Source organism: Chanodichthys erythropterus, chromosome 10, assembly GCF_024489055.1.
Source record: "Chanodichthys erythropterus isolate Z2021 chromosome 10, ASM2448905v1, whole genome shotgun sequence".
In the NCBI taxonomy this organism is placed as follows: domain Eukaryota; kingdom Metazoa; phylum Chordata; class Actinopteri; order Cypriniformes; family Xenocyprididae; genus Chanodichthys; species Chanodichthys erythropterus.
In genome coordinates, this window is record NC_090230.1 from 33,836,401 (window position 1) to 33,908,489 (window position 72,089).

Here is a 72,089-nt window from a genome sequence, read left to right on the forward strand (position 1 = left end):
CAAAGACACACATGGTGGCATCTGAATAACTGCCTAAATTTACAGTATGCAAGTATGGCTCATATCTATTTGAATGGAGAAAAATCTTCAAAACTGGTAAAGAATTTTTCAGACTGAAAAATAAAATAAATAATGAGTAGTTCATTGTTGCACATTGTCGAGACGTGAATCAATGTGAAACGACTGAATGTGCAATAAACACTAATCACCTGCTGTAGTTCCTAAAAATCACCACCAGAGGTCAGTCTTGGTACTGCCTCACATGCATTAGTTAGTTGTCAGTTGCATCTCTGTTTAACGGCATACACACAGACAGCATCACAAAGCCTCAAATACAAGCTTTCGCTGTGTATAAAAAAATACAATATGCTAAAAAATACTATTTAAATTTGCACAGCAGCAATCGTTTTCCCCTCCGCCATGTTAAAGTTTATGGCCCGCACAACTTGTGACTTTGGGTATCAAAATTATTCCAGAGCTTCCCAGTGGAACTTGAGAGGTCCAATTTTTAACTAGGAAAATATTCAGTAGGGCATAAATCGGAGGAGCATCTGCATATCCGTCACACGTCTTTCTGTGCGCGCGCTTTTGGAACTTTTTTCCCTTTTTTATCTCGTGTCGTGCCTTTCACAAAACAGAAATAATTACAATATAATAATTTATTTGATACAACTTTTGGCTTTCATGGAAAATGGCACAATTGTTGACATACTGAATTATATGAAAGGATTATTGTGATAAGTCAAAATTAAGACATGAAAAGTCGAAATTATGACAAGTCAAAATGACAGTCATAATTATGAGATAAAAAGTAAAAGTTATGGCATGCTAAGTCATAATTATATGACATTGTTATTGTATGCCATAATTAAATCATAGTTATGAGAAATCAAAATGTACATACTTTTCATCTTTATGACTGTCATAATTTCGATTTTAAATCTCATAAATATAACTCAGTTTGTCATAATTTCATTTTTTTAATCTCATAAATATAACTCAGTTTGTCATAATTTCGACTTCATGATTTACAAAAGCATGATTTTTTTCCCTTTTTTTTTCCTTATATCTTTTTAAAGCAAGGCACTACAGGCATCAGTCAATTTTGAGGTTTTAGGCTATTTGGCTTTTTATAAAATAATTCAAACTTGTGGAGAGAAAACACCCAAAATACACTTTTAAGTGTTGATTTTATTGCATAAAAAAGCATCAAATTCTAATCAAAGTTGTTATTTTTGTGGGGTTCAGATTGGTCATATCGGGCTGCGTTTTTAAGAGACATGAATTATTGACTGGACCCCTTCTGTTCTATTTGGGAGTTGCAGGACGTTTTGATGGGAATTTGGTGATCACCCTTGCGTGAAATTGAGAGACATGAGGGTAGATACTCCAAACACCCTAGCAACATGGCGAACACCTTAGCAACCACACAGAAACACCCTAGAACTGTGGCTAGAATTGTTATTTGATGTTAATGAAATGTTTGTGAAATTATTAAACGCTTTTCACAGATGTGTAGCCAGAATGCTCAATGGATTCAGACAATGACACAAGAAAATTTGTCCAATGTTTGTATTGAGTTCAGGTGAATATACAGTACATTAAACAGTACAATAGTTAAAGACTGTCACAATATTTCAGTAGAAACAGACCATATATTTGCACTTAATGCAAAACTGTATTCATTTAAACAAAAGGGGAATAATCTTGATTATTATTATACATATTTAATATAATCTTGTGCACCAGTTCATTGCAGGTTACCGATTCTAACACTTGCAGTTTATTAGGTTGCTAAATAAACTTTGTTGTTAATATTACATCAATAACAAGAGATACAATATGTTTTTGTGCTTAAAAGTTGTGCTTGAAAAGGGTCTGTTCACACCAAGTTTAAAGTGACTAAAATACATGAAAGTATAAAATATTTGCAAACCATTTTTTTGCACCAAAACCGTTTTGTCTGAAAAGTTTGGATACCTGAATAAACGGCATTTGATCAATTTAATAAATCAATCTTGTGTCCGTATATACAAAACTAAAAGGTTAATCTTAAAATCGTGCCGACTTGGTGTGAATAGGCCAGAAATCTACAGGACATAACATCAAAAATACACATAAAAAGCCATTCATATGACAATATCATGACTATATGCCTGACATTTAACAGTAAAAAGAATAACTTAGTTTCAAAGAATGGCAGTTAAACTCATGTGCTGTATACAATTAAAGTGAGAAGTGCAATAAGTTAATAGTGGTTAGCTTCAGCTTAGTTTGGTGCACTGGTCATACGGTTTTGTGTCTGTGATAACAGTCCGTTATGAGTTCTTTAAGCTGAAGTGTGTATTTTTTATTCATTAAAATCGTCTATCCTGGTTTAATGTGCAGATAAACTGCTAGTAAACCATTCGTAGTGTGAGTTACCAAACGTTGGCTATGTTCGGAATAGCATACTACTAGTAATGTTTCTGTATAGTATTTATGCTGTGCATAGTATGTATCATTTCTGTATGCTTAGAAATCCCAGGTGTAAATGTGCAGTATATATCCCATAATGCAATGTGCTCGGCTAGAGTCGATTTTATATGGGACAAAAAAACTAAAAGCTATGATTTAACAAAATTTTCTTGGCCTATTATTTATTGTTGCATAATGTGTACCATTACATAAAATAGTGGGCAGTATTCAGAGTATAGTACTGAGCAGTTTGCAGTAGTGTTGTCAAACCATGATGCTTTGAGTGCTGATGAGTGGATTCGTAAACCTCTGATTTGCTATTGTGTTCACACGCTCAACATATATGTCTGTTATTGGCTACAATGATCAACGTACGGGAGTGTTTGAAAGCATGCGGAAGTGTTTGAATTTGAAAGCGGGAGCTCCCGAGTGTGAGTTTTCCGTGAAGAGTGACGTTGATGTCTATTTATAACATGTTTTTGAAGTGTTGATCATTGTAGCCAATCACAGACATATCTGATGAGTGCGTGAACACAATGGCCAGTCAGAGGTGTTTACGAATCCGCTCAACAGCGCTCAAAGCGTCACATTTTTTCAATTTCAGTACCGACTTGGTACTTTTGACAACTCTTGTTTGCAGTATGCTAGTATACCATTCCGAAGGCTCTTTCAAAACATTGCTTTGTTTGTTTGAGTGGTCCAAAATGTCAACTTCTGACTCAACCAATGGCGCGAGTTTGGAGCAGAGATACACTGAAAGAATGTGTTTTTGAAACCTGTTTGGTCATTATTTTTGCGATTTTGTGCCTCTAGTGGTGTATAAATTACACACAGCAGCTTTAAATACACAGCAAAGTTTCGCTAAACCGTTCCCAATTTTCTTGCTGGTAATTCGTCAATAGATCAATCCACACAGGACAATGAAAAACTTACGAAACACATAAAACGGTATTAATAAAAACAAACAGAAATATTTCTCATCTTCATAAGTCGAATTCCATCAAGGCAGCATACCTTAGCCTTCATACGGGCGGATACGTTCAAGGGAATGTACAAGAGGTTCAAATGTATATATGCTGTGTAGAAAAATAGCGAATAATCTGGTTGAAAGCGATCTGTGCATAGCCTGCTCACAGGCGGAGGGGTTGAGGGGGAGTTCAGAAGGTTTGGTCATCGTTGCAAGAATCTGTCCAGTGACCGAACGCCTCGCAGATGTCGCAGTACGGCCGTTCGCCGCTGCGGGTGCCGTGGTAGGTGGTGTGCGGAGGCGAGTCTGGGGATTGTGTTTGCGTGGGACAGTCCTCCGTGTCGTGCAGGTCGAAGCAGTCGCAGATGTCACAGAAAACTCGTGGTGGGGCTTTCTTCTTCTTTTTGACCTCACTTGAGAGAAAGAGGATAAACAAAATAATTGTATTATGACAAACTCTTTTCGAAGAATAACACTAATAGTAACAAAGACGCTAGCAGTGCATGTAAAGTATGTACATGACCACGTGAAATTCTGTGAAATTAGGATAGAATATGCCACCACTACATTTACATTCTGCTAATCCACTGTCATTTTGCTTTTTATAGAAATAAAACTATGAATAATGGTCACTTCAATCCCATCCAGCTCATCCAACACGAGCTGCAGAGTCGTACACAGTGCAGCAGGAATGAGAGTTCACTGATCACGTGACAAGAGTGATGAGTGATGAGATGACCGACAAGACCATGGCAGAGGATTCATTGCACAACAGAGCCAATATGTTGGCAAAGCATTTGTATCTACAGTTTCTATCTAACATGCCAGACAGAAAAAAGTGGCAGGTGAAGATTTCAAAACCCAATTGGACTCACCCGTCATTCTCATCATTTCCGTTGAACTCGGTCAATGCCATTTTCTTCAGCTTCACCTTTAGTTCTTCATTCTTCCTCTGGAGGTCCACAATCACTGAGTTCAGGAAGTTGATCTGATCCATGCAGGAGAACATGATAAATTTTAGACATTTTACACATATGACATCCTAAAATCATTAACAAATACAGAACAGAGGAGTTTTACCTGTCCCTCAGCAAACTCTTTCTCTTCTCTCAGTTGGTCCAAAGCAGCATCACCCGCTGTACAGGAGAGACAAACAGACAGGACTCAGTTTAGTGAGAAGAACAGTGACAAGAGTTAGTGAATGTCAGAATTGCATATTAGTAGTCAAGAAGCATTTGTTCATTTAAGTTGAATTAGTATGTCATAATTTCTACTTCATTATGATTTACAAAAGCATGATTTTTTTTCTTATGTGGTGGAAATGGACTACTATAGAACTACATATGTAATCTTGTTTTCCATTTAAAAAACATTCTGTAAAAAATGATGGGCCAGATTTGGTGTGAGCACAATTGCACAAATGCGCCGATGGGAGTGGCAAGATTTGCATGTGCATTAGCAATTGCAGCCATGTTGTAAAATGGGTTAAGACATGATTTTTTTTAGGCATTAAATAATGGCGCAAATACCAATAAATTGACGAGTGCAAATATTAGTAAATCGTGTTGCGTGATTCATTTAAATACTCTCCTCCCATAAATTTTGCGTCTGAAAGGGAAACTCCTACAAATGCATATGCAATAAGTCAGCCTCAAAAACAACTTTTTAATTTTGCACTGCGTGTCTTTAGTAAATCCTGACAGTAGTTTTTTAACACCAAAAGAGGGTTTGCACTGGTCAAGCTGTTAGTAAATGTGGCCCTATAATGTGACATGTATTCTGGTCACAAACATTTGATTTGGATTCTTTTTTCATGCTGGAATATGTTATGAGTAATATGGTATGTATTACTTAGGCCCTTAGGTTTAATCTAGTGCGTTTTTGTTTTAAAACGTATAACTTTTGCTACAGTTACACCTGTCTGTAAAACGCCATTTTAAAATGAAAACGCACTAGTGTAAATGGGGCCTTATACTATTTAATTTCCACTTCCAGAGATTTTTAATAAATCTTTAACTTGTTATTTGATCATACTACCATAAATTAAGATATATATACACATAATTGGATTAGAAATAACTGGATGGTATTTCCAGAATTAAACATGCAACATGATGAGGTCATGTGACAACAATTTAGCATTCTGCATCATTTTGCCTACTACTTTTAAATAATAAATAATACAGTGCTCTTTAAAAGTTTGGGGCCAGTATGTTTTTTTTGTTTTTTTTGTTTTTTAAGAAATAAATACTTTTATTCAGCAAGGATGTATTACATTTCCCGAAAATAAATGTATTATATTAAATATGAAGCAGTACAACTGTTTTCAACATTGATATGAATTAGCAATGTTTCCTGAGCAGCAAATCTGCATATTAGAATAATTTCTGAAGGATCATGTGACATTGAAGACTGGAGGAATGATGCTGAAAATTCACAGGAATTATTTACATTTTAAAATATATTTACATAGAAAACAGTTATTTTTAAATTGAAAATATATTTTATAATATTACAGGTTTTACTGTATTTTTTATCAAATAAATGCAGCCTTGGTGAGGATAAGAGACTTCTTTAAAAAAAAAAACAAATCTTAAATTAAAATGACTTTTGAATGGTACTGTAAATAAATAGCTAGCAGTATACAGTTTACTGCACAGTATACAGTATGCTGTCATTCCATTCCAAATATAAATACGCTGACGGACCTGAGGTGACTTCCTCTCCGTTCCCTGCATGCCGGCCCTCCAGCTTTTGCTCTAAGCTGTTCACTCGGCTCTGCAGCTGGGCTTTGTCCCTCTCTAGAGACGTCACGGCCGACTGGAGTGTCTTGGCCATGGCATTTTCCCCACGCAGCACTGCAATCTGCGATAACAAGAACCATCTTTAGATCACAAATAATTGTTTTCCTATTATCTGACAATACTAAGTGTCAAAGTTTTATATAAAAAGAAAAAAATGGGAAGAACTGCTGTAGGCAATACTGTTTTAATATGAAATTACTCTACTAAAAGCATTCTTTTTACATACAGTAAGTTCACAGTGCATAAAACATTCTTGATCCAGATGTTTAGTTAGACTTATAAAACCCAAGAATCAAAGCTCTTACCTCATTTCGTAGTGTCTCTAGCTCTTTGTCTTTATCGGACATCAAGGCATTGGAATTCTCCCTGTGAGAACAGACAAGAGCTCACTATAACTAGAGCCCATTGTTGGATTTATAGCCATGTTACAAAAGCCATATGCACTCTGAGAACATGCACAACGATCTCCCAATGGAGCCTGAAGATTAAAAGCTTACAGAAAAACAGGCAAAAAAATGAACAGACATCCAGTGGGACAGCGCAGTATTTTTAGGGTGGAGGAAAACAATAGATCTGAAGCCAAACGCTTGTACTAAGTACCATTATTTGAGCCGTTCAATCATGGAAACAGATCATCTCTCTAGATGTAATCTTGGTATATCATAAAACACTGATCTCTAAAGAACATGTACTAACAAGCTTTTTTTGCAAGCCTTCATTTCCCGGGAGATAAAATGACATTTAAAGCCTCCAGAGTGCGTGTGATCTCAAATCCAGCTCTCATTTGAACAATTACTGAGACAGAGCTCCATTAAAGACCATCAAACGCATCTGTGACATGCTGTTTATAGCCATAGATAATGAATGCGGGTTTTTTTAATGCTTATGAAGAAAATTAATGGGAAAAATACTTGCATCACACTCAAGAGACAAATGAATAGAAGTACATTAACAAAAATACAAGCATAACATTTCCAAATTATCTTTCCCCATAGACTTTTAGTGTAAGTGCACTGTGTTTTTGCTTACTGAGGGACAAATATATATTGCTTTCTGTGGTTATAAACAGCAGGCTTCACCCGGAACTGTCTTTTAAGGTTTTGATTTGATTGAATTAATCGACTTAATACCGAGTCAGAGACGTGCTTACCTTTCTGTAATCTCCAGCTGGCTAGTCAGAGCTTCGTCCTCAAGCTGCCAAAAAAACAAACATGATACATGATAAATCAATCACTCAAACCAACTGAGAATGTCACAGAGCAAAGCATTTCAGGAAACGTCTAAGACGACTCAGACAGATAAACACCTTCTGCTGCGTGTAGATGTCCAACTCCTGAGCCAACATCCCTTTCTCGTCCTGGAGCGACACCTGCCTCTGAGACTTCTGATTGGCTGACAGTTTTAGCTCCTCACTACAGAGAGATAAAGAGGGAGGTAATGCTTATAATACCATACAGGACTAGCATTTTACCATACTAGTGTTCTGCAGGATGTGAATTTTCTGTATGCATTCAACACCTGGATGACTTAACAATACTGTTCAAAAGTTTGGAGTCAGTACGAAAAAAAAAAGAAAGAAAATAAATTAACACTTTTATTCAAATCAGCATATTAGAATGCTTTCTGAAGGATCATGTGACTGAAGCATGGAAGCTTGTTTCTGCCATGAAATAAAAACTAAAAAAGGTAACTGTGACTTTTTATTTCACAATTCTGAGTTTTTTCTCAGAATTGCGAGATAAAAAAGTCAGAATTGCGAGATAAAGTCAGAATTGCGAGATAAAGTCAGAATTGCAAGATAAAGTCAGAATTGCGAGATAAAAAAAGTCTGAATTGCGAGATAAAATAGTCAGAATTGCAAGATATAGTCAGAATTGCGAGATATAAAGTCAGAATTGCAAGATATAAAGTCAGAATTGTAAGATATAAAGTCAGAATTGCGAGATAAAAAAAGTCAGAATTGCAAGATAAAAAAGTCAGAATTGCGTGATATAAAGTCAGAATTGCGAGATATAAAGTCAGAATTGCGAGATATAAAGTCAGAATTGCGAGATATAAAGTCAGAAATGCGAGATAAAAATTCAGAATTGCAAGATAAAAAAGTCAGAATTGCGAGATATAAAGTCAGAATTGCGTGATATAAAGTCAGAATTTCGAGATATAAAGTCAGAATTGCGAGATATAAATTCAGATTTGCGAGATATAAAGTCAGAATTGCGAGATATATAATCAGAATTGCTAGATAAAGTCAGAATTGCGAGATAAAGTCAAAATTGCGAGATAAAATAGTCAGAATTGCGAGATATAGTCAGAATTGCGAGATAAAAAAGTCAGAATTGCGTGATATAAAGTCAGAATTGCGAGATATAAAGTCAGAATTGCGTGATATAAAGTCAGAATTGCGAGATATAAAGTCAGAATTGCGAGATATAAAGTCAGATTTGCGAGTTATAAAGTCAGAATTGCGTGATATAAAGTCAGAATTGCGAGATATAAAGTCAGAATTGCGAGATATAAAGTCAGATTTGCGAGTTATAAAGTCCGAATTGCGTGATATAAAGTCAGAATTCCGAGATATAAAGTCAGAATTGCGTGATATAAAGTCAGAATTGCGAGATATAAAGTCAGAATTGCGAGATATAAAGTCAGATTTGCGAGTTATAAAGTCAGAATTGCGAGATATAAAGTCAGAATTGCGAGATAAAAAAGTCAGAATTGCGTGATATAAAGTCAGAATTCCGTGATATAAAGTCAGAATTCCGAGATATAAAGTCAGAATTCCGAGATATAAAGTCAGAATTGCGTGATATAAAGTCAGAATTGCGAGATATAAAGTCAGATTTGCGAGTTATAAAGTCAGAATTGCGAGATATAAAGTCAGAATTGCGTGATATAAAGTCAGAAATGCGTGATATAAAGTCAGAAATGCGAGATATAAAGTCAGAATTGCGAGATATAAAGTCAGAATTGCGAGATATAAAATCAGAATTGCGTGATATAAAGTCAGAATTGCGAGATATAAAGTCAGAATTGCGTGATATAAAGTCAGAATTGCGAGATATAAAATCAGAATTGCGTGATATAAAGTCAGAATTGCGAGATATAAAGTCAGAATTGCGAGATATAAAGTCAGAAATGCGAGATATAAAGTCAGAAATGCGAGATATAAAGTCAGAATTGCGAGATATAAAATCAGAATTGCGTGATATAAAGTCAGAATTGCGAGATATAAAGTCAGAATTGCGTGATATAAAGTCAGAATTGCGAGATATAAAATCAGAATTGCGTGATATAAAGTCAGAATTGCGAGATATAAAGTCAGAATTGCGTGATATAAAGTCAGAATTGCGAGATATAAAGTCAGAATTGCGTGATATAAAGTCAGAAATGCGTGATATAAAGTCAGAAATGCGAGATATAAAGTCAGAATTGCGAGATATAAAATCAGAATTGCGTGATATAAAGTCAGAATTGCGAGATATAAAATCAGAATTGCATGATATAAAGTCAGAAATGCGAGATATAAAGTCAGAATTGCGAGATATAAAATCAGAATTGCGTGATATAAAGTCAGAATTGCGAGATATAAAATCAGAATTGCGTGATATAAAGTCAGAATTGCGTGATATAAAGTCAGAAATGCGTGATATAAAATCAGAAATGCGAGATATAAAGTCAGAAATGCGAGATATAAAGTCAGAATTGCGAGATATAAAATCAGAATTGCGTGATATAAAGTCAGAATTGCGAGATATAAAATCAGAATTGCGTGATATAAAGTCAGAATTGCGTGATATAAAGTCAGAAATGCGTGATATAAAATCAGAAATGCGAGATATAAAGTCAGAATTGCGAGATATAAAATCAGAATTGCGTGATATAAAGTCAGAATTGCGAGATATAAAGTCAGAATTGCGTGATATAAAGTCAGAATTGCGTGATATAAAGTCAGAAATGCGAGATATAAAGTCAGAATTGCGAGATATAAAATCAGAATTGCGTGATATAAAGTCAGAATTGCGAGATATAAAATCAGAAATGCGAGATATAAAGTCAGAATTGCGAGATATAAAATCAGAATTGCGTGATATAAAGTCAGAATTGCGAGATATAAAGTCAGAATTGCGTGATATAAAGTCAGAATTGCGTGATATAAAGTCAAAATTGCGAGATATAAAGTCAGAATTGCGTGATATAAAGTCAGAATTGCGTGATATAAAGTCAGAATTGCGATATAAAGTCAGAATTGCGTGATATAAAGTCAGAATTGCGATATAAAGTCAGAATTACGATATAAAGTCAGAATTGCGTGATATAAAGTCAGAATTGCGTGATATAAAGTCAGAATTGCGATATAAAGTCCGATTTGCGAGTTATAAAGTCAGAATTGCGAGATATAAAAGTCAGAATTGCGAGATATAAAGTCAGAATTGCGTGATATAAAGTCAGAATTGCGAGATATAAAGTCAGAATTGCGTGATATAAAGTCAGAATTGCGATATAAAGTCAGAATTGCGTGATATAAAGTCAGAATTGCAATATAAAGTCAGATTTGCGAGTTATAAAGTCAGAATTGCGTGATATAAAGTCAAAATTGCGAGATATAAAGTCAGAATTGCGTGTCATGATATCCAATTGTGATGGAAAAAACAATGACGTTCTTTCTTAGAATTGTGACTTTATATCTTACAGTCCTGACTTTATATGTACTATTTCAGTTTTTAAAAACAAATTTTCAACATAAAATCCTATTTAATTATTTGTATTTATGATACATGGTGATGTTCATATTCTTTCTGATGCTGGTGACATTAAGTCCTCAACATTTCAGATCACCCTGATGTCAATCCTGTTATTCCTCCATTTTCCTCTCAAGTGAATGCATCATACTTAATATATCATCTTCCTTTCCATCAGCACCTCTTAACTGTTTAAAACATTTCATAGACCGAGCGTTTGACAAATAAGAGCGTTTGCTTACAAAAAGTGGTAGTAAAACCGTGAGCACCACAAAGTCACAACAGAAAGGTCACCGTCATCCTTCTCGTGTGTAACGAATAAGCCAATCTATTTTTACCCACAGTGCATTATGATACAGGAATAAATCAAATCATGCACGCTCCAAACTCAAGCAGAAAATCAAGGTGAGGTCTCTGTACGACAGAAGCGCGAGAACAAATGCAGCTTCATGAAACTACAGGCTAAAAGATTCACACAAATTCAAAAAGAATATGCTGCATTTAATGAAGAATAACACAATATTTTTGTTCATAAAGAAAAATAGGCTTTTTTAAAATTACAATATTACGCATTCATGAGTGTCAGAAGATCAACAGAGCATTACGAAAGGAACTCTGTCAGATCTCACGTGGAGTCAAGACCATTACACAGGCGGAGAGGAGCAGCTGTAGCTGGAGAGACGCGGTTACGTAAAACTCCCTGAGGAGAGACGCTCACTTCTGAAGCTTTCGGATGAGAGTATCTTCAGTGCAAGAGTTCAGGAGAGGCTTCACACGGTACCTGCTCGCATCACCGGAGCCTTCACTTGCTGGACATGCCGATCAGCTGCAGCTTGAAGGAGCGTGTCAGATTGGCTTGAGTTACGAAGGCTTTGTGCCGCTTTAGTTTAAAGTCAACCTGAATTCAAAATGGACCCCATTTACACCACCATAAAATCATTTTGAGCTAAAGGTTTCTGCTTATATGTTTAAATTCATTTTGCAAACAAATGTATTGCATACAATTTGCAAATTTATTAAGCAAATAAATTGAGTTTTATGAAATATGTATATGAATATGAATATGAAATATTTTATGAAAACGTTAAATTTACAGTTTTTGGATTTAATTCATTTTGCAAATAAATTTATTGCAAACATATGGCAAAATACTTAGCATGTTGCAAATAAATAAATTGTGCTTGTGAAAAGTTAAACATTTTATCAAAACGTTAAATAATATTTTTGAATTAATTCATTTTGCAAACAAATTGCAAAATAAAAATTTTATGAAAAATTTTAAATTACAATTTGTGGATTTAATTAATTTAGCAAATAAATTAATCGCAAACAAATACCAAAATAATTAGCAAATTTGTTGCAAATAAGGAAATAAAAGGTGCATATAAAAAGTTAAACATTTTATGAAAAAGTTAAATTATTGGAATTAATTAATTTTGCAAACAAATTAATAGCAAACAAATTGCTAAATTATTTGCACATTTATTGCAAATAAATTGTGCTTAAAATATGAAAAGTGGAAGATTTTATGAAAAATTTTAATTACAATTTTTGGAATTAATTCATTTCGCAAAGAAATAGCAAAATAATTAACATTTGTTGCAAATAAGCAAATATATTGTGCTTATGAAAAGTTAAACATTTTGTGAAAAATTTAAATTATTATTTAGAATTAATTCATTTTGCAAACAAATTTATTGCAAACAAATAATTAGTGCTTAAATTTGAAAGTGAAACATTTTATGAAATATTGAAATTACATTTGTTTGAAATTCATTTATTTATTTTTTGAAGTATGTATCTTTTTCAGCGGGTGTCACCAAACCCTCTATACTTTCATATAGAGACATTTTTCACCATACAATCAATTCCTGATGGATAAAATCAAGTTCTGCCCTACATTTTTTTATTGATTATCCTGAATGTGAAATGCTGCAGGCCAGATTCAAACTCATATCGTCCACGTGAGCTCAATGTGTCAGACTCAGATCACGTGCATTACGCCTTTTCTTATACAGAAATCACAGCTGTTGTGACCGAGTGGACTTGTGATGTCATTCTGTGACTCGCTGATCTAAATGAATCACCACAATGGTACCAAAGTACTTACCCAACTAATTCAGATCAAAATCCTTTTTAGCTCCAACTAAGCAGACAATTAATTTAATAAGATGCAGCTGAAAGATGTTAAATAGCGCTTTAATTGTTGCAGCTGTATTCTAGTGGTCAGCACATGTGCTCGGATACTTTTGAGGCTTGATTGTGGCCTTCCTCTCCTCCCTATCTATCATTTCTGTCCTCTCTCTTCTATCATTATCAATAAAAGTGTGAAAAAGTCGAAGTGAATAATAATAAAATAGTCAGCTGACGAGAAAATGCATGAGTGCATGTCAGCAGGACTCACATTTCTTTGCGGAGGCTCCCGATGCGCTGCGTTTCTGAACTCAACTGCTCCTGATACTGAGAGTTCTGCTGCTTCAGGGCCTCAAGCTGGTGGAGGAGATAAAAGATGATTAAAACACAGAAAAATTATGCTTTTGGACAAAATGTGTTGGAGAGCATATTTTAGCATGAAACCTTTCAAGAACACGTATTTTGCATAAAGAAAATCATGCATGTTTAAGAACCTTCATGTATTTTCTTGCAGACAATTATTTTAATAATAATTAAAGGGATAGTTCACCAAAAAAAGAAAATTTCCCATAATTTACCCTTAAGCCATCCTAGGTGTATATGACTTTGTTCTTTCAGCCGAACACAAACTGACTTATATTAAATGATATTCTGGCTCTTCCCAGCTTTATAATGGCATTGAATAGTGCCCAAGTTTTTTAAGCTACAAAAATCACATCCATAGATCATAAAAGTACTCCATATAGTAATCCATGGCTTCCGGAGAGAGACACTCTGACCCGATGTATGATTTAGCTCCTCTTTTCTTATATCGAAATCCTCTGACAATTTTCTTTAAAACTTCTCATTTTAGATTTCTAATTTGTGACTGGCATTTTATTTTGATCTATCCTCTTTGCTTCTTGGTTCATCAATCCTCACCTGAGCTTATGCTATGCCTACGTCATATGTTGGGTCAGAGGTCACCCTTCCACTAGAACTTGACTCTGGCTTCCAGCAACAGCCATACGAGCGTTCAAGACAGTTATTATAGTTTATAACATTTTAAACATGGATATTTTTCTTACAAAAGCCCATTGCTTTGTTTTAGAAGGCATTTATTAATCCACTGGAGTCGTACGGATTACTTTTATAATGGATGGATGCATTATTTTGGGCTTCAAAAAAATCAGGCACTATTTAATGCCATTATAAAGCTTGGAAGAGCCAGGATATTATTTAATATAAGTCCAGTTGTGTTCGGCTGAAAGAAGAAAGTCATATACACCTAAGATGGCTTGAGAGTGAGTAAATTATGGGATCTTTTTTGTGTAAACTATACCTTTAAGCATTTGTCACCCTGAATTCTCATTACCACAAAAATATCTAATTTTCATACCTGCAATATGAAAAAAACTAGATTGTATAAATACTATTAACATTTACATGTGTATTTCTACAATGGTAGTATTGGTTGTACTTTCTTAGTTCTTAATTACAGTATTTTTCTAAATGTCAGTAAATATCCAGTAGTTTTTGGAGGGAAGCAGTGCTGTTTCTAACTAAAACTATTAAACATGCTTTTGTAAATTTGAATAAAAAGTTGAAATAAAATATAAATATAAATATTACATAAAAAACTGAAAACTGAACATTTAAAAGCAAAAGCTAATTCAAAATATTAATAATAGTATGTAAATAATATTACAATAACACTGGGGAAAAGGCATTTAATTGTCATGAAAATAATAACGTGATTATGCACAAAGGTGTTCTAGATGTTTTTTGACGTTTTCATATCCAAAAACTAAAATCAGACAATCTCTCCTCAACAAGACATGATTTGAATTACCAATTATTTCTGTAGCACAAACATTGCAGAACAAGATACATGCCAAAGTTTAAAATTCAAGAGTTAGAGATTGGAACAAATACCTAAACATGAGTAATGGTGATGCCTTCTTTAGCAAACACCTCTAAAAGTCATGTGAACAATGAAAAATGTCCATGTTTGCAAAGTATAATCAATGCAAAATCACATATAGGACTAATACATGCACAACTAATACTCTCAGACTGTCAAATCCGGTGAAGTCAGATTACTGTTCCCATGAGACCCATAATTCAATCCCATCACACTCACTGTAACTAACTGGTCTGCATCAGACCGAAGCGCTAATTACACTCTTCAGCACAAACGCCTACAACTGGCCGAGTTGGTAATAATCACTTTCATCTACATGCCAAGATCCAACATCAATGTTTTATTACAAATCAGCAGAGATTAGGCTGTGCTGATATCTCTGAGTGATTCAGTGTTTACATTGAGAAAGATCGAGAGAATCCGTGATGACTGAGGAATTATGCTGTCATCAGTGAATTAAATGTCATCAAACAACCGTTTCACACAGACTCGCACACGTGAAAACATTCTTCAACTCAATGTCCGCGGCTTAACATCTCCATTACTCACAGAAATAACATGCACGAGATAAAGTCACACGTCATAGGGTTTTCTTTCCTTTTTACGCATAAAAACATCTAAAAAATCAGAAAGAGACAAAAAATACAGATGCATATATGCTTTTTTTAAGTGTATAGTAAAATTCCATCAAATTGAATTGAATAATCCTTACATATTTCTCATAATTAAGAATTTTAAATAAGTAAAAAAAAATAGAGCTTCATAAAATTTTTTTTATAAATCTCAATCGAAATGTGATTTGTATTTATAAATTTAAATGAAAAAAAAAATTAAAATGTTTAAATTTATGAATACAAATCACAAACTAAATGGTCCATTCCCTTATTCTCATTTAAAATTATTAATGAATTATATTAATAATTATATGCAAGGATTATTTAGTTAAATTTAACAGAATTTTACTATACAACTGAAAATCGTAAATATTAAAAAAAGGCTTTTTAGTGTAGGCATATCCGAAAATTATTACCAATATCCAACTAATGGCTAATGTCATGGGAAAAAATGCCAACAAAATTTGAAATGTGATGGAAAAACTTTTTTTTTTATTAGTAACATCTAATATTTTTCATATTTCTATTCTGAATTATTGTAATTATTCAGATAGAGTATCATTTTAATGTATTGATTGAATACTGAATTCAAGTATCTTATGATTATTTGGTTATAAAACTGGTTATAACATCAAAAATGTTCTCCTGAAAACAAACTTTAGAAGTTAGATATTTTAGTTAATTTCTGACACTGCCCGATATTATAAATCAATACATTGAGGGGAAAAACAACAACAAACAGCGCTCACATTAAACCTCATCTAAAATAATACACATTTCAAATGCAATCAGCCACCAAAACATGCATACCACTAAAATGGGTTTAAATGAGAAAAAATAAGCCAATATCATCCCAAAACAATTCCCATAGTTAAAAAAATATCTAATATTGCTAAATGGTCCAACCATGGTCACCAATATACAGTACCATGCATCCCCAGAAGGGAAGAGCACTACAGAAGAGCGACCTTTACCTGGCAGAGCGAGGTATAAACGCTGCCCGTGTAGTTCTGTTGGAGCGCTGTCACATCCATGCTGCTGTGTCCTTCCTATTTTTTCCAAACAAATGTGCCCTATCAATAATACATCCCCCTACAGCCCCCTGCAGCGAGAGAGAGAGAGGCGCTCACACGAGCTTGCGCTCCAGCACACGCTCACGTTTGCACAAACACACGCTCTGAAAAGCATCACACAGGGCAGCTTCATTATGTAAGGACGACAAGCCCCGCCCCTCTCGAAACACCCCCCTGCTGTCCCCGCCCCCCACCTTCTGCTGTTCTCCGTCATCAGTGCTCATTCATCCTGTATTAGCTGTTTCTACATGACGAGACTATCCATGATCGTCTCTGGTGACATCAGAGGAATGAAACCCTTGTGTGAGCAAGAGCTCAGTCATGGTTTCTATTTAAATATTATTTGAAGAATGTACACTACCGTTCAAATGTGCGGGGTCATTTTTTTTTTTTTTTTAGCAAAAATGACATTGTGGCAAAAATTCTATATATTTTTTTTTTCTTTTAACTGTGTATTCATCAAAGAATCCTGAAAAATAAAGTTAGAATGATTTCTGAAGGATCACGTGACACTGAAGACTGGAGTAATGATGCTGAAAATTCAGCTTTGATCACAGAAAACACAGTTCTTTTCAATTTCATTTCATAATATTATTGTTTTTACTGTATTTTTGATTCAATATATGCAGCCTTGACAAGCACTTCTAAGAGACTTCTTTCAAAATATTAAAAATCTTACCGACCCTAAACTTTTGAACGGTAGTGTATTTTTTTAAAGCTGCGGCAGAGGCTGTGTGAGAGACTTCCGTCATCCTTGAATGACAGAAAATAGAAGGAAATTCAGGCTAACCTAAATTAACTCTGCTTTTTTAAACCTTGAGGGGACAAAAGTCCAAAATGAGGTCATAATAAGGCTGTCTTTTTCAATACATAAACCAAAAATAAATTTAAAGGGACAGTTCACCCAAAGATTTTAATTCCGTCATAATTTACTCACACTTGTTGTTCTAAACCTATAAAACAGCATTATTTGACAATATTACATTCTAAATAAAGTCTTCTGAAGTCATTTGATAGCTCTGTGTGAGGAATAGAGTGAAATTTAAATAAATCTCCTCTGGTATAACACAATAAGTTATGATATGTCTTGAAAAGAATTCCAATATAGTGTAAAAAGATGCTTGCACACTTCCATTTTTTTTTTATATGCATGCAGATGCTTAACAGATTATGCTTGCCATTAGTTTATCCACACAAATGTCTTCAAATCAAGACCATCATTATTGTTCCTAATAAATAAGGTTCATGAGTGAATATCCACAGACTGAATCCTCTGAACCACTGCAGGTGAGTCTCTGTAATACAGATGCTGAATCAAGCAAGAACTATCGCCCGAGGACCAGTGACATAAGAAGACCTGTGACTCTTTCACGCAGTCTGCCATATGTGAAAAGCACAAGCGCAGGATGCAAGTCTCCTCTTGCCGTCGGGCTGATTATGTAAGGCCATGTATGAGCGCACAGAACATGCTTTACATGCAGGCTGCAGGCGGTCAGATGTAGAGGACTCATGCATGAACTAACAATGTGTCTAAACCATTATGTCACTAACAGGACAGTTACATAGTGAACAATCTCTGCTCACCTCTTAAATAAACCACATGAGCTGTGGAAAAAAGCGATCTAGGAGCTTTATACAGCGGATGCCATTGAAAACATGATAAGTCTATCTGCTGCTCTAAATAAAGTCTATAAACTTCATCGTACAGCAGTGCTATTGTATGCACGGGAATACCTCAAATCATGTGAACTGGCAAGGAGATCTAGTGAGCAACCACGCCTCACACAGTCGACTTTTGAACAGGTAAAGATCTTCAAAAGTGTCACACCCTTCCAAGTCCCTTTCAGACATCTTCACACGGATATGAAGTGAAAGTAACGAGGAGTCATAAAACACTGTTTATCTTTATGTTATGAAGAGTAAAGCGTACTTACCTCCACCTGCAGCTCCTTATTCTCGTGCTCCAGCTTTTCATCAGACTGTGTGCGAGAAAACCTCTGATTACTACACTTTTTGAACAACATGCTCAAATATGCACTAGTTTGGGGTTGGTAAGATTTGTTTTTGAATGAAGTCTCTTATGCTCATCAAGGCTACATTTATTTGAACAAAAATACAGTAAAAAAAAAAAAAAAAGTAATACTGTGAAATATTATTAGTTTAAAAATAACTTTTCTATTTTAATAAGTTTTAAAATTCATTATTTCTATGATCAAAGCTGAATTACTTCAGTGTCACATGATCCTTCATAAATCAGTCTAATATGCTGATTTATGCTGAATTTCTTATTATCAGTGTTGAAAACAATTGTGCTGATTAATAACTCTGAAAACTGTGATGAATATTTTCAGGATTCTTTGATGAACAGAAAGTTCAAAAGAACAGCATTTATTTAAAATAGAAATCTTTTGTAACATTATAAATAAACTAAAGACTGTCACTTTTGATAGATTAAATGCATCCTTGCTGAATAAAACTATTAAATATAAAAAAAAAAAAAAACGTATTGACCCCAAACTTTTGAACAGTAGTGTTCTACCTGACACACTTTCTCGAAGGCTCACAGAGAAACATGATGGCATTTTGTTATGGCATATATTAACAGTATAAAGAATTAATAACAGATGGATATGTTAGAGTTGGCCAACCTGACAAGTTATTGTTATTACTGTAAAATCATAATAAATAAATATGCAATCTCCTTCAAGCAATGTAAAATAACTTTGGTACTTTGGAAATTATAATAAATTGTTTCCAAAACTTAAAAGGATAATGGTGACCAAAAAACGTATATGAGTAATGCATTTTCTTATTTCAGAATTTTCTGAATTTCTAATATATTTTCACTGAATTTTGATGAAATATTATGTAACACTACCGTTCAAAGTTTGGGGCCATTATTATTTCTTTAATTAATATTTTTATTCAGCAAGGATGCATTAAATCATAAGTGACAAGTGATTTTATATATATATATATTATAAAAAATTTGAATAATTAAGATTTAATTATGTTTTTGAAAGAAGTCTCCTTTGCTTCTGATTCCATTAGTTAGTCTTCAGTGTCACATGATCATTCAAAAATCATTCTAATGTGCTTTACAAATAACATTTAAGGCACAATATGTAACTTTTCGCCTCTAGAGGTCACCTATTCAAAACGAAGGCATAGCTTGATGACGCCGAGATTGAGCGCGGAATCATGGGAGTTGTCATCTTCACCTCACAGCCAGGGGGAAAAAATCTGACTGGACTCGGGCAGAAATCATGTTCATGAATATGAAGTATATAAGTAATATAATATATTACTGTAATATGAAGCAAAGCAGGACTGAGTGCTGTGAGAGCTGAACGAGGCCGCTGGAGCTCGCCAAGCGCGACACACGGCTCGAGAGCAGCTGAACTTTTATTATGCTGCAGTCGCCGCTTCCGCTTCTTCCATCAAACGTATGTGGGGTAATGCAGCACTGTTTATCATATTAGATACATTTGAATGTGTTGAAAATTATGTTATAACGTTATTCTGTGTGTTCGTTCGATGGTGCACTGCAGTAAGCTAGATCGATCAAAAATCTTACATATTGTGCCTGTAACATTAAAAATCTTACCCACCATTGACCGGTAGTGTATAAAACAGCAGGAGCGACTGGGCATCTGTTTTACAGTATTAAATGTCAGTCACCTGGTTTTGGTTTTTGTAGGCTTTCAGTTCCGCCACCTGCCGTTCCAGCTCAACACTCCTCTCTGTGATTCTGCTCAACTCTCCTTCTGTTTGCCCCAACTTCTCCTTCAGCTCCTTCATCAGAAGCTCTCTCTCTTCGCCCTTCACCTGTTCCTGCTGCTTCCAGGCGGATACATCCCTCTGCAGGTCCTCCTTCTCCCTGGACATCTGATCCAGCTTCTCTTTCTCCGTTTTCATGTTCCTTTCCATTTCTGCCGCCACACCGAAGAAGGGGAGGAGGTCATAGAGGAGCTCATGCAGCAGTATTTGTGCTAATACGATCATTTTCCCCAAACTTTCACACAAATTGGATTGCGGAGCAAGTAAAAAGTGTGCCGTTGTGAATTACGGCTCTGCTGGGAATGGCTGGTTTATCTCATGAGCATGCAAAAATGACTGTGCGGGGCTGTTCGCGCTGGCACAGACTCACATGCCAAGGATGCAAATATATAAAGGATCAGATGCTTAACGGTAGCTAAAGAGCATTTTAATGCTTTTGATGAGTCATGTTTTACTTACCTTGCATTGCTTGTGTTGCTTTATTATTGTCCTCTGCTGCTGTGTCAAGCTTCTTTGTCTAAAATCAAACAAAACAAACAATTTAATTGGTACAGTACAACATACTGGCCAAAAACAAATGTTTACCTTGGTTTGATTCATGTGCATTTTTAAAATATGCATAGTTATTATGCATACTTAAAGGGATCCTTGATTATGATTTCACTTTTTTAACTTTAGTTAGTGTGTAATGTTGCTGTTTGAGCATAAACATCTGCAAAGTTATGACGCTCAAAGTTCAAAGCAAAGGGAGATATTTTCTTTTACAGAAATCAACAACAAACGGCTGGTTGGGACTACAACAAGACATGTTTTTGTGACATCACAAAACCCCAAATTTACATAAACCCCACCCCGAGAACACACAACAAAGGGGGTGAGGCCATGTTGGGCTGCTTTAGAGAAGAGGAAGAGTTGTTGTAGTAGAGTGTTGTTGACATGCCGTTATTTTACACCAGAGACTTATATTACATCTTGTGAAAAGGGGCATTATAGGTCCCCTTTAAGTAATATATATATATATATATATATATATATATAAACAGCTATAAACAGCTCTGTAATCCATGGCCTCTCAAGACTTCTTTGTTGAATAGAAAAGATTCCAAGTACCATGATTTTGTAATGATATAACAGAGAAATGTATGCATCCTAAGGCACATCTAAATGATTTAATAATATAAAGGCAGTTATTAGATCACCATATGGGCTGGAAGGCGGCATATGTACAGCACAAGAAACATTTTTTTTAAAATACGTGTCATTTTCTTGTAATCATTGTGTGTAATAAAAACCAGGGTTTTTCAGGTTAGTAAATAAGGAGTGTTACCAGATCTTGCAGCTGCTGCTGAAGGGATGTTTTGTCCTGTTCAGAGGAGGCGAGTTTCTGCTGGAATAGAAGCACCTCCTTCTGTCTGTTCTCCAACTCAAAGTTCAACTCCTTGATCTATAAGAAAGCACAGAACACAGTGATTAATTCTTATGATGTAAATGTCTTCTGATCTAAAAGTAAATGTTATAATGCTTGTTATTTAGGTCCATTAGGGAGGGAATGAACGGACCTTTTTGTCTTGTAATGGAGGCGAGGCTGATCCGGCGGTCTCGGCCCGGAGAGTTCTCAGCTGAAGCTGCAGGTCGGACACCTCCTTTTCCAGCTCCATGATCCTGGAGCGCTCGGACACTGTGGCGACCTACAGCAGGAGACGAGACTTAATCAACTGCTAAGTGTGACCAAACTGGGAGACTATGAAGGTATTTAACATAAACTAGATATTTTCTACATGAGAAACATCGGTAACACTTTAGTATGCGGAACAATTCTCACTTTTAACTAATTGCTTATTAGCTTACATGGCTGTTTATTACTTATAAAGCACATATTAATGCCTTATTCTGCATGACAATATTCTACATCCCGAAATTTTTGATCATACAAATGCAGCCTTGGTGAGCAGATGCATTTTCTTTAAAAAAAACTTCAGAAAAGCCAATAACTTTTGAAAAGTAGTGTAAACCAAAGATACTTTTAAAAATGCACTTTACAATTTAAATTATATGTATTTTCCCACACTACAGAAAGCTATTGAGAATTATGGTAAAAAAAAAATGTGCTTAAATGACATGAGAAAAAAAAAAAAAAACTAATAATATTCTTTATACAGAATAATTTATTTTCTCCTTTTGACTCTGGGATGAAAAATGACTTGCAGAGATGCACCCAGTGGTGCTTACAAAAAAAAAAGACCTACCTCAATCCATCATGGAATAAAAAATAATCACTTTCCCAAAATAAGCAAAATCTCTTCGGTGCATGGGGATCTGACTTTTACCCCAAGAGAAATCTCTCTGCCCCTCCCATCTGACAGATTCATTTACCCTAGTATCCTCTAACTCCCTCTGGAGTTTATCTGCTTTGGTCTTTTCAAAGAGAAGACTCTGTTCGAGCTCCTTTATGTGGGCATGCTCCAGTTTGGTCTGCGTCTGTTAGTAGACAGAAGAGGAAAAGAGAGAGACAACACCAACGGCGCGGTCACGTGCCAGCCAAAAGCCAAGTACGAAGAGCTTCATGCAGATCTTGACATCATCCTCCTCAATGAATGAGGACAAAGACAGCAGTGACACACACACAGAGCGGCGTGAAGACGGAGGGTCGCATTAAAAAAAAAAAAAAACAAGAACACAAAGACATGAAACAGATGTGACTGGCTCAAAGAGCAGATGAAAGAGAGATTGAGGGTGTCAATAATAAAAGAATGAAAGAATGATGGAATGAAATGTGTGAAAATGATCAAAGATGAAAAGAGAAGAATGCAGGGATGAAAGAGTGAATGAATGAATAAATGAAGACAGTAAGGTGAATAAAGCATCAAAGAGTCAATGCAAAAATAGCTACGAAATTTGTTTGTTGTTGTTTTTTAAGAAAGTTTGATATTGTTTTAAGAAACTCAATGTGATTTAAGGACTTGTCAATGAAATATTGTCATTTAATAACATGATTTGATCTTGAAACAAAATGTATCTATCTATCTATCTATCTATCTATCTATCTATCTATCTATCTATCTATCTATCTATCTATCTATCTATCTATCTATCTGTCTGTCTGTCTGTCTGTCTGTCTGTGTCTATCTATCTATCTATCTATCTATCTATCTATCTATCTATCTATCTATCTATCTATCTATCATTGTGGTCACAAGTCAATACTGATTATTTCTGCATTAACACAGTGAGATCTGTGACAGGTGACTGCGCTGGTCCACTCATATTCAGTTTCTCTCTATGTAAACGTATACGATAGGGTCACTTTACCTCTAGGTCACCTTTGGTAATGCAAGCTTCCTCTACACGAAACTGCAGGTCCTCCACTTTTCTGTGGGATAAAAGGGACACTTCAAGCCCTTAAATGTGTCTTAACACATTCACAAGTTCTTCTGCAATAATCAAGCAACATGTAAAGTATTTTAAAAAATCAGGATTACCTTTTTTCCTCTTCCAGTTGATTCATCAACTCTACTTTATCTCTGTCTGCAGTCTCCACAAGTCTCCGCAACTGGTCCAACTTGGCTTCCATCTCGAGGGAGTACTTCAAAAACACATGCAAAGTTTTAAGATTTATTAGGATTCAACACTTGTGTGCATCTTAGGGCATATACACCCGGCGCAATGCGACGCCAGGCGCGACAAGTGTTTTTTGCTAGTTTCAGCCTGACGCAGTTATCATTTTCACATCCAGCACCCACGTTGTTTAAATAGCAAATGCACTCGCACCCATCTGTTCACCCATGGGCATACTGGTCTGAAAACGAGGTGTGTTCAGGCGCATTGTTGGCTTGTTGCTATTTTGAGGCAACTGAAAACGACTACGCCATTGACCAACAAAAACCTGGTCTAAGGTCAATGGTGCAGTATTTACATGTCATAATGGATAGTCATTGCATGTATCAGAATTACCTATTTGCAGTAATGACGAATTAAATTTGACCAATCGTGGCAATACGCACATTGGTTGAGGGTGTCTATATTCCACCATGTAAATAGCAATCCGCCTTGGTGCAAGCGCACCTGGCTTATAAAGGAAATTGGAGATGACACTCTGATTGGTTTATTGCATGTTATGCCCAAAACACAAACATGACTCATTAAGAGACTAGGTAGGACCCTTTTAGACCAGGCGCCTGGCACGCTGACCATTTTTTCCATTGTTAAACTAGCAAAAGTGTATTCGGACACACTCTAAGTGCACCTGCGCCATGTGCTTCAGATCATGCGCTTAGAATGTTAAAGTAGGGCCCTTAGAGTCTGGTTTATCATCACAAGATGATTACTTTCATGTAATGATGTTATAGTATAAACTACTGACCTGTTCCTGACCCTGTCTGAGCAGCACCAGCTCTTGCTGCACCTCCCCGGCATGGCTTGTGGCTCGAGCCACTTCCGTCCTCTCCAGGTCCCGTTCAGCCAGGAGCTGCTCGATGTGCTGCTGCTTCTCCTTCAGGGCCTCCTGCAGGGCCGTGGTGCCTGAGATCTTCCGTGCGTACCGTGCAGACGTCTCTGTGAGCTGAAAATTATTTACAGGCATTATTTCAAATAATATATGGAGAAAAACATAAACTGTGAACGAAAGAAGCAGGACTGTACCAGGCCTGCTCGGCTGGGTTTGCCTCCTACTGAGGAGGTGACAGAGCTGAGGGAGCTGACGGAGGATGCGCTGGGGCTGTTCTTTAGGGTCGACCTGCGCCTGGAGGTTTTGGATTTGGCAGGAGTGGTGGACGGGAATCCGATGCGTGTGACTTTGTGTGTAGGAGCAAATAGTCCATACTTTGGGAGGCACTGAAAATACCTATATGAGTGAAGCATAAAAATACATAAATATTCCCTAATCAAGATGTGCCAAGCTGATAGACTCCTATCCAAACAGAATGAGTGCCGTAATAAAATCAAAGGGTGCTTCAACTAAGTATTAGCTCAGGGTGTGCACACTTATGCAGTTAGTTATTCTAAGTTTTATTTTTTTGTCACTTTGGTTTTCTGTGGCTTTGCATAGGTTGTAATTTTTACATTAGAGCGGTCATGAGCTGCATTGTTCTATTGTTTTCAAAACTCAGTCACTGATAAACTGCCACTGTTTGATTGACAGTTCCAGCATTCGCTGTTTGATTGACAGCTCCAGCGATTGTAAAGGAAGCGTTCTTTGATCGCTTTCTATTTATAATTTACTCACAGTTTAAATATCAGATTATTTTCAACCTACTAAGAGAAACTATGTGAAGTTGACCGTTTAGTCACTGGTTTGATTTAATGACACATGGACAAAGAACATCTTACTGTACATGAATCATTAATATCAGATCAGGCATTAGAATGAACACATTTACTTACATGTTGTTGCATTACTGTCGAGTCCATATCATTGTCAGTTTAATAAAGCCTGCGCTGCAATACGATTGATTTACCAAAGAATCCACAGTGAAATGTACCGAATACAAATAAATAAAGCTCAACTGAGACATTCACATTTTTGAAAATAAATAACCATATTCCTAGCATTAGGATCCTTTGAAAGGTAATGCTATTTTTAGTCCTGTATCGCTCTTCTCTCCTCTTCTCTCGTCATCTCGCTAACACAGCAGTGGGCGGGGCTAATGATGCAATGATGAAGTAGGCATTGATTTCTTCTGTGGAGGCGGAGTTTCACCTATCTGTGGGCACATTCCAGGTTCAGTTGTTCACTGGGCCTACAGTACTGTCAATAAAAGCTTTTATTGGACTAACAAGGATGTTTTCACTTCTGAAGCAGGATATTCTTATAGTACGATGACCTTTTATATATCAAAAGCTCAAGGAAAAGTTGATTTCTCAATTCATGACCCCTTTAAATGCGCAACAGTACTGATATGATTTGTCTGATTCATTTTTTACATCACAAAAAAAGCTGTTTTAACGGGTGTGTAGACTCTTTATATCCACTGTACTTGCAGTACACTTCCTATAAAGCCAGTTCAATTAGAGTAACCTTCTGTTTAAAACAGAAAGTCCTGTTTCCATGGGTTGATCTTGTGTAATCCTGACAAATTGTGGCCTTACCTTGCACCAGCCACTGCCCCATCGTTCTTGCCAAGAGGCTCGTCCAGCTCGACGCCACACCAATCACCTTTCGCGAAGTCAGTTTCGCCTAGGAAACGCACAACACCTGCCTTGGTTCCTCCAACCTAAAGAATTCAACCAAAACATTCCCTCAAACTTCCCTCAAGGAGCCACTGAAGTGTGAAGACAGACTAGAGATTTGGCCTTACCAGTACACGATCACCCAACTTCAGTTCCCGCTGCAACTTCTTGGCCGAATCCGTCTCAGACAGATTGGATGCAGACTCGCTGGCGGCCCTGGTTAGGTTTGTTGAGGTCTTGGTGGTTGCACTTGTGGTCTGAGTGACAGGAGCGGGATCTTTGGCAGGGGAGGCGGACGTCTTGTTGGTGGGAGTCTGCGTGCCATTGGCCTCACGCTCTGCCACGGGAGTACGAGACAGTTTGGAGGGCCGAGTAAATATGCCTCGCAAGTCCTCGCACTGGAAGTAGCGCACTCCAGTCACAGAGCCATCGTTCTTCCCGATGGGCTCGTCGAGAACTATTCCTGCCCACTGGCCTGGTGCAAACTGGGTCCCTCCGATGAACTGCACATAACCCGGTTTATTTCCGTTGACCCAAACACGTTCGCCAACAGCGAAATCTGACGGCGCATCTTGGCCGGTGTTGGAGGTCGGAGATGTTACAGCCTTGGCGCCAGCTGCAGTCAGCAAAAATAAAGGCATGTCATGGCTAAATCAAGTGCATTTAATATGTAACCCATAAATTACTCACTTGAGGTGGGCAAGGTTTTGGTTGGCGCCGCAGCCGGTTTACCAATCTTAGTGGGTGGTTTGAGACCACTCGGCTTCCCTGTACTCATTTTTCCTGCTTTATGCACACAAATGTGCTATTCCTGCAGGGCCTGGAAAAACGGAAACCCTCCCTGACCAGATAGGATTCCCTGACAGAAGAAATGGTAATATAAGTTAAGAATGCAATTTTATTTGTGTTTAATTGTTTTATTGTGTGATGATAAACCCCTAAAAACTCAAAAAGTACCTGTGTCCACCTAAAGGGTTAGGTGAAAATTCTGTCATTAATTACTCACCCTCATGTCACTCAAATCCCGTAAGACTTTCGTTCATCTTTGAAACACAAATGAAATCTTTTTGATGAAATCAGAGAGCTTTCTGTCCCTTCACAGACAGCTACACAACTAACTTTGACTCTTCAAGAAGTTCATAAAGAGATCATAAAACTAATTCATATGAATCGAACGGTTTAGTGCACATTTTCTGAAGAGACTCGATCTCTTTATATAATGATACACATTTAATTTAGGCTTTTATTCACATATAAACATTGATCAGCGAACATAAACAGTAGCTCAACCGAAACTTGATGCATGAGAATGAACCTAATTGGTTCTTTCACGTCATGCGAACATCCTTGAGCTTCCGTTTACCACAACTGTTGTGTGAGATGATGAATGTTTATGTGAATAAAAGCCAAAATTCAAACTGTTCAGCATATTAAGCGATCGAGAAAATTTGGACTAAACCAATCAATTCATATGGATTCGTTTTATGATCTCTTTATTAACTTTTTGAAGCATCAAAGTGGTAATTGTGTAGTTGTCAATGGAGGGACAGAAATCCCTCAGATTTCATCAAAAAGATCTTAATTTGTGTCCTGAAGATGAATGAAGGTCCTACGTATTTGGAAAGACATGGGGGTGAGTAATTAATGTCCGAATTTTCATTTTTGGGTGAACTATCCCTTTAAAGTTGTGACGAAATGGAAACAGCAACAATTGTAACAGATAATCAAAAAAGAAAAAAGGCGGGAATTTTGTTTATTGGTTTTGTGGGCATTGTAGTCTTTCATGAGCAGGCAGGGGCGGGGTTTAAGCTGACTAAATGATTGGAGAAGTCCTGCACTAACACTAAACTGATGTACATGGCTGCATCCGAAATTGCATACTTCCCCACTATATAGTAGGCAAAAAACAAAGTATATGACAAAAGAATTCACAGTACTCATAGATGAGTAGGCAAAAATAAACCAGATGACCTACTACTTCCGGCGAGATACTGTGCATATGATGGACACTTTAGTATCCCATGAGGCCACGGGCCAGGATTTGTGAATGACAGTGAAACAAGGCAACTGATGCTTGTAGGAGAACACGTGATTACAACAACATGGCAGATGTAGTATGTCTAGATTACATTCATACTACTTGTATATAGAGTGTACTTTTTTTAGACGTTGTGAAGTACTTACTCAAAATAAGTACCTACTCAAGAGAGTATGCGATTACACATGCAGTCTATAACTTGTTTCATGCTAACTATAATACATAACATGGTAAAAAACATTATTGTCAAAGTGGAATTTTTTAAATAAAAAATGCATGACTTTAACATGGTACTTTTTTGTTAGTGGATGCTGGTGGGAGGAAAGAAATCATATTTATAATTATGATTTTATATTATTAACAGTGATCAAGAAACTAACTGTGGTACTTTGGTGGAAACTGTTGTTACCATGGTAACCATGGCTATTTGTGTCAGTTAATGCCAGTTAATCCTGAATACAAAATAATTTATATTTAGGCTAATCCACAACATGAAACTCAATAAAACTTAATTGTTACACAATTCAGATCTTCCAAAAAAGTACCATGGTAACGTTACTACATTGTCAGTACCACGTCTTTAATTAACATCTAAATATTTTAAGTAATACTAACAATTTATTTCACTTAATGCAATCAGGGATTTCGATCGATTTGGACTCGATTGTTAAAATGACAAAATACATTGTTATTGTTTATTATTCTAGCGAGCTAACGACAACTAGCCAAACGATAACTGTCAAATATCAAAAACTATCCATGAATTTCACATTATATCCCTCTAAACACATATATAAAAATCAGTTTCAGTAAGAAATTCAGTATATTTGTGTTTCTACGTGGCTGTGACTTCACATCATAACACATCATAACTGTCTGCTAGCCGACATTAGCCAGAGGAGCTAATCCTGTAAATGCAACACACATGAGCTCAATACAGTGAGCTTTAGAGGGAATAAAGTGATCATATCCTCTTACCTGAACCGTTTTAATGTCAAGCATTCCTCCGTGATATGGGAAATGAAGGGATTTCTTGTTTGTCTGGATGATCTCACACTAGTGATGATGATGATGATGGGTGAGGCAATTCAACACAAAGCTACACCCAAACACTTAAATTACAGTGACTTTTGACATGATATCTGTATAATGTAAATAGACAGGTTATAGAACAATTAAAAAAAAAAAAAAAAAAAAAAAAAGCCGTAACAGATAAAGTTATGGAAAAGTGGATTTATGGTACGATGCGTGAGGACTTTTGTTTCAGATTAAGTTTTATTATAAAACACTTGTCTTTTAGGCAAATTGCAGTGTCTTGCTGGGGAGAAACAGAAAAAAATAGTTGAGCTGTGATAAAAAATTAATAGCTTTCAGTAAGAATTGTGTGATATAGTTTCAGAAATAATTTATAGGGGTGGAAACAGTCATTTTTTATTGAATTATAGTGAATGAATGTGGCCAAAATGTGTCAGTGGTCTCTGGCGGCCACTAGTGGTCAAATATGGATATTGACAAAAAATGTTTATAACCATTTTTGCCTTGTCACGTTTTTATTTTCCACTTAATTTCCAATAAAGTTTTGACTGACATAAATGCCGCCTTTTGCTTCTGACCAGAGCACACTAGTGACCTTTACAGTGCAAAAACGAAATAATTTAATAGCTGGCAAACTGATACCAGATGCATTTCAAACAATGTACATTTGCATAGGTCTGGTGGTGCTATCGCCAGCAGTGTTGCCAAGAATTGGGCTACTTTTACACTTTTACCGCGCAGTGGCGTGTTTAGCTTATTGGGGGCCCTAAGCAAATCTCCTGGAGGGGGCCCCGTGATCACGTTCCCAGGGGTTTATCAGCTGGCAATTTTCAATGCACATTTAAGAGTGCAGGTTGCAACTATTATAAACAATAATGGAAAGATGAGGCTTATCAGTATCTCACAATATCACCCTGTATCACTTTGTTTTCTGTTTTGCATAATTTCCTGCCAGTCTGTTATAGTTATGCATTTTGATTCACAAGCTTGCAATTCGATTCAATATCAGGTTCAAATGAACTTATTTGTATACAAACTTAAATTACACTTAATAATAAAGTTGCTAGTACTAACTTTAAAATTATTCCTAATCCAATTAGTTTTTTGAAATAGAAACATTTAAATTGGCTGTCAACTAGATAGATTTATTCAAACATGCATTATACGTTAAAGAACATAAAAAAATATAATTAATATGTATTATGATGAATATATTAAGCTAAATGCTCCTCTCTAGGGTTCATTTTTCTAGTTGACTTTTTCTAGACTACACCACGGTGGGGTACCCCTCGGGAGAAATCTATCTTTTAGTATGAATTTTAGTATTTCTATCTTTTAGTATGAATATGTTAGCCTTAAGGTTATGAATAAGCTGGTGTGTTCCACAACAATGACAAAATTCACATTTACTACAGACTGTAGGAGATATAAGCATTCAAAACTCTCTCGATTCAACAGTCTCTCGATCACTTCCGCTAAAATGGATCACGGATTTTCATGACATCACATCGCACTTCAGCTTCTCATCAAATCTTCTGTCCAATCAAATGCTCTCTAGAATCTGAAGTCCCACCCCACACTAAAGTTGTGGCTGAAATCGGTCATTTGCTCACACATTTACTAGTTTCTACATGGTGAATAGTGCACTATGTAGAGGACAGGGAACGATTCAGACAGTGTAAAATCCTTAAAAGGTGAACATTTGTTTATATAAAGGTTTATATATAAAGCTGCACTGAAACTGTAATTTTGACCTTCAACCGTTTGGAGGCCATTGAAGTCCACTATAAGGAGAAAAATCCTGGGATGTTTTCATCAAAAACCTTAATTTCTTTTCGACTGAAGAACGAAAGACATGAACATCTTGGATGACATGTGGGTGAGTAAATTATAAGAAAAATTTTATTTCAAAAGTGGACTAATCCTTTAAATAGAAATTGGGATACGCAAACCTGGCAACCCTGATCACCACATTATTACCTTAGTTTTAGCCCACTCCCACTGTACTGTGAACCTGCAACTTGTGGCCTTCGCATGTAGATATATTCTTCAACAATATTAAAACATTATCAAGTAGTTATTTATTTATATGCATAAATGCATAAGTGTTTTTATTTGTGCATTATTCGGTTTAAAGGTTTGGAATCCTATCTAAAATATTCTTCGATATGATTCTGTTGTGTGCAACATCTGCGCGACTGTGCATGTGCATCACCAAAGGGCGCGTGCACTGAACACGAGGACTGCTCTACTGCTCCATAACAATAGTCTTATCTGCTTTTTCTGCACCGCTGAACTCAAGGAAACTGTATAGATATTTGCAGTAATCGGCACATGGACGTTTCCTTCTGAATGCGCGGTAATGTCATGCATCCGTGTTCCTCACGGATATCTGCTTCTGAAATAGCCTACACGGGAAGACCAGGAAATCAAAGGATTCCATAAAGGATTTGAATGCAATCCATAATATAGTGTATATATAAGGTAAGATGCACACAAAGCTTGATTTGAAATAAAGCCATAAAAGCCTCACAGATGTTTATTGTTTACTAGGCGACATTTCAAATGTCATTATGCGTTCGTTTCATCGTATTATTTCACAGACACACGCACACACACACTACCAGAAGAATGCATTTGATATAGGCTACTTATGTGCAAAGATCTCATCTGTATATGGATGGATGGATCTTTGCACATTCCAGCTGCTGCCATTTTGTTTCGGTTTTAACCCGCATCCATAATGCAGAACACACGCAAAGAAATGAATGGGCGACGCTATAATAGCGCGAGAGAGCTCTTATCCATTTTTGTCAAAAATCGAGAAAATTTCTAATTCAAATGTGCTTTACTGGCATGGCTTTAGAATGTTGCCAAAGCAATAATAATAAAATACACACACACACAAACAAACAAACATACATTCACAAAATACAAGAAATAGCAGTTAATTAAGAGAACAATGAGTTAAATCAATCAATCAATCAATAAAACAGCCACAATGCAGAACACACACACACACACACACACACACACAAAAAACGATCAAAGGTGATCATCTCACTAGGGGCGGGACTCTGGTGAAAACATGCTGACACGTGCTAAAATGCTCTTGCAAGGGAGGCGCATATGGGCTGCCTCCAAAATTGCATACCTTTGTGCTATATAGTTGGCGAAAAAAACAGTATGTGACAAATTAGTATGTCCGAATTCACAGTACTTATAAAAGAGTAGGCAAAAAGTACCCGGATGACCTACTACTTCTGGCGAGATTCTGAAGTGTGTCATTAAAGGTACAATATGAAGGAATTTTGCAGTAAAATATACAAAAACCAAACTAGGCCAGTGTTATATATTTTGTTCACTTGAGTACTTACAATATAACAAATGTTTACAATTATTTGTAAATCGTGAGAAAATTGCAATTTTAACCAAGGCTCCGGGACGTTTGAGGAGTCGCCTGTCAATTTCATCATACCCGCGTTACCCTCGGTTTCCGGTTTTATTTTGGAGAAACCACGGAAACACCAAAGACGCTTTAATATATTACATGTTTTAATAGACAAGGAAACAACTGTTTGGTTACATTTATAGACAGAAAACTAATTTTCTTGATTCTTGATTTTTTCGAGTACCATGCTTTACCATGCCTCAGAGAAAAACACTATTTTGTGAAGTAGCTAACATAGCATAATCAGATGCAGCTTTATTTTTTAGTAACAGTAATAGAGCATTTTCTCCATCATACAGTATGTTTTAAAATTAATTGCATGCCATTTATCAACACAAGCCATCCAGCATTTAATATGATATTCTAAAATCGATCTAGTTTACTGCAGTGTGTCTCAAACAAGTGTCTCACAGCAGCCGCCGAGCGAACGCACAGAGTACCGTTATAACATCATTTTCAACACACTCAAATTTATCTAATATGATAAACAGAGATGCGTTACCTCATACTCATGACAGGAAAAGCAGAAGCGACGCCGGCGACTGTGGCATAATAAAAAGTTCTGCTGCTCGTGAGGCTTGTGTTGTGCAATTGCTCCAGCGGCCTCGTTCAGCTCCACAACACTCGGTCCTGCTCTGCTTCATACTACAGTAACGTGAATGATCGCATCCATGAACATTTCTTCGTGAGTCCTATCCCAGTTATTTTCACCGGCTGTAAGATGGCGACCACATGTCCCAAGATTCCGCACTCAAACTTGCATCAAGCTACGCTTTTGGTTTGAATAGGCCTCTAGCGACCTCTAGCGGACGGAAAATATTACATATTGCACCTTTAAAGCTGCAGTCCGTAACGTTTTTTTGGTTAAAAATGATCCAAAATAAATTTATGAGCAAATTCATAACCAGCCAGTGTTCAAAACACTGTTTGAAGTGATCCGAGCTAAGCGATCGTTAGATTTAATCATCATTAGCAGCGCGATTTATTGTAGGACTAATGCTTTTTCCTCAGTTAGTCAGAACAAAAGTGGCAGAAATGTTACTTACTTGTTCAGATACTACTATTCTGAAGTACAGTATCCACACCGGTGCGGTGACTGGCTGTGCCAAAGCACAACGCACATAACGATAACTATTCCACATATGACTGCAATAGCATGTTTCAAACAGAGATGGCAACAAAGAGGAAGAATGGCAGACTGCAGCTTTAAGTAATTACTTATTCAAAATAAGTTACTACTCATAGTATACAATTTTAGACACAGCCTTGCTTTTTGTCAGCTGCTTAAAGGGATAGTTCACCCAAAAATGAAAATTTGATGTTTATCTGCTTACCCCCATTGCATCCAAGATGTAGATGACTTTTTTTCTTCAGTCGAACGCAAATTATGATTTTTAACTGCAACCGCTGCCGTCTGTCAGTCAAATAATAGCAGTAGATGGGAACTTCAACTATAACAGTAAAAAAAACTTGCTTAGACAAATCAAAATTAAAACCTGCGGCTCGTGATGACACATTAATGTCCTAAGACACGAAACGATCGGTTTGTGCGAGAAACCGAACATTATTTATATCATTTTTTACCTCTAATACACCATTATGTCCAACTTCGTTCAGCTTCCTGTTAGTGAGGTCAAAAAACGCGTTGTGATGACAGAAGTGATGTCTCGCCCATATACTTCAATGAGCGCGAGACATCACTTCCGTTGTCAGAGCGCGATCAGACCTCACTAACCGGAAGTTGAACGAAGTTGGACATAGTGGTGTATTAGAGGTAAAAAATTATATAAATACTGTTCGGTTTCTCGCACAAACCGATCGTTTCGTGTCTTAGGACATCAATGTGCCGTCACGAGCCGCAGGGTTTAATTTGGATTTGTCTATGGAAGTTTTTTCGACTCTTATTGTTCAAGTTCCCAATCACTGCTATTATTTGACTGACAGACGGCAGCGGTTGCAGTTAAAAATCATAATTTGCGTTCGACTGAAGAAAAAAAGTAATCTACATCTTGGATGCACTGGGGGTAAGCAGATAAACATCAAATTTTCATTTTTGGGTGAACTATCCCATTAAAAGCAGAAGATAATCGACTTATTGTCCACACAGCTTATCCTCATTGGCTCCCTGCATCCAAAATTCAAGACCTCCCTACTTTATACTTCCCTACAAAGAGTAGTATGTCCGAATATATAGTATTTGAAAACAGTAGGCAAAAAGTACCTGGATGACTTACTACTTCCGGCGAGATTCTGAAGTGTCCATTTGATTGACACTTTACTATCCCATGAGGACATGAGAGACTTTCAACCAGTATAAAAAATGTTTGTAGAGAATCACCTATTGCACTTTTAACTCTGATTCTATTGATTCCTTTGGAATGTTAAGATTGTTCAAACTACAACGGTCAAAAAGTCAAATCTAAACAGATTGACAGACTATGCCTTTGATCTGTTTTTAAGCCCCCATCCCCCTTTCTATCTGCAGCATCCTATCAACAAACCAGAACACACCAGTTACCTTCTTGCAACATCTTCTGATTGACGGCATGGCCTTAAAACCTTAACATCTCAATCTTTTAAAACTACTTCAAACTTAATACAACTTCAATCTGAAAACAAACCTTTAATCATCATGCTTTTAAAACTTTCTGAATATTTCTTGACAAACTTTTTTATCTAGTTTATAATTTTTTATTTGTTTCACTCCTTACGCTCTTAACAGTGACATCTGTATAAAATGTGATTTTAATCATATTACAGAATGTCTGTCATTAAACTTAAAGGGATAGTTCACCCATAAATGAAAATTGTGTCATCATTTACTCACTCTTAAGATGTTCCGAACCTGTATTAATTTCTTTCCAGGAAAGTTTCCGGTCCCCATTGACTTTCATAGTATTTTTTTCTACTTTCATACTGTTTAAGTTAATGAGGACCAGAAACTCTTTGGTCACCAACATTCTTCAAAATATCTTCCCTTATGTTCAACAGAACAAAGAACTTCATGCAGGTTTCATACAACTTGAGGATGAGTAAATAATGACAGAATTTTCATTCATGGATGAACTATTCCTTTATAGGAACACTCCAATTTTTTTGAACACGCTAATTTTCCAACTCCCCTAGACTTAAACATTTAAGTTTTACTGTTTTCAAATCCATTCAGCCGATCTCCAGGTCTGGCAGTACCACTTTTAGCATAGCTTAGCATAGTTCATTGAATCTGATTAGACTGTTAGCATCTCGCTTAAAAACGACCAAAGAGTTTCAATATTTTTCCTATTTAAAACCTAACTCTTCTGTAGTTACATCGTGTACTAAGGCCGACGGAAAATGAAAAGTTGCTTTTTTCTAGGCCGATATGGAACTATACTCTCATTATGGCGTAATGATCAAGGAACTTTGTTGCCGTACCATGGGTGCAGCAGGCGCAATGATATTACACAGCGCCTGTGACCCCCTGCTACCACAGGGAGTGTGCAACCATGGAGACATTTGTGAGAGATGCTGCGTAATATCATTACGCCTGCTGTGATTTCAAAACCATCCACTTTATAGGCATCAAATAAGTTTGTATGACTACTTGAGTGAGGACATATCCATTATGACATCTCCTAGCCTTATCCCTAAACACACAAACACATCACTAGCTTTAAAGAAAAGTGTCATCTTTTAATTATAACAGTAAAGACACCAAAATGTCTTTCCAAAGTGTTTTTTTCGTTATGTTTCATTGTATTAGTCTTAGAGGATATTTGATCCTAAAAAGTATAACAAATATACTTCCTTGGACCTTTGTTTGCAGTTCATTCTGTAGCTGCACAATGAAGAGACGGTTTAGTGTTGTGGAGTCCCTGGTTCGTTTATTTGAATCCAGAGAAGAGAAAAGAGCTTCGACCCCATATACAAGTGATGGATTTAGAGAAGAGGAAAGAGATGCGACCCCATATACAAGTGATGGATTTAGAGAAGAGGAAAGAGATGCGACCCCATATACAAGTGATGGATTTAGAGAAGAGGAAAGAGATGCGACCCTACATACAAGTGATGGATTTAAAGAAGAGGAAAGAGATGCGACCCTACATACATGTGATGGATATAGAGAAGAGGAAAGAGATGCGACCCCGTATACAAGTGATGGATTTAGAGAAGAGGAAAGAGATGCGACCCTACATACAAGTGATGGATTTAAAGAAGAGGAAAGAGATGCGACCCTACATACAAGTGATGGATTTAAAGAAGAGGAAAGAGATGCGACCCTACATACATGTGATGGATATAGAGAAGAGGAAAGAGATGCGACCCTACATACATGTGATGGATTTAGAGAAGAGGAAAGAGATGCGACCCTACATACATGTGATGGATTTAGAGAAGAGGAAAGAGATGCAACCCTACATACATGTGATGGATTTAGAGAAGAGGAAAGAGATGCGACCCTACATACATGTGATGGATTTAGAGAAGAGGAAAGAGATGCGACCCTACATACAAGTGATGGATTTAAAGAAGAGGAAAGAGATGCGACCCTACATACATGTGATGGATTTAGAGAAGAGGAAAGTGATGCGACCCTACATACATGTGATGGATTTAGAGAAGAGGAAAGAGATGCAACCCTACATACATGTGATGGATTTAGAGAAGAGGAAAGAGATGCGACCCTACATACATGTGATGGATTTAGAGAAGAGGAAAGAGATGCGACCCTACATACAAGTGATGGATTTAAAGAAGAGGAAAGAGATGCGACCCTACATACATGTGATGGATTTAGAGAAGAGGAAAGAGATGCGACCCTACATACATGTGATGGATTTAGAGAAGAGGAAAGTGATGCGACCCTACATACATGTGATGGATTTAGAGAAGAGGAAAGAGATGCGACCCTACATACATGTGATGGATTTATGGAAGAGGAAAGAGATGCGACCCCACGTACAAGTGATGGATTTATGGAAAAGAAAAGAGATGCGACCCTACATACAAGAGACGGATTTATGGAAGAGGAAAGAGATGCGACCCTACATAAGAGCGATGGATTTATGGAAGAGGAAAGATTTGTGACCTTACATACAAGTGATATATTAATGGAAGAGGAAAGAGACCTGGAAGAAGAATCTGAGTCTGAAGAGGAGCTCTTCGATCAAGAGTCTGAAACAGAGGACGATACAGAATTCGACCCAGACTACCACTCTACTGAAGGGGAAGAGTCAGAGGGAGAGGAAGAGGTCCCTCCCGAGGTGGAGGCCGCTTACCAGTCTAAAAACGGGAAAATAATGTGGACTTCAACAACTCCTTCTGAGAGACGAGGGAGAACACCAGCTCGTTCTATCATAAAAATGACCCCTGGACCAACCAGGTTTGCATGTTCCAATGCCGAAGACATAAAATCAACATTTGAATTGTTTTTCACAGATGAAATTAAAGAGATTTTGATTGAAATGACCAATTTAGAGGGGAAACGTGTGTTTAATAAATCCTGGAAGAACCTGGACTGGATAGACTTACAGGCCTATTTTGGTCTGCTGATCCTGGCGGGCGTGTATCGATCCCATCATGAGGCTTTGGGCAGCTTATGGAACAGTGTATCGGGGAGGACAATTTTTCGTGCTACTATGCCAATGAAAACTTTTGCCATGATGTCGAGGGTCTTCTGCTTTTACAAAAGGGGTGCAGGGCCTGGCCAAGAGAAACGTGACAAGCTGGCACCAGTAAGGGACATTTGGGAAAAATGGGTCGAACGCCTGCCGTTCATGTACAATCCAGGCCCGAACGTCACTGTGGACGAGTGCCTGGTCCCTTTCAGAGGTCGCTGTCCCTTCAAACAATACATGCCGAGTAAACCGAGCAAGTACGGAATTAAAATCTGGGCAGCGTGCGATTCCAGATCGAGCTATGCATGGAACATGCAGATCTACACTGGGAAAGCTGCTGACAGAAAGCCAGAAAAGAACCAGGGAATGCGTGTGGTCTTGGACATGACCTCTGGTCTCCAGGGACACACCATCACATGTGACAACTTTTTCACCTCGTACGCCCTCGGCGAAGAGCTGCTCCGAAGAAAAATGAGCATGATCGGAACAGTCAGATCAAACAAGCCTGAGCTCCCACCTGCGCTCCTGTCAAAAAAAGACCGGCCCCGACTCTCATCCAAGTTCGCCTTCACAGAGACACACACTCTTGTGTCCTACTGTCCCAGAAAAAATAAAAACGTGCTTTTGATGAGTACATTTCACAGAGATGCCACAATAAGCAGCAAAGACCACAAGAAGCCGCAAATAATCCTAGACTACAACCAGACCAAAGGTGGAGTTGACACCCTTGACAAGGTATTTTACTACTTTGATTTATTTATACATTATACATATGCATAAAATGAAATGTAACCCTATCTATTTTCTAAATGCATATTATAGATCTTAAGGCCCCGATATACTACAAACGAAATCGAAGAACGAACTGATGAACAAAATCAGGCCAAAACTAAGTTCGTTTTGTGTTCGTTTTGGGAATTCAAAATGACTTGCCCAAGTGCAATCTTAGCAATTGCTTTAGCTACAAAACACTTTTGCACAACCATTGGTCTGTGATGATAATGTAATAGGAGGTGTGCTCTGAGGCTCCGCCTTCTTTCACATGGAACTCTTCTCTGACTCATTTTATCTGTTTAATCCTTCAAGGTAAGATCTACACGGGTGAAAACAAACACACTGGAAAGCCCCTTTATAGTAGAAAATTAAAGGTGCCCTAGAATCAGAATTTGAATTTACCTCGGCATAGTTGAATAACAAGAGTTCAGTACATGGAAAAGACATACAATGAGTTTCAAACTCCATTGTTTCCTCCTTCTTATATAAATCCAATTTGTTTAAAAGACTTCCGGAAAACACTCGGATCTCAACATAACACCGACTGTTACGTAACAGTCGGGATCATTAATATGTATGACCCCAATATTTGCATAATGCCAGCCCATTCTACGCATTAGACAAGGAAAGGCAGTATTAACGTCTGGATCTGTGCACAGACAAGGTAAGCAAGCAAGAACAACAGCGAAAAATGGCAGATGGAGCAATAATAACTGACATGATCCATGATAACATGATATTTTTAGTGATATTTGTAAATTGTCTTTCTAAATGTTTCATTAGCATGTTGCTAATACTGTTAAATGTGGTTAAAGTTACCATCGTTTATTACTGTATTCATGGAGACGAAAGTCGTTGCTATTTTCATTTTTAAACACTTGCAGTCTGTATAATTCATAAACACAACTTCATTCTTTATAAATCTCTCCAACAGTGTGTAATGTTAGCTTTAGCCACAGAGCATAGCCTCAAACTCACACAGAATCAAACGTAACCATCTAAATAAATACTTTACTCACATAATTCGAAGCATGCATGCATGCATGACGAACATCTTGTAAAGATCCATTTAAGGGTTATATTAGCTGTGTGAACTTTGTAAATGCAATGTATAGTCGAGAGCTCGTGGGGCAGAGGGAACGCATCTTTTAAAGGGGCCGTGCTGAAAAAATCAGTGCATAGTTAATGATGCCCCAAAATAGGCAGTTAAAAAAATTAATTAAAAAAAATCTATGGGGTATTTTGAGCTGAAACTTCACAGACACATTCAGGGGACACCTTAGACTTATATAACATCTTGTAAAAAAACCAATCTAGGGCACCTTTAAGTTGTGCTTCTGATCAAATGAGGCACTGACACTTTTTCATGTTTGATACTGTAAATCTGCATGCTTTTAAGCAATCTATTTAATATAATGCCATATAAATAAACATGACGTGACTTTACTGGAGTGATAATTAGCAGAGCTCCTGCTAACATGCCCATGATGTTATGATCAGATGCTTATCGTATGCTTTCTATAAAAAAAGTGCTGGCTGTTTTCTCATTTTTGTTGTGTTTATTTTGTTACTGAGAGGAAAGCAGGCAGCACACATTTACATATTCATCTACACGTCGCTCTCATCAGAGTGGGTGGCGTCAGATGTTTGATAACAGTGTGTCAGAAATTTGAACAATAAAAACCGTTTTGTGGCTCTTTAATGACAGATTGCTGTAGTGCCTCGATCATGCAACCGATCATCTCTTCCTATTAGTTCATTTATAGCATCAAATAAACATGAATGAACATGAGAAGGAATGTTGTTTCAAACGTGGAAAGACGTCAGTACACACCAATTTTCAAGTTCAAGTCCATCGAGGTTAATCTTCTAACTCCGGACTGCTTTGTCGAACAAAGTGGCGGATTCGGCGTTATGATTGGTTGGATCGCTTGTCAATCAAACTCCCGGGGAAGGGTCAATTCATCCATGCATATGTTCTCTTTTTAAAAAATGTGTTACACCTGGATGTGCACAATAGAGAAGAAAAGATCTGTTACTACTTCCATCTTATCATGACTTTAAGGGCAAATTGCACAAATCGTCAGCTGATGACTAAAGCTTTTGTGTTTTTGGCTTGTTATTTCACTTCCAGGTGGTGGCCACATACACCTGCCAAAGGATGACACGTCGTTGGCCCATGGTGATTTTCTTTAACATGCTGGATGTCTCCGCCTACAATGCATTTGTACTTTGGACTGAAATAAATCCTAAATGGAACAAACAGAGGAGCTCCAAAAGGAGACTCTTTCTGGAAGAGCTAGGGGTAGCTTTGGTGACTCCCTACATGGAAAGACGGCACTGCCTTCCCCGCACACAAGCCTCTCAGGATATGGTAAAGGAAACAAAAGCATGGTCTTTGAGAAGCAAAGCCGGCCCCCAAACTCCCTTGTGCGAAAAAGTGATGGAAGCACGCAAATGCTCTCTTGAAGTCAAAGAATCCGGCCCCTCCCCAGTATCAACCCCCTCCAAGAGGAAAAGGTGTCAGGTCTGTGAATCAAAGAAGAGTACAAAAACCAGTATGACGTGCAACAAGTGTAAGATGTACATTTGTAGGTCACACGCTGTTATAACTACTTACTGCTACTCATGCAATAAAGTTTAAACAGGACTTTGTCACTGTTTATCTGCTGTTTGTTTTTTACTGTTTTTATTACATTCTTTTCTTAGCTATTCTATTTAGTATCTTGTTTGCTAATCTTCTGATTATTGCTCCTGTTTTCTTGACATTTTTATTAGTTGACCTCATTGTAGTTACTGAAAGTTGATGTTTGATGTTTTTAATAAATGATAATATGACAAAATAATGTCTACCCTACATCTTTTCCTTGTAACACTATTTGTATGTGGGCATCAATGCAAAAACTGACACTTCAAAAGAAGTGAATATAAAAATGATAAATTTAGTTTCTGAGTAAGTATATCATAAGTAATATATCTAAAATTCATAACTTGTGTCTAGAAATTAAAGGGTTAGTTCACACAAAAGTGAAAATTCTGTCATTAAACACTCAACCTCATGTTGTTCCAAACTTGTAAGACCTTTGTTCATCTTCAGAACACAAATTAAGATATTTTTGATGAAAACTGAGAGGTACGACTCGTCCATTGACAACAATGTAATCAACACTTTCAAGGTCCAGAAAGGTGCTAAAGACATCATTAAAACAGTTGACGTTACTGCAGTGGTTCAACCTTAATGTTATGAAGTGACGAGAATACTTTTTGTGCACAAAATCAAAACACAATCTCTTTTCTTCCCTGTCATTATCCTTCCGCAGATGGCGCAGTAAACGCAGTGAAGGCTTCCGTGTTTTTGTCCAAATGCTGGCTCAGGATTGGCCAATGTTGATCATGTGATCAGCACGACGCATGCATGTGATGCTGACGCAGGAGCCGGCCAGTAATGATTCGTCATTCTGACATAGACCCTGGAAGTGCTGGATATAAACAACATACGAGAATGACACAGAAGAGAAGAGATTGTTGAATAAAGTCGTTATTTTAGTTTTGATTTGCACACAAGAAGTATTTCTCGTCCCTTCATAAAATTAAGGTTGAACCACTGCAGTTTTGTCGACTGATTTAACGATGTCTTTAGTAATTTTCTGGACCTTGAACATGTTGATTATATTGTTGCCTATAGACGAGTCATATACCTCTCGGATTTCATCAAAAATATCTTAATTTGCGTTCCGAAGATGAACGAAGGTCTAATAGGTTTGGAACGACGTGAGGGTGAGTAATTAATGACAGACATTTCATTTTTGGATGAACTAATCCTTTAATTTTTTTAGAACATCCCAAAGACTTGCAACATGCATCACTGACGCCACCTACTGGCTATAATTATTATTTAATGTCACTGTCGTTTTTTCAGCAGAAATAAGCAGGTGTTTCAAATACATATAATTTTTTTCTAATTTGTCAGAAGTGTATGATTTCACTGCAGTAAAATTAAAAATGTGTTTATTTTAAATGAAAATGAATGGTGTAATTTAGAGGTAAGTCTAAATACAATAGAACTTTCAAAATAAATGAACAAGTTTAGTGATATTACTTTAGTAAAGTTCGTTTCACTATTTCTTAAAAGAAAAAATAAGTCATGACTAGGAACAGATGTTTGTTTTTTATTAATTCACTATCTGGTATTTTGTATAGGGGTCATTCTACAGAAACGTCCACTTTTGGTATGACAAAATGTCTTAAAATGTTTTTTTTTTTTTTTAATTTAAACGTAGACAACATTATTATATTACACTTAGACTTTATGAATACACATAAATGACACCTTACCAATTTTTTATTTTTTTTGTACATTTATTTAAAGACTGCATGTCCCCTTTTTTTGTCACTGGTGTTACCTTACTTCTCTGGCATTTTCAAATGTTTTTATGAAATATTATTTTTCAATTTTTTCAGAACATGCAGTCAGAGTTAGAGAATAATAATGATAATGCAAAAAATAAGGAGATTATGTGTTATTTATTTCAGGTTAGTTAAAAGTGTGATTGAATGATGATAATTCAATTGCGCAACCATGTGTTTGCTATAACAATGGAAATATTTGAAAAACAGTTATAAAAAAGTAATGATGCAATCCTTTAAATCTTAATTCTTGAGTTTAGCAGAATTCATTGGATGTAAAATTATTATGTCACATATGACACATTGTGACAGACAAAAAACAGTAACACCAGTAACACCAATTTAATCCATTTGTACTCTAGTTTTTTTTTTTAATTACCTAGCAATAAAGTAGGTCACACCAGTGACTTCAACTAAAAGCTTCATATGAAATTATAATTTTCTAATTAAAATTTCTGATAACTGAAAAGAGAGAGTGGAGTTTCCATTGGCCTTTCTTCATGGATCTTCAGGAAATAGGAAGAAGGAAGTCAAGTGATGTCATCAGTGTGATTATTTATTTCAAAATAAGAGATTTTTGTTAAAGGTAACACCAGTGACACAACACCAGGGGACCACTACATTCATTTTATATTTTATAATATTTATTTGGCATTTGTTTTGTTTTTTTATGTCATTTACATGATATATTTGATAGTTATGTATACATTATTGTATTTGAAATGGTAGAAAAACCTGTTTCTGAGCTCAAAATAAAGCACTTTCTCTCTGTACATGACTGGGGACGAGCACTTCTGTGGCGCTTGGCATTTTTATAATTAAGTAAAAAACAAATATTGCCACACTGATGGCTCAAGAAGGTTTAATTGTTCAAACATCATATTGTTTCATATTAAAATATATAAAAAAATTTAATCCTAAAGTGTTTTTCAAGTGTAATATTTCTGTAAAGTCTAGGGACAGAAAAGTGGACGTTTCTGTAGAATGACCCATAGATATATTTCAACCAAAATTTCTGATAGTAACCAGTTTGATAGTAAACTTAACATTTGCACAGGTTTGAAGGTGCTATAGCCACATTATTAAGTTTAAGGCCACTCCTACTGTATTCTGACCTTGCAACCTGTGGCCTTCGCATGCAGATATATTTCTCAACAATAATTAAAACATTAACCATTAAGTAGTTATATGCATTTCAAAAAAGTACATGATGGTCATTTTTGCAAAGTTACAGCTAGATTGCAACACTGTCGTCTGAATTTTCGCAAATGCCTTCATCGAACATTCATGAAATATTCTTCAGATATGATTCTGTTGTGTGCAACATCTGCATGACTGTGCATGTGCATCACCAGAGGGCGCGTGCACTGACTGAACACGAGGACTGCTCTACTGCTCCATTACAATGTCAATAATATGGTCATATCTGCAATTTCTGCAACATTGAACTCAAGGAAACAGTATATATTTGCAGTAATCGGCACATGGACGTTTCCATCTGAATGCAGCGCTGGTGTTGCGTGTTAATGTCATGCATCTGTGTTCCTCGCGCAGAGTCTGCTTTTGAAATACACGGGAAGACCAGGAAACCAAAGGACTCCATAAAGGATTTGTGTGCAATCCAAAACATCATCTCATAAATATAAGGTAAGACGCATTCAAGCTTTGTTTGAATTCCAGGAACAAAAAAAGCCTTCATTGTTTATAGGCGATTTTCTTTTTACAAACGTCATGGCGCGTTTCATCGTGTTTTACACAAAGTGCAAAGATCTCGTGGAAATGTGGATGGATCTTTTCACATTCCAGCTGCTGCCATTTTGTTTATTGTTTAGCGCCCCCCGGTTCTGTTCGGTCATTTTAAGCATATTTCACTTTTAACCATTTGAACACACAAAACGTGGGACTAGATTCGAGAAGTCTAAGTGGTTGTATAAAACACGAAATCTGAGCGACCATTGTAAATAAATTGTACTGCAAAACAGACCAATTACTAAATAAATTGTCAAATAAAATAAATCAGGCAAAATACATAACACACACACACAAATGAATGATGCCATAACACATGGCTTTCCCCCCTTTTTTTATTTGTCAAGGAAAATAAGATTTATTCAAGTGTTGTTCACAGCAGAGTCAAATGACACCCAGTTCCACCTCTCTGGACATCATAGGTTGAGCTTGACCAAGTCCAGCTCCACCTCTGTGGATCTAATGGGTGGAGGAGGGATCGGTAGAGTTATAATAGGTAGGGTTAGGGTTAGGGTGTGGTTGGAGGGGGAGCTGGACTTCACACTACAACCATGGCTTTGCAGTGAGGGTCCTATATATAAATACATAGTTGCAGCGATGCCATGCTGATGCGTGCTAAAAATGTTTGTAAATGTATGGTAAGGCAGCTCACTTTTTAATACCTGCACAAACTAAAAGCATGATGGGAATCGCTCATTGGCTGAGAACAATCGTGATATTTTGTTCCTGGCTTAAATGTTAATAGAGTCCAAGTCGGGCTCCAGAAGTAAAATTAATTCAGCAGCGGAACTTTTATTATGTCACTGTTGCAGCTTCCGCTTCTTCCAGCCAAGCGTATGTGGGGTAACGCAGCACTGTTTATCATATTAGATACATTTAAGTGTGTTGAAAATGATGTTATAACTTTACTTTGTGCGTTTGCTCGGCGGCTGCTATGACACTCGTTGCACACTGCAGTAAGCTAGAATAGTAGCGACGCTCGCACTGTGTTTGCGGATTAGATGCAATATTTGTCATATACATATATATACATATATACACGTTTCAGAATTTTTCCGTGAAGTAACAAACACTTTTAATTTAGTATACTACTAAATACAGTGCCTGTATGTGCAAGAATAAAGTTAGGGTCTGGCTGATAGACGAGCTCATCATCCATCGCCGATAGTAGACAGACATTACGATGTTGGGCCAGTGTTGTGCCAAATTCTGACCCCCTGCCAAATTACTACCCCCCTAGTATTGGTAGGTTAAAGGGATAGTTCACCCAAAAATGAAAATTTGATGTTTATCTGCTTACCCCCAGTGCATCCAAGATGTAGGTGACTTTTTTTCTTCAGTCGAACGCAAATTATGATTTTTAACTGCAACCGCTGCCCTCTGTCAGTCAAATAATAGCAGTGGATGGGAACTTCAACTATAACAGTAAAAAAAACTTGCTTAGACAAATCAAAATTAAAACCTGCGGCTCGTGACGACACATTAATGTCCTAAGAGACGAAAACGATCGGTTTGTGCGAGAAACCGAACATTATTTATATAATTTTTACCTCTAATACACCACTATGTCCAACTTCGTTCAGCTTCCTGTTAGTGACGTCAAAAAACGCGTTCTGTTGACGGAAGTGATGTCTCGCCAATATACTTCAATGAGCGCGAGACATCACTTCCGTTGTCAGAGTGCGATCCGACCTCACTAGCCGGAAGCTGAACGAAGTTGGACATAGTGGTGTATTAGAGTTCAAAAATTATATAGATGCCCTGGGGGTAAGCAGATAAACATCAAATTTTCATTTTTGGGTGAACTATCCCTTTAAGGATTAGGGGTGGGGGAGGGATTAGGATAGGGGTGGGGTAACGATTAGGCAATCAGGTAGCAACTTCAACGAGGGGGGTAATAATTTGGCAGGAAGACGAAATTCGTCACAACACTGGCATTTCTGCGCTATATCCTCTAGTAGTTTTATCTAAAGCCAAACGCGCTTCATTCAAGCCCTTTCAGCTCCGTGCACATTCTCTCTTTCTCCAGATGTGCGCCAATGTTTTTAATTCATTCCAATGGAAGTTGAGTTTAACGCTCAAACCCAAACATGAAGTCCCCATAATATGTTAGCGAACATATGGCACCGCCCGCTCTGCTGAGAGCAGCATTTAGATGAATATGTAAGCATGTGCTGCGTGCCTTCCTCTCAATAACAAAATAATCACACAACAAAACAGCAAGCATTTAAAAATATCTGATCATAGCAACGATAATGTTTGTAAGCTCTGCAATTCGGCACTGAAGTCACGTCATGTTTATTTATATAGCACTTTATACAATAGATTGCTTAAAATCAAGCAGCTTTATCATGTTATAGATAAAAAACAGTATCAATGTCTCATTTCATCAGAAGTACAACTTAATTTTCTACTATAAAGCAGCTCTCTAGTGTGTTTATGTTTTCACTCACGGACATCTGACCTCGATGGCCTGAACAGGCGAAATGAACTGGAAAACATTTCCATGTGAAAGAAGCACACCTACCTGTTAAGCAATCGCCACGGACCAATGGTAGTACAAAGATGTTTACCAGCTGTAACAAACTTTTCCGGAAACTCTTAGGCAAGCTTTTTCGAACTCCCAAAACAAACTCCAAACGAACTTCGTTTTGGCCTGATTTTGTTCGAAATGTTGTCACATTAGTTTGTTCTAGGGCTGGGCGATATATCGCATGTGACTGTCACGCGCATTTTGTCAGTAAAGCCGGTTCCCTGATTACCGCTAAATCGCCATCACCTGCTTTCAAATGGAGCGGCATTTAATAGACAGAGCCGTAGATCACTGATAAGCCACGCAATATCGCGTTCATTATCGAAGGCGATACATCTGCGATATGAACGCGATATTGCGTGGCTTATCAGTGATCTACGGCTCTGTCTATTAAATGCCGCTCCATTTGAAAGCAGGTGAATCTCATGCGATATATCGTGCAGCCCTAGTTCGTTCTTCAATTTCTCATGAAGTAAATCGGGGCCTTTAGTGTCAGATGCTGATTTGTCTGCTCAGCACTGCATAGAGTCGAATGCATATTAACATTTCAAAATATGTTTTTATTATGAGTGAACAGTTACAGATGGGGCAGAGCCCTATAGATATATCCTAGCCTTAACCCTAAACCTAACCATCACAAAAAACCTGTGCAAATCACTAGCTTTTAAGATAAGCGTCATCTGGCCACAAAGTGATTTCAATACATGTTTTACTGTAGTAGTAGAGGTTATTTGACCCTTACAATTATAACAACTAAGGTTATAAATGTGGCTTCCTTGGACCTTCCAGTTCATTCTGAAGCTGCACAAGAGACGGTTTAAGAGGAAGAGACAGGATGGAGAAAAGGTTTAATATTGCGGAGGCAATAATTGAATCTAGTGAAGAGGAAAGGGACGCGATCCTACCTATGACAAGTGATGAATTTATGGAAGAGGAAAGAGATGCAACCCTACATACAAGTGATGGATTCATGGAAAAGGAAAGAGAATCGAACCTACATGCAAGTGCTGGATTTAGAGAAGAGGAAAGAGATGCGACCCTACATACAAGTGATGGATTTATGGAAGAGAAAAGATATGCAACCCTACATACAAGTGATGGATTTATGGAAGATGAAAGATGTGAGACCCTACATACACGTGATGGATTAATGGAAGAGGAAAGACACCTGGAAGAAGAAGATGAGTCGGAGGAGGAGCTCTTCGATCAAGAGTCTGAAACAGAGGACGATACAGAATTTGACCCAGACTACCACTCTACCGATGGGGAAGAGGAAGAAGAAGAGGAAGAAGAAAAGGTCCCTCCTGAGGTGGAGGCCGCTTACCAGTCCAAAAACGGGAATATAATGTGGACTTCAACAATTCCTTCAGAGAGACAAGGAAGAACACCAGCTCATCAGAATGTCATCAAAATGACCCCTGGACCAACCAGGTTTGCATGTTCCAATGCCGAAGACATAAAATCAACATTTGAATTGTTTTTCCCAGATGACATTAAAAAGAACTTAATTGAAATGACCAATTTAGAGGGGAAACGTGTGTTTAATGAAGCCTGGAAGAACCTGGACTGGATAGACTTACAGGCCTATTTTGGTCTGCTGATCCTGGCGGGCGTGTATCGATCCCATCATGAGGCTTTGGGCAGCTTATGGAACAGTGTATCGGGGAGGACAATTTTTCGTGCTACTATGCCATTGAAAACTTTTAAAATGATGTTAAGGGTCTTCTACTTTTACAAAAGGGGTGCAGGGTCTGGCCGACAGAAACGTGACAAGCTGGCACCAGTAAGGGACATTTGGGAAAAATGGGTCAAACGCCTGCCGCTCATGTACAACCCAGGCCCGAACGTCACTGTGGACGAGTGCCTGGTCCCTTTCAGAGGTCGCTGTCCCTTCAAACAATACATGCCGAGTAAACCGAGCAAGTACGGAATTAAAATCTGGGCGGCGTGCGATTCCAGATCGAGCTACGCATGGAACATGCAGATCTACACTGGGAAAGCTGCTGACAGAAAGCCAGAAAAGAACCAGGGAATGCGTGTGGTCTTGGACATGACCTCTGGTCTCCAGGGACACACCATCACATGTGACAACTTTTTCACCTCGTACGCCCTCGGCGAAGAGCTGCTCCGAAGAAAAATGAGCATGATCGGAACAGTCAGATCAAACAAGCCTGAGCTCCCACCTGCCCTCCTGTCAAAAAAAGACCGGCCCCGACTCTCATCTATGTTCGCCTTCACAGAGACACACACTCTTGTGTCCTACTGTCCCAGAAAAAATAAAAACGTGCTTTTGATGAGTACATTTCACAGAGATGCCGCAATAAGCAGCGAAGACCACAAGAAGCCGCAAATAATCCTAGACTACAACCAGACCAAAGGTGGAGTTGACCTCCTTGACAAGGTATTTTACTATTTTGCATTAATTGTTTGTTTTCATTCAAGGCCAAATGGCACATGTAAAATGAATTTAATTGTCAGCTGATGAGGTAAAAAGTTTTTCTTGTTATTTCACTTCCAGGTGGTGGCCACATACACCTGTCAAAGGATGACACGTCATTGGCCCATGGTGATTTTCTTTAACATGCTGGATGTCTCTGCCTACAATTCTTTTGTGCTGTGGATGGAAATAAATCCTACATGGCAAAAAACTAAGCAATACAAAAGGAGACTCTTTCTGGAAGAGCTAGGGGAAGCTTTGGTGACTCCCTACATGAAAAGACGGCAACACCTTCCCCGCACGCAATCCTCTCAGAATATGGTAAAGGAAGCACATTACAGTAAAGTGATGGAAGATTACGAACGCTCTCCGAGAAAGAAAGCCCTCCTCTCGCCAGTATCAACCCCCTTCAAGAGGAAAAGGTGTCAGGTCTGTGAATCAAAGAATGCCAGAAAAACCACTATGACGTGCAACAAGTGTAACTTGTACATTTGCGGGCCACACGCTGTTATAACTAGTTACTGCTACACTTGCAAGAAAGTTTAAACAAGACTTCATCACGGCTTATGTGCTGGTTGTTACGCAGTTATGATACATTCTTTTCTTGCTGTTCTCTTTGCTAATCATCTTATTGTCCTGTTTCTTGACATTTTTATTAGTTTACTTCATTAATATGTTGATGTTTTGAATAAATACTCTACAAAATTGTGTACATCTTTTCATTGTAACACAACTTGTAAACATAATGTGGGCATCACTGCAAAAACTGACACTTCAAAACAAGCAGATTTAAAAAAGAAAAACTTTGACAAATACTAGTGTTCCTTAGGAAGTATATATCCAAATTCTTAACTGTTTAGAAAATAGGTTTGTTAGAACATTTGGTTTACCAATGCAAAATGTATAATCTGTTTAATGTGCCTTGTTTGTTTTCTTGATATTTTTATTAGTTTACTTCATTAGTTATTGAATGTTGATGTTTTAAATAAACGATAGACTACAAAGAAATGCATACTCTACAGTACGTCTTTTCTTTGTAAGCATAATATGACATCACTTCAAAACAGGTGGATTTTAAAATGATAAACTTAAATATTAGTGTAAATATACAGTACACATATTCATAACTTGTATTAAAGTTTGTTAGAATATTGAGTTCCAGAGATCGAGACCAACATATGTGGATCACTGACTGGTTTAAAGTGTGATTTAATGTCATTGTCATGTTTTTTTCCTAATGTACAGTGGGGATCGAAAGTTTGGGAACCCCTTTAAGAATCTGTGAAAATGTGAAAATTTTTAACAAAACAAGAGAGATCATACAAAATGCATGTTATTTTTTGCTTAGTACTGTCCTGGGTAAGATATTTTACATAAAATATGTTTACATATAGTCCATAAGACAAAACAATAGCTGAATTTATTAAAATAACCCCATTCATAAGTATGTGAAGCATTGATTCTCAGTACTGTGTGTGGTTACCTGATGATCCACGACTGTTTTTGTGTTTTGTGATGGTTGTTCATGAGTCTCTTGTTTGCCCTGAGCAGTTAAACTGAGCTCTGTTCTTCAGAAAAATCCTCCAGCTCCTGCAGATTCATCAGTTTTCAAGCATCTTTTGCATATTTGAACCCTTTCCAGCAGTGGCTGTATGATTTTGAGATCCATCTTTTCACACTGAGGAAAACTGAGGGTCTCAAACTCAACTATTAAAAAAGGTTCAAACATTCACTGATGCTCCAGAAGGAAACACGATGCATTAAGAGCCGAGGGGTGAAAACTTTTTGAATTTAAAGATCAATGTAAATTGTACTTAATTTTTCTTTTGGGAAACATGCAAGTATCTTCTGTTGCTTCGAATGGGCAGTACTAAATGAAAAAAATTATATTTCAACAAAATAAGAAAAAAGTGGACATCTTCATCCTTGTTGTGAATGGAGACTCAGGCAGGAGATCCAAGTGCAGCGTTTTATTAAGAATGAGAATGGTCGTACAGGCAGGGTCAATCAGGAACAAACAGGAGCAGCAAAGGACAGGCAGGGTCGTAGTCAGGGTACAGGCGGTAGGTCAAAAGGCAGGCAGATATCACTCACAGAACAGTATGCAAGGCAAGGATCAGGACAGGCAGCAACGGATCAAACAACAGGAACAGACAAGGTCGAGAACAGACAGGCAAACGGAATAAACGCTCGGAAATTGCAACAACAGTTAAACAATACTTCGCGGTGAGGTGGTGTGTTTGGAAGTCCTTTATAGTCCTGTTAATGAGCTGCAGCTGGGTGTGGTAATCAGTGTGGTGTGCTAGGGTGGATGTGGCAACAGGTGATTGGTGTGAAGTGAACATGTGACTGACAGGGAGAATTGTGGGAAGTGTAGTCCAGGGAGTGACAGGAACAGACGGTGATCGTTACATAACGCCCCCCTCCCGGAAGGCGCGTCCTCGCGACGTAAAGGAACAGCTAGGGAGGAGGGGGTGGGTGCATTGGAGATCTAACAGCAGCCGGGAACGGGATCTCCAATGCAGCCCCAGGGACTCAGGCAGCCACGGTGGGTCAGGTGGCCTGGGCGGCCACGGCAGGTCGGGTGGTTCAGGCAACCACGGCAGGTCAGGTGGTTCGGACAGCCACGGCAGGTCAGGTGGCTCGGGCAGCCACGGCAGGTCAGAGTCCATACATGGCCCTAGTGGCCTACAGTCCATGAATGGCCATAGTAGTTCAGAGGCCCTTAAAGGCCATGGTTGAGCAGGGTCCCCACCCACAAGCTCCCCACCCCTAGGTATACTGCCCCCCCCAAAAAAGTTCTTGGGGAAATCAAGGGAGGCATTGGCGGGTTCATGGGCAAGGAGCTCGGGTGGCGCCAGCAAGGCAGATGGCCTGAGCGGCAGCGGTAGAGCAAATGGTCCAGGCGGTGGTGGCAGGGCCGACCAAGGCTGCTCTGTGGCCTTATCAAGGAGAGCGGGCAGTTCGGTGACGGCCTCCATGGCCGTATCAGGGAGAGCGGGCAGTTCGGTGACGGCCTCCATGGCCGTATCAGGGAGAGCGGGCAGTTCGGTGACGGCCTCCATGGCCGTATCAGGGAGAGCGGGCAGTTCGGTGACGGCCTCCATGGCCGTATCAGGGAGAGCGGGCAGTTCGGTGACGGCCTCCATGGCCGTATCAGGGAGAGCGGGCAGTTCGGTGACGGCCTCCATGGCCGTATCAGGGAGAGCGGGCAGTTCGGTGACGGCCTCCATGGCCGTATCAGGGAGAGCGGGCAGATCGGTGGCCGGCCTCCATGGCCGTATCAGGGAGAGCGGGCAGTTCGGTGACGGCCTCCATGGCCGTATCAGGGAGAGCGGGCAGTTCGGTGACGGCCTCCATGGCCGTATCAGGGAGAGCGGGCAGCTCCGAGACGGCAGCGGGCTCGGGCTGCTCCGGGACGTCAATAGAGCTCGGGCTGCTCCGGGACGTCAATAGAGCTCGGGCTGCTCCGGGACGTCAATAGAGCTCGGGCTGCTCCGGGACGTCAATAGAGCTCGGGCTGCTCCGGGACGTCAATAGAGCTCGGGCTGCTCCGGGACGTCAATAGAGCTCGGGCTGCTCCGGGACGTCAATAGAGCTCGGGCTGCTCCGGGACGTCAATAGAGCTCGGGCTGCTCCGGGACGTCAATAGAGCTCGGGCTGCTCCGGGACGTCAATAGAGCTCGGGCTGCTCCGGGACGTCAATAGAGCTCGGGCTGCTCCGGGACGTCAATAGAGCTCGGGCTGCTCCGGGACGTCAATAGAGCTCGGGCTGCTCCGGGACGTCAATAGAGCTCGGGCTGCTCCGGGACGTCAATAGAGCTCGGGCTGCTCCGGGACGTCAATAGAGCTCGGGCTGCTCCGGGACGTCAATAGAGCTCGGGCTGCTCCGGGACGTCAATAGAGCTCGGGCTGCTCCGGGACGTCAATAGAGCTCGAGTTCCTCAACGCACGTAGGACAGCCAAGACATAAAAAGTGAGCACAGCCCTCTGGGCCAAGACAGGACAGACCAGGAGAGCAGGCTGTGCTGGAGCGGACTCACTGGCTGGAGCGGACTCAATAGCTGGAACAACCCCTGCATCCTTGAGCACCGCAGGGGCGGCCATCTTGCCCGTGGGCACTGGCAAAGCAGCCATTTCGTGTCCAGGGTGCTTAAGTCCACTGCAATCGGCGAACAAGAGTCCATAGCAACCGGCGAGCTTGAGAGCGTTGAAACCGGCGAGCTTGAGAGCGTTGAAACCGGCGAGCTTGAGAGCGTTGAAACCGGCGAGCTTGAGAGCGTTGAAACCGGCGAGCTTGAGAGCGTTGAAACCGGCGAGCTTGAGAGCGTTGAAACAGGCGAGCTTGAGAGCGAAGCAACCGGCGAGCTTGAGAGCGAAGCGGCAGACTGCCTTGAGTGCGAAGCGGCCGGCTGGATTGAGTGCGAAGCGGCCGGCTGGCTTGAGTGCGAAGCGGCCGGCTGGCTTGAGTGCGAAGCGGCCGGCTGGCTTGAGTGCGAAGCGGCCGGCTGGCTTGAGTGCGAAGCGGCCGGCTGGCTTGAGTGCGAAGCGGCCGGCTGGCTTGAGTGCGAAGCGGCCGGCTGGCTTGAGTGCGAAGCGGCCGGCTGGCTTGAGAGCGAAGCGGCCGGCGGGCTTGAGTGCGAAGCGGCCGGCGGGCTTGAGTGCGAAGCGGCCGGCGGGCTTGAGTGCGAAGCGGCCGGCGGGCTTGAGAGCGAAGCGGCCGGCGGGCTTGAGAGCGAAGCGGCCGGCGGGCTTGAGAGCGAAGCGGCCGGCGGGCTTGAGAGCGAAGCGGCCGGCGGGCTTGAGAGCGAAGCGGCCGGCGGGCTTGAGTGCGAGGCGGCCGGCTGGCTTGAGAGCGAGGAGGCCGGCTGGCTTGAGAGCGAAGAGGCCGACTGATGCTTGGGAATTCCAGCCGCACGCGCCGACATCAGCGGTGGATCAGCCACACTGGAACGCAACCCTCTCCACTCCCAGACAGATCCAGAGATGTGACGTGATTCTGGGCGATCAGCGACAACGTGACTTTGCTCTGGGCGATCAGCGGAGACGGGACGATGCTCTGGGCAATCAGCGAAGGCGTGACGTTGCTTTGGGCGATCAGTGGAGACGTGACGTGACTCTGGGCGATCAGTGGAGACGTGAACTGTTGTTGTGATGGTAGCCGCCATTTTGTGAATGTCCATTGGCGCGGCAGCCATTATGTGGTGTCGCGTTCCTCCGCGACCCCCACAGTAAAAGTTGAACCAGCGGTGAGCAGGGCAAAGTCCAAGAACTCCACGAACGACCCTCGTGGACCATTGGTGAATACATAGTCCTTAAGTGGTTGGTTTAATCCATAAATAAAAAAGTCAATGAGGGCACAGTCGGGTAGATCAGATAAGTGGGCTATATCCAGAAACTTTTGAATATGTGCCTCCAGGGTACAGTTACCTTGACGAAGGCTGACAAGACACATTGCTGGGTCCATGCTGATGCTGGATGAGACAAACACTCACTGTAGCTGCTGGATCTTGGTTTGGCGAAGTATTCTGTTGTGAATGGAGACTCAGGCAGGAGATCCAAGTGCAGCGTTTTATTAAGAATGAGAATGGTCGTACAGGCAGGGTCAATCAGGAACAAACAGGAGCAGCAAAGGACAGGCAGGGTCGTAGTCAGGGTACAGGCGGTAGGTCAAAAGGCAGGCAGATATCACTCACAGAACAGTATGCAAGGCAAGGATCAGGACAGGCAGCAACGGATCAAACAACAGGAACAGACAAGGTCGAGAACAGACAGGCAAACAGGGAATAAACGCTCGGAAATTGCAACAACAGTTAAACAATACTTTGCGGTGAGGTGGTGTGTTTGGAAGTCCTTTATAGTCCTGTTAATGAGCTGCAGCTGGGTGTGGTAATCAGTGTGGTGTGCTAGGGTGGATGTGGCAACAGGTGATTGGTGTGAAGTGAACATGTGACTGACAGGGAGAATTGTGGGAAGTGTAGTCCGGGGAGTGACAGGAACAGACGGTGATCGTTACAATCCTGTTCAAAAGTTTTCACCCCCCAGATCTTATTGCATCGTGTTTCCTTCTGCATCAGTGAATGTTTGAACCTTTTTTAATAGTTGTGTTTGAGTCTCTCAGTTTTCCTCAGTGTGAAAAGATGAATCTCAAAATCATACAGTCACTGCTGGAAAGGGTTCAAATATGCAAAAATGCTTGAAAACTGATGAATCTGCAGGAGCTGCAGGATTTTTCTGAAGAACAGAGCTCAGTTTAACTGCTCAGGACAAACAAGAGACTCATGAACAACCATCACAAAACACAAAAACAGTCGTGGATCATCAGGTGACCACACACAGTATTGAGAATCAATGCTTCACATACTTATGAATGGGGTTATTTTAATAAATTCAGCTATTGTTTTGTCTTGTGAACTAAATGCAAACATATTTTATGTAAAATATCTCAGGACAGTACTAAACAAAAAATAACATGCATTTTGTATGATCTCTCTTGTTTTGTTAAAATTTTCACAGATTCTGAAAGGGGTTCCCAAACTTTCGATCCCCACTGTATGAGGTAAAAGCAATATAAAATATATTATAGATATTAATTTTAGACATAAGTTAGGTTTAAATACCATAGTGACTTACATTTCTTTTAAAATATATTTTAAACAGATAAATTAACTTACTCTACTTGGTATTGTTCTAATGTCGTATGTGTCACAGAATGACTCGTGCAGTATTTTCCAAGTGCAAGGAAATCCCTAAAAGTGTACGTGTAGCCTACTTTCTTCTCCGAGGTGAATTTCTCCAGACTGAAGCTCCAGATGTCAGCTGACAGGCGTGAATCTATGGTGTGAACTCGCTTTGTTGTTGCGACAACCAGAACACAAGAGAGATATTCACCTCAGAGAAGAAATTACGTGTATAATTAATTACCCATGAGCTGGCTGTTGTGTTTTGATCTTAAAGGATTAGTTCACTTTTAAATAAACTTTTCTTTATCATTTACTCACCCCCATGTCATCCAAGATGTCCATGTCTTTCTTTCTTCAGTCGAAAAGAAATTAAAGTTTTTGATGAAAACATTCCAGGATTTTTCTCCTTATAGTGGACTTCAATGGGCACCAAATAGTTGAAGGTCGTAATTTGTTTCACTGCAGCTTCAAATTGTTCAACACGATCCCAGATGAGAAATAAGGGACTTATCTAGTGAAACCATCGCTCATTTTCTGAAGTTTTAGCCAGAAATGCTTATCTTGAACTAGCTCTCTTCTTCTTCTCCTCTATTAGAATTCCAGCAGTGTAGACACTGCTAAGCGTAATACTGCCCTCCACAGGCCAAAGTTTGAACTAATTGTTATGTACTATTGAACTAGCATTTTGCATATAAAAATTAGTTCAAACTTTGGCCTGTGGAGGGCAGTAATACGCTTAGCAGTGTCTACACTGCTGGAATTCTAATAGAGGAGAAGAAGAAGAGAGCTAGTTCAAGATGAGCATTTCTGGTTAAAACTTATATAATTTTCAATTTTTTTCAGAAAATGAGCGATGGTTTCACTAGATAAGTCCCTTATTTCTCATCTGGGATCGTTTTGAACAATTTGAAGCTGCAGTGAAACTAATTTTGACCTTCAACCATTTGGTGCCCATTCAAGTCCACTATAAGGAGAATAATCCTGGAATGTTTTCATCAAAAACTTTAATTTCTTTTCGACTGAAGAAAGAAAGACATGGACATCTTGGATGACATGGGGGTGAGTAAATTATCAGGAAAAGTTTATTTAAAAGTGGACTAATCCTTTAATTTCTCAAAATGGCACGCTTGTGGATTTGAACTGCTTCGCTAACAGTCTCATTATGAACATGCACAAATGGTCAGGATTTTTGCTAAATAATAAATTTCATTTCGGTTTGTTTTTTACAAGACCCAATCGTATGCTTTCAAAACAAGGGAGAAAGTGGCCCCTCAAAAATAACTGAATGAATGAACTAATAATAATCCACAGTTCAAAATTAAAGCGACACAAGTATTGTGAAATATGACATTGAAAACTTTTTTAAAAGTTACACTGTTCAAAAGCGACAACAGCAGGTTAATGTTAAGCTTTTTTCCTGCCTCCATTGAGCCCACTGAGTTATGAAGTCATCTTGAAATCAAAATATCTTCCCCTCCCTCTTTCAGCAACATCTCTTCTCTGATGATGTGTTTACTGGCGTGAGGGCGGGACAAGCTGTCACTCACATGAGATCCACCAATAGCAAACCACAAGCATGAATCAATTCCCCATGGAAAAAAATCCTACATTTTTCGTGTTCCAGAAGAAAAAACTTGGATATATGTCACAATAGGGAAGAAAAAACTATCACAACTTCTGTTTCATGCTGGCTCATATACTCCCAAAAGTGTGCCATGGGTTTGGTGAGGGTTAATTAAGAATTAAAGGGGAATAGTCATGTGAGAGGAGGCGGTGGCTCCATTGCACTACAATTGGCTTATTACTAAATCCCACCTCTCCTTTTTGTGCATGTGCCTCATCCACAGGACTTCATTTCTAGGAGCCTAGCAATGATTTAGTTGTTTAATTGATTAAGTTTAATTTATATATTGTCCAAACCAACCCCTAGCCCTAAACCTGACCATTGGTAACCCTGTTTGAATATTTAAAACTAGATGGCGCTGTCACAAAAACTAGGGTCCTAGAAATGCAGTCCTGAAACTACTGCGGTATTGCAGGCAGATAACATTGCATCCATTAGTTACTAGTTCCTTATTCATTCTGATCAATTTTAGAGATACAAGTGACTAGTATCTGTAAAATTGGTCAGAATGAATAAGTAATGGTGTTAATGGGAAGACTAATTAAAAAGTAAACAACTTACTTAGATATCACCGCTTTGTCACATCACATTGAAACATGAAATTACTTGAAAACATGATCTGTGAGGGTTTTTTTTAGTGCGCAGTCAGTTTGGTGAAATCCTTGTGACCATCATGACACCTGCAGTGTTTACTGAGCTTTGATGAATTAAAACAGCTAAACATCAGTTAACAAATATAATTTTTTTTGTACTGCATAGTTATTATTTTGGAATATGTCTAAAAATGCTTAATCATTATGAGAAATATACTTTGTTTTAGTAAATAGAACATTAATTACATTCTTATTGTAAAAATACAAAATAGAATTATATTGATTGATGTTTTCTTGATAGTGCAAGTAATGTTTATTTAAGCTGAAAAATGTGTCAACTGTACAACAACGAGAGGGTGAGTAATTTGGGGGTGAGCTGTCCCTTTAATTTGAATTTTAAAAAACAGATTTAAACTTTTAAATCTTTATTTTTATTTAATTAGATTTTTTTATGTTATTTTATAGCTTGACTGGAGGCCAGACCAGATGGCTTTCATGTCCAGACTGTCTCGGTCACGGAGTAATTCCAGGTCTCCCAGCAGAAAGGACTCGGAGAAAGGCTGTCCTGTACTAACTGTTTCTGAACTTGAGCGTCTGCTGTACACGGGGAAAACCGCCTGTAATCATGCAGATGAAGTGTGGCCAAGACTCTACATAGGTGACCAGTGAGTAGCCCATGAATATATGTGGTTTTGGTCATGCCGTATACCGTATATTGAACAGGTGATTATGATTTATTTGCTTATATTAAAAAAATATCTAGTTTTTCAAAGAAAAAAAGATGTGTTGGGATCATAAAATGCTTTTTTAATGCTTTGAATAATGTATTTAAAGTGCCCCTATTATGCTTCTTTTCACATAGTGTGTAATATAGCTGTTTGTGAATGTAGTTTTAAAGATCAAAATGCATGACAAATTAAGTTATTGTCTAGATTCTTAATGTATATTATGAGGAAATGTAAGTGTTTTTGACATTTGATGCATGTAGGAGGAGACCTCCAAAACAAAATTAGGAACCTTTAAAATAGCATAATAAGGGCACTTTAATAAAGTGTGACAAAATCCAGTAACTGATACAGTAGAAGTAAAAGAGTTAACTTCTCTCCTGCACAAATTGGTAAACTAGTAAATGTTGTACTGTGTACAATAGCCTTTCATACTCATTTCAGAGAAATTGCCTCAAACCGCAAAGAACTCATCAAGCTGGGGATCACACACATCCTCAACTGTGCTCAGAGCAAATGGAGAGGTGGCGCAGAGCATTACGCTGGCATGAACATCACGTATCACGGCATTGAAGCCCACGATTCGCCCTCCTTCGACATGAGTGTGAACTTCTACCCAGCGTCCGAGTTCATTCACAGAGCCCTTAGTACTGGAGGTCAGTTCATAAGGGGCCTCTTCCTTTCAAGCAGTTTTTTAAACAATTCCCAGGCTTATTATAATAAAAATAAAGGTTTAAAATAATAGCAAAAAGGGTTTTACAGCCTTTAAGTTTCATAAAGAACTTTTTTATTCTTAATTTGTTTACCAAAAAAAAAAAAAAAAATTATGTACTGGTTAAGTGTGCATACTAAGCTTGTTTCCGCCACTGAATAAATAAATTAAAAAATTGGTTATTGTGACTTTTAATCTCATAATTCTGATTTTTTTTGTCTCACAATTGCGACTTTACCCCTTGTAATTCAGACTTTTTTTCTCAATTGCGTGATATAAAGTCAGAATTGTGTGATATAAACTCACAGTTCTGAGAAAAGTACGTCTTTTTTTCCTCAGAATTGGACTTTATGTCTCGCAATTGTAGGAAAAAGTCAGAATCGGAAACAAGCTTTTATAGCATACTCATACTTGAGTGTAGTCTCCATGTCATCCAAATGACGATACAGTGTCTTTAATTTTGTAGGAACAGTTCTTGTGCATTGTGCCGTCGGGGTGAGCCGATCTGCTACGCTGGTTCTGGCCTACCTCATGATCCGGCAGAACATGACTTTGGTGGAGGCCATCAAGACCGTGAAGGACCACCGTGGCGTAACACCGAACCGCGGTTTCCTGCGTCAGCTCAGCGGTCTGGACAGCGTTCTGCGTGCCAGCCGCAATGCAGCATAAACTCACTGGTAGCATTTGAACTTTCTGGCCAAGGCCTTGATCTAATGCATTTGTATTTGCAGTAAATAAGAGCAGAATGTCTTTACATACAGTGAGTTTATTCCAGCTGTCAGTACAAATGCCTTATTACATCAGGAACTCTAGAAAAGTACGTAATGCCTTATTCACTGTTAACCGTTCACATCTGTTCACATGACCACCCACTGAAATGTTGCTGTGTTAATCGCCGTAGATAAGTGACCCACATGTTTTCGTTAAAGCCAGCAGGAATGCTTAAGAAGCCTTTCGCACACAACATGTTTTGAGACGTAGGGCAGTTGTTTTTTAAAAAAGAACAAAAAAGGTGCAGATAGTTGAACTTTTAATGCGTTTTTAGAACGAAATGTCATGCGCAAACTGCTACAAAAGACCTGAGCGCAATGGGCAAATACATCCGTCTAGCGCATGTTTACATAGAAAAACTATGTAAAAGCAGCACGGTGGGATGCAAACAATCTGTGGCATTTACAGAACTAGAGACATGTTTTTTTTTAAAGTTGAAATTCTCAACTCGAGAACGCCGTGTCACGCATCAAACGCTGCAAAAGACACCAGTTGCTAGCGCAACAGTCAAACATGTCCGTCTAGAGCGTTTACATAGAAAATCAATAGAAAAGCAGTGCAGTGGAATGCAAAACGCATTCTGTGTGAATGGCCCCCAAGCCTGGTCTAAGCCTGGTTTATGTTCGACACAAATTCACTAAAAATGGTGCTTTTTTACAGTTTAAAAAAAATGGTGCTTTTTTTACAGTTCAAATGGGTCATTTGAATAGAATTTCAGCTTAACAGAATGTTCCAGGATCAGATTAGATTGTGATAGATTTTACAAATTAATGTGCTGGAAACAAATATGGAAAATAAAAACATCTCCTATCTTGAACAGATCTTAAGCCAGCACCACTATTGGTTAAAGGTTTAGATAAAAAGATAAAACAAATATTAAACTCTGGCAACATTTCAGCTACTTACATAAACAATACTGCAAAATGTGCAACTTGTTTTAGATTTGCACATGTTGGATGACCAAAAAAACATTTGTGACCTTGTGACCACCCATAGCAATCTAGTGAGCCACACAGAATTGCCCGAGCAACTGTATAGCAGTGATCTAGTAACCATCCACAACACCTTTGTAACCACCTAGAAATCCTAAGGGGCCATTTACACAGAACGCAGTTTTGCGTTTAAAAACACGAGACGCGGAGTAGTGGAATGGGGAAAAATGCAAGGTCCAGAGATCCAGCAATCCAGCTGTTAACTTGAGCGCTGCGTTTTTAGAATACTGGGTCCATGTTTAACACTAGCTGTGTCCCAATTCAGAGGCTGCATCCTTCAAAGGCTGCATTTGAATGCTGTCCCAATTCAAAGGCTGCTTCAAATGCGGCCTCCGTATCCTGTGAAATGAAGGATACAATAGATGGATCTTTTGCTGCCTTGCCTACCACAGAATTCATTGTGCACCTTTGACGACAGGATTTTTTTTAGAGAAATTTCTGAACTACACTTTCAAACGTAAATATTGGGTTTCAACTTACTCAAATATCTAATGATACAAATGAAAAAAAAAAAACTTTAAAGTGGTTCAAATGTTGACATATCTTAGACACGATCACATATAGTTTATACTCTACTATATACAGAAATGGTTCATGGTGGACATTTATACAGTTTGTGAACCCTGTTTTGCTTTCAGACAGTTGAATATAATTTTCAAAAAAGTCCAGTACAAACGTTACTGCCACTCATCAACAGAAGCTATTACAGTTGCTAGGTGACAAGAACAATCCTCCATAAGCTAGGCCATCCCATTTAATAACACTCGGTCTGACCTTTGCGGCCTTCAAAGGAGTGGCCTTTAAAGTCAGAGTCCTTTGAAGGATGCAGCCTCTGAATTGGGATGCAGCTAATGACTGAAAAATGTGTGAGATGCAAGAGCAACAGTCAAAAATGTCTGTCTAGCCGCGCATGTGTACATAGACAAACTGCTTTTTTTGTGTGTGTTGTGGAATAGAAAAACTCAAGGTCTAGAGATGCGGGGCGTTTTCAAGTTGAACTTTTAACTTTAGCATTCTTTAGAACACTGCAAAAGACTTGAGATGCACAGTGGCATGAAAAAAAAATGCAAGGTCTAGAAATGCTTTTTTTTTTTTAAGTTTAGCTGCTTTTAAATTTAAAGTAATTTTAAAAATGTTTTTTAGAACATCTTGACACATGCGAGACACTGCAAAAGGTGCAAATGCAACAGTCAAACACGTCAGTCTAGCATGTTTATATAGATAAACAATGGAAAGCATTGCAGTGGGATGCAAATACGCGTTCTGTGCGAACAATGCATTGGCAGCTGCCACCAGTTTTGCCAATGGCCAGTCAAAAGTAGCCCAAAAAATAGCCCAATGTGATTTTCTTCATCGGGCGGCCAAATTCTCCACTTAATTTATATATCTGGGCCCCAAGTTTTGGGGGGTGTTGGAGCGCCGAAATCATACATACGGGGGTGGAAATCAACCCAAAAATTTTTTTTACCATGGCAACAATTTAAAAGTAGCCCAATTCCACAGGAAAACCTTGGACTTGGCAACACTGACTGCCACAGACCCCACATCAATCACAACAAACTAGTGACCATATAGTATTACAATATTAACCAGATAGAACTCCCTAACAACCACCTAGAAACACCCTAGTTGCCTAGTGGTACTATAGCAACTTTGGAAGCTTATTTCAAAAAATAAAAAGGTAATCAAATAAAAAAGGTAATCGAGACTTTTCTCACAATTGTGAATTTAAATATCATAATTTTAGTTTTCTCATAATTGCGTGATATAAACTCACAAGTATGATAAAAGTCAGTCTTTTTTCCTAAGAATTTGACATTATAACTTGCAAATTACTGAGAAAAGAAGTCAGAATTGGGAGATATAAACTCCCAATTGTGAGAAAAAAGTCAGAATTAGTGTTACACCGTGTCCTAACCAGACGCGATGCCATAAGATTCCAGGGACGAGCAATTTGACTGTCCACTCTAGACGCGACGCGACAGTGAGAAGCGATAAAATCAATCAAAAACCACAGCCAATCAGAAGAGAGTGTGGGCGGGCTCTCACGGCAAGATCACAGCAGACACAATGAAACGGGCAAGTACATAGTAAAATTAATAAATATTACACAATTTAAACATTATTTAAAGTACATACGGAGTGACTTAACCAATCTTTATCGTAGAATACACTTGTTTGTTTGCACTGAGTTGACAGTTTGAACGTTCTTGTGCCTATTTATTAATTTTCAAGATCTGAGGTGAATTATCCAGTTGTTTTCATTACAGCTAAAAAGCCGGGGAACACAGAATGACATTCAAACTCACGTTAGACGCTTTTAACATTAAATAAAGCACATACACAGAACCTGATATTATCATACTTTGTGCTGATGTTTCAGCCGCGACGTCGCGGAGAAATAGAAACCGTTTCTAAAATAGAATATTCGCGTATAGCGGCTGGTTAGGACAAAAACTCAGATTAACATGGAAAAGATACCTTTTATTGCATGTCGCGGCGTCGCGTCTGGTTCCGACGCGGCGTTAGTCAAAAAATGTCTATTTACAACATGTTTTGAGGCGTCGATCAATTGAGCCAATCCCAGACATATCTGTTGAGTGCGTGAACACAATGGCCAATCAGATGTGTTTAAGATTCCGCTCAACAGCGCTCAAAGTTTCAGTACCAACTTGGTTCAAAAGTTGGTTTTGACAACACTAGTAAGAATTGAGTTTATAATGTCATAATTACGAGTTCAAACTCACAATTCTGAGTTTATATCTCTCTGTTCTGATGTTTTGTAACGTAAACTCGCAATTGTGAGAAGTCAGAATTGTGAAATAAAAAGACAGACTTATATTTAAATAAAAATTGATTCCATGGTGGAAACAAGCTTCCATAAGCATCCCCTCATAACACCCTAGTAACCCTAGCAACAACCCAGAACAATATACCCCATAATATTGCCATAGTGACCATCCAGAACACCATAACAACCACTCGAATATTTTGATGGCCAGATTATCTTATGAAGCATGGCTCATAGTTTTAACCCCAAATTCAAAAATGTGTTGTTATAGGTGCAGTGTTATAGTTATAATAGAAATTATTCGTTTTGCATTTAAAAGCCGGTGTCTCAAGTGTCTTTTAATGAAGGTAATGTAGCTGATCACATTCAACACAAAACTCTGAACTCTAAACTCAAGTGTACATGTGACTATATGCAAATTGCAGTCAGTTTTGTTACATATTAACTTGTTTGATTAATCATTGATGTGTGCTTTTGTTTGTATAAATACTACAAAAAAAAGATGTCATGTGAAGTATTCTACACGTTTCAAGTTATACAAGTCCTCTCTTTTAACTTGTTTTGTATGGTATTGTAAAATATGGTAGCTACACAATAAGTGCGACCTTCTTGTACTTACAAATCCAGCAAATCCTCAAGTGCAGTACAATGTACCAACTGTAGCTGTATCAATTACAGTGTGCTAGTATTATTGTCATTTCTGTACATTTGTATCATTGGGGACAGCTGTTTACTGTATTTGTGTATGTGTTGGTCGTCGTAACATCTTCCAACCACTGCAATGGCTGGAGCTAAATACTGCCAGGACTGCCAATCCCTTCCACTGTACGTGGAGCTGAACCACACACCAGTTTGTGTCTTAAGAACAAGTGTCGATCACTCAGAGATTAAACTTGTTTTGGACCAAATTTCTGCGTTGAACGGGAACGTGCAGCCAGAGACAAACTGGGGAGTTTGTAAAAATCATGATGTTGTTTTTTTATTTATAATGCATATGAAATCTAATAAACATTATTTCATTTTTGCAAAGAGTTGCTTTTGTGCTGAATCTAAAAAAAAAAAAAAAAAAGTTCCAACCTGTTTACGCTGTTTAAAATAGTTTTATCTCTAGCAAAATGGTTTTAATTTTTGTCTTTCTTTTTTTTTTACAAACTTTGCAACAAATATTGTTGTTACATGTTGTTTGTGCACTTAATAAACATCATACAAGAGTAAAATAGGTTATAATTAGTCAAGACATCGCAATAACAACTTTTGATCAGGCATTATTGCCTGGGTCCTAAAGGAGACCCGATTCCTGGGAGAACTTGATTTCTTATGACACATAATTAGGGCTGTCAAACGATTAATCGCATACAAAATAAAAGTTTGAGTTTGCATAATATATGTCTGAGAACTGTGTGTAATTAATATGTATATATATAAATACACACAAATTAATGTATATATTTAAGAGAAATATGTACAAAATATTATTTATATATAATATAAATTATATAAAAATATAAATAAATCAAATATATATACATGAATGTGTTTTTATATACATAATAATTACACACAGTACTCAGACATATATTATGCAAACTCAAACTTTTAGTTTGTATGCGATTAAGCGCGATTATTTGTTTGACAGCATTTCGCTGAAAGGGATTTTTTTTTAAAGTCTTTGTTAAAGCATTATAGGCCATGAACCAAGCTAAAAGCTAATCAGCTATGAGGTTAATCATAACATTATAAACTTTAATTTGAAGCAAAAAAAGCATTTGAAAATCAAACAAAAATACAAAGATACATACAAGACCGTGTACTTAATGACATTGGGACAGAACTAATCCCATGAAGCATTGCAAAATGTAAAATCTAATTATAAGCTACTCATTTAAAATGTTGACTATATATAAAACAATATATTTTAAGTTTATTGCAAAATATGCACATAAATACAAATATCTGAGTATTTTGAGAGCATATAGGGAGATCAACCACTGATCTATCAATGACATTGACTTTGCAGTGCTTAGATTGTTTTAAGAATAAGTTGAAATAGTGCGGGCTGACGACTAAAGCAGAGCAAATACCACTGATTAACAACCTCGGATCTCACTTTAGTAGGTCTATCTTTAAAGGTTTATAAGTTATTGATCAAAATCCATTTCCCTATGGAGAAAATTAATGGAGTTTTTACTTCCGGAACCCGACTGTTTCATGAGAAACAGCCATGTATTGGTGATTTATTTTATGGCACTTAAAAACAAAAATGTAGCCCAGAAATATACCACTATTTTATGTCATGTTGAGAAGAATAAAAGGCTTTGTGTAAACTATTTATTTGTTTTTTATGCTTGATGGAGATAAATGCAGGATTGTGGGAATGAACTCAAGACTCAAAGTGAAAAACTGAATTAAGATTCTAGTCCACACTGGACCTATATAAGCAGCACCTCCTGATATTGCTGAGTTACCTGGGTCAACATATTTTGTTGATCCTGGAACAACATTCTAGTCTGAAAATTTAGTCTTAACTCTATTCCTACCCCTAAACCTAACCCTACCCATAAGTTATCCCAAAAATCAGGGAAATGATAGATGAATAACACTGATGTAGAAGCAACAATTCATGATTTTAAGCCTAAACGTGACATAATCTGTAAGCTTGTCCCTCAAATCTGATTGGTTGATTTGAATGTTGTTCCATGTCAACAAAAAATGTTGACCCAGGAACATGTTGAACCCATAATGCATATAAGCATTAACATTAAAACATTATAGCGCCTCCATGTGGCCAATTCATACATGTAGTGCATTTAAGACACCTTGCAAATGTTTTGAATTTCATAATGATGAAATGTTCACAAGGAAAATGACTAGTGAAATATGAACTTTGTCCTTACGGTCCCTTTGAAGGTTGACTGGAGAATTTTGAAGGCTTTTCATCTGAATGTTGCACTGTGGTGTTGTTTAACCCTTGTTAAAGCTTTGTTTGTCAAGAGCAGGGCTGAATTTTCACACAGAATCACTGAATGTTTAGGGACATAGCTGGTGTTGAAGCATAGAGAACTAAAGCAATCAATTATTTGAAAATGGACTAATAAACAGACAATTGTAGAATTAATGAATCAATCAATTAATTATGTAGTTAAAAAGGAATACAATAATATAATATAATAAAAACAAAACATTTCTTCCATCATAATTTTTTGTGCATAATTTTCTGTTCTAATGTTTTCTTTTTTCTTTTTTTAATGAGAAAGGGAACAAAACTGATAACTGGCAATGGTTTGAATTTTCTGTATTTAAAACTATTCATAATTCTTAGGTCTATATGTCCTAAAGTAATGCAATGAGCAGAATACTCTCACAGCTTAAATACTAAATGAATCTTCAGTGTCTAATGTCAGACGTGTTAGCAGGGTGTGAACAAATAACCATCTGGATACAAACACTTAAAAGCCTTTGCCCCAAATTTGCCATTAACCTAATAATATTTCTGTCTAAACATGCCTCCTGCATTCTCTTCTGGCTTAAAGCCATTTTTAGACAATTTAGAAACTTAGATTTTGCAGAGTTTGGAAAACAAAATTAGGAGTCTTTGGCTGTGAACAAACATTTCTCGTGCCATGTTTTTTAAGTAAAAATGTTTTAAATATTTTAAGAGCTATTCATGCAACTTTTTATACACTGCAAAAAATGCTGTTCTTACTTAGAATTTTTGTCTTGTTTTTAGTCAAAATATCTTAAAGTTCTTAAATCAAGAAGCATTTTCTTGACAAGTACAAATTATTTTCTTGTTTTCAGGAAAAATAAATCAAAATTGAGTACTTTTTTCCTTAAAACAAGCAAAATAATCTGCCAATGGGGTAAGCAAAATAATCTTAGTCCAAACTGAAAACAAGATTATATAGCTTATTGGTTTGAAATAAGATTATTTTGCTTACCCCAATGGCAGATTATTTTGCTTGTTTTAAGGAAAGACTTACTTAATTTTGACTTATTTTTCCTGAAAACAAGAAAATAATTTTTACTTGTCAAGAAAATGCGTCTTGATTTAAAAACTTTAAGATATTTTGACTAGAAACAAGACAAAAACTCTAAGTAAGAACAGCATTTTTTGCAGTGTATACTCTCGAGGCGTTTTCTGTAGTATAGATAGACTAATATAACAAAAATATTATATTATTACTGCATTTTATATGAATGCAATTTGGTTTGATGAATATGGGGAATTTTTAAAGGAGCGAATCACTGAATCATCTGATATTTGGGCTCCGCCCCCTGAATTACAGGCGGGGTTTATTGTTTTCTCGCGCATGTGGATATTTATGTCTGTCTGCGGTCCGTTACATTGTTTGATCTCCGTGTTCCAGACGGAATATTATTTTATTAACGTTTACAGACTCTCGATACTGTAGATGTACCTAAAGAGTCAGTGATTCTTTTGAGTCATTTGAAGGTTGGCCCGTGAGAACCAACAAATCCGAGTATGAAGAATAAACACTGAAGTAAAAACACCTCGGAGCCTGTTTATAATGGTGAGATTATTATTTTTGTAATTATTTAATCACATTGTAAATGTTTAATGTTTTTTTTCTTCTTCTTTAGGCTATCTTTCAGATCAATCGACTTAAAAAAACAAACAATAGGCTAAAACTGTAAAAACTATTTTTAAAAGTCGATTTAAAGATCTTTACAGCCTTTCCAATCATTTTTCTCTGTTTTCTAATCCTAAAATTGACTATACTGGTTTAAGATCGTATTGTTATATCGCACAAAATAATCACATAGGTTTTGTGTAAATGATATGAACTGTCCTGACTTTTTTCAGGGCTTCTCCATCTTCAGGAAATGACTGATATTTAAAGCACCATGCCTCCAGTGACCTCTCAGGAACTCCCTCTCAACATCTATGTGGTCATCTTTGGCACTGGGATATTTATCTTTGTCTTAAGCTTGATATTCTGCTGCTTCTTTATAAGGTAAGTGTTACTGTAGTATATCATTAATGGTTTGTCAGAACTGTTAGCTCGGATCATGCGGATCTGGGATCGTGTTTACAGGACTGTAGTTTGTCGCTGGACTTCATCAGGTCTCCTGTAAATAACTGCAGTGACAGAATGACAGAAAGGACTTCCTGTGGCCTCACGCGCTTCCGAACTCGAACAATTCAGCACTAGATTGTATCTCCACGCTTTTTGTTCACGATGCTATTTTTGACCTAAGGCTTTTGGCTAATGTTATGTCAAACACAGAGAGATGAAAACCTTCCCAGGCTAAATTTGTGTGGTTTAGAATCATACAACATACTACACAACACAACCATTGCTTGTTACTGCCAAACTGATAGAGACATAGATAGACACACACACACACACTATATATATATATATATATATATATATATATATATATTTGTGTATATATATATATATATATATATATATATATATATATATATATATATATATGTGTGTATATATATATATATATATTTATTCATTTTATAATTATTGTTCAATATAAGTATTTTAATTGAAATATACAATTTGTATACATATTTTTTATATTTAAATAAAAATATTTAATAGTATAAAACAATGATATGACATCCAAAGTATGTAAGGTAGTACAACTAGATCTCTTTTATTGAATCCAGAGGTTTTAATTATATTTTGCTACATATAAAGGCATTTTAAAGATTTTGAAGTGTCAAAAGGTCATTCGCTTTAACCGTCCAAAGGCCAATACAGCCATTTCATTTGTGATTAAAATATCTTAAAATGTAATAAATGTATATATTTTTTATTCTGGAATGATTTTATAACATCATATATTAACATAGCGCAAAATGGTATTAAAATTATGTGTGAATTGAAAAATGAAAATGAATTTTATTGATGTCATTCGGAGTAACCAGTATAAAGGGACCATTTTGGATCAAGTCATGTGTTCAATATCACGTGACAGGATGTGACATCATTCAGACTCCTGCACAGGACCACATGGTCATAAATCAAAGTAACTGACTCTCTCTTAACTATTTGAAAAATTCATGTTTTCACTTGCTCATACACATGTCCTGAAACATTAGGTCATTCGGTACAACTATAAAACATGGAATATGTTGTAATATTTAAAAAAAAACTTGTACTAAATATAAAATGTTTGATTGTCCTTTTGCTAGCTAACTAGCTAGATATCAGCCTGTTAGCAATTTTTGAAAATATTGTCATTCGGTATAACCAAAAGTATCATTCAGCAAAACCAAAATTTTGGTTAAACCGAATGACTTTTTTGGTGACAAATTTTGTCCATCTTGTAAAAAATAAAAAAAAAAGCAGTGTTAATTGATTATAAGAACCACATAATCTCATTGTTAACACTTAAACAAAATGAATTATATCTCCATTATGTTTTTGTTTTTTTTTACACTTTTAAAAACCTTATGCATTTTCTCTTTGCAGTAAATTGAGACATCAGGCTCGGAATGTGAGAGCCGGATACAAGATGGTGAGTGTGTGATGTGAGGTTATATCATAAATTAT

The 72,089-nt window shown here is 37.8% G+C and overlaps 5 protein-coding genes across 8 annotated transcripts in view; 4 read left to right on the plus strand and 1 right to left on the minus strand.

The window, feature by feature from the left end:
• Positions 1–1,376: 1,376 nt before the first annotated feature.
• clip1b (CAP-GLY domain containing linker protein 1b) lies at positions 1,377–29,791 on the minus strand. Of its 2 annotated transcripts, XM_067397420.1 has the most exons (22): positions 29,652–29,791; positions 27,326–27,494; positions 26,764–27,251; positions 26,555–26,679; positions 25,109–25,310; positions 24,831–25,028; positions 23,950–24,053; positions 23,780–23,840; positions 22,844–22,948; positions 22,030–22,158; positions 21,798–21,914; positions 20,930–20,987; positions 20,372–20,622; positions 18,625–18,669; positions 13,372–13,457; positions 7,535–7,640; positions 7,379–7,422; positions 6,534–6,594; positions 6,133–6,289; positions 4,505–4,560; positions 4,300–4,412; positions 1,377–3,837 (listed from the first exon to the last, which is right to left on the minus strand). In XM_067397420.1, exons 2-22 carry the CDS (start codon positions 27,411–27,413, stop codon positions 3,615–3,617), a joined length of 2,817 nt encoding a protein of 938 aa, XP_067253521.1. In that variant the 5' UTR covers positions 27,414–27,494; positions 29,652–29,791; the 3' UTR covers positions 1,377–3,614. The 2 variants fall into 2 exon arrangements, with proteins under 2 accessions (XP_067253521.1, XP_067253522.1); XM_067397421.1 differs by lacking the exon at positions 22,844–22,948 and having other exon boundaries at positions 1,378–3,837.
• Positions 29,792–37,886: 8,095 nt separating this feature from the next.
• On the plus strand, positions 37,887–42,174 carry LOC137028286 (piggyBac transposable element-derived protein 4-like). Its single transcript, XM_067397061.1, has 2 exons — positions 37,887–39,491; positions 41,665–42,174. Exons 1-2 carry the CDS (start codon positions 38,070–38,072, stop codon positions 42,172–42,174), a joined length of 1,932 nt encoding a protein of 643 aa, XP_067253162.1. The 5' UTR covers positions 37,887–38,069.
• Positions 42,175–45,270: 3,096 nt separating this feature from the next.
• LOC137028531 (piggyBac transposable element-derived protein 4-like) lies at positions 45,271–51,558 on the plus strand. Of its 2 annotated transcripts, none has more exons than XM_067397423.1 (3): positions 45,271–45,584; positions 48,978–50,620; positions 50,738–51,558. In XM_067397423.1, the coding sequence occupies exons 2-3, from the start codon at positions 49,055–49,057 to the stop codon at positions 51,200–51,202; spliced, it is 2,031 nt and encodes a 676-aa protein (XP_067253524.1). In that variant the 5' UTR covers positions 45,271–45,584; positions 48,978–49,054; the 3' UTR covers positions 51,203–51,558. The 2 variants fall into 2 exon arrangements, with proteins under 2 accessions (XP_067253524.1, XP_067253523.1); XM_067397422.1 differs by having other exon boundaries at positions 49,009–50,620.
• An 8,351-nt stretch (positions 51,559–59,909) lies between these two features.
• On the plus strand, positions 59,910–66,619 carry LOC137028532 (dual specificity protein phosphatase 26-like). The gene is made up of 4 exons (XM_067397424.1): positions 59,910–59,927; positions 60,022–60,221; positions 60,726–60,937; positions 61,460–66,619. Exons 2-4 carry the CDS (start codon positions 60,043–60,045, stop codon positions 61,660–61,662), a joined length of 594 nt encoding a protein of 197 aa, XP_067253525.1. The 5' UTR covers positions 59,910–59,927; positions 60,022–60,042; the 3' UTR covers positions 61,663–66,619.
• A 3,225-nt stretch (positions 66,620–69,844) lies between these two features.
• LOC137029408 (RING finger protein 122-like) overlaps positions 69,845–72,089 on the plus strand; it is a 5,155-nt gene continuing 2,910 nt past the window's right edge. Inside the window, exons 1-3 of one of the 2 annotated variants that reach the window (XM_067399008.1) lie at positions 69,845–70,079; positions 70,373–70,523; positions 72,009–72,054. In XM_067399008.1, coding sequence (XP_067255109.1) covers positions 70,414–70,523; positions 72,009–72,054 — 156 coding nt within the window. In that variant the 5' untranslated portion in view covers positions 69,845–70,079; positions 70,373–70,413. The remainder of the gene's footprint in view (positions 70,080–70,372; positions 70,524–72,008; positions 72,055–72,089) is intronic. The other variant, XM_067399009.1, reaches the window with a different exon arrangement.

Excerpts from the sequence above, each read along its gene's own strand:
- LOC137028286 (XM_067397061.1), top strand. The coding sequence starts at position 38,070 with ATGGAAGAGGAAAGAGATGCGACCCCACGTACAAGTGATGGATTTATG. Across the intron at positions 39,492-41,664 it reads GAGTTGACACCCTTGACAAG|GTGGTGGCCACATACACCTG; the intron begins GTATTTTACTAC and ends TTTCACTTCCAG.
- LOC137028531 (XM_067397423.1), top strand. The coding sequence starts at position 49,055 with ATGGAGAAAAGGTTTAATATTGCGGAGGCAATAATTGAATCTAGTGAA. Across the intron at positions 50,621-50,737 it reads GAGTTGACCTCCTTGACAAG|GTGGTGGCCACATACACCTG; the intron begins GTATTTTACTAT and ends TTTCACTTCCAG.
- clip1b (XM_067397420.1), bottom strand. The coding sequence starts at position 27,413 with ATGAGTACAGGGAAGCCGAGTGGTCTCAAACCACCCACTAAGATTGGT. Across the intron at positions 21,915-22,029 it reads CTCCATTACAAGACAAAAAG|ATCAAGGAGTTGAACTTTGA; the intron begins GTCCGTTCATTC and ends GCTTTCTTATAG. Across the intron at positions 20,988-21,797 it reads AGCAGCAGCTGCAAGATCTG|ACAAAGAAGCTTGACACAGC; the intron begins GTAACACTCCTT and ends GTTTGATTTTAG.
- LOC137028532 (XM_067397424.1), top strand. The coding sequence starts at position 60,043 with ATGGCTTTCATGTCCAGACTGTCTCGGTCACGGAGTAATTCCAGGTCT. Across the intron at positions 60,222-60,725 it reads AGACTCTACATAGGTGACCA|AGAAATTGCCTCAAACCGCA; the intron begins GTGAGTAGCCCA and ends TACTCATTTCAG. Across the intron at positions 60,938-61,459 it reads CAGAGCCCTTAGTACTGGAG|GAACAGTTCTTGTGCATTGT; the intron begins GTCAGTTCATAA and ends TTAATTTTGTAG.